Source organism: Paralichthys olivaceus, chromosome 23 (genome assembly GCF_024713975.1).
Source record: "Paralichthys olivaceus isolate ysfri-2021 chromosome 23, ASM2471397v2, whole genome shotgun sequence".
NCBI lineage: Eukaryota > Metazoa > Chordata > Actinopteri > Pleuronectiformes > Paralichthyidae > Paralichthys > Paralichthys olivaceus.
The window spans coordinates 7,978,052-8,037,232 of NC_091115.1; the positions used below are offsets into that span (position 1 = coordinate 7,978,052).

Below are 59,181 nucleotides of genomic sequence, written 5' to 3' on the forward strand. Positions count from 1 at the left end.
AGGGTCTAGAAAGTAAAACACCTTATTTTAAAATGTGGCTTTTACTCTTCTACAATCGACAACATGTCATTGTCCTCTCTCATTCTCAGCAGCTTGTTCGTCGGGGTCATCGGGGTCGATCGGCAGGATTGGAGGGTGCCGAGTGCTATGCCTGCTGGGTAGTAAAGTAGAGGGGAGCAGGGGTGGGAGGTGAGGGTCGGATGCAGGGGTGAGGGGCACAGAGGTGAGAAGGTAATTGAGATCAGGCAACGCGAGGAGACACAGGGATGGGTTTGTGTGAGGAGTCAGAAATAATAGAATCTGAGAGTACAGTGTGTCGAAAGATCTGTTCTTAAATTAAATGTAATCCATGATTAGTGACACACTACTTGTGTATAAAGGATGTGAGTGCGTGTGTGTGTTGGGGAGGGGTGTGTGTGTGTGTGTGTGTGTGTGTGTGTGTGTGTGTGTGTGTGTTATGTGACTTGTTTACTGAACGCTGTTAAAGCGACCTGGTAAAACTGCAGGGGTGAAGGGCTCCCCGTAAAGTTCACTGCTGCCAGGATCATAAATCTCCTGTTTCCTGCTCTGGTTTTTATTTATTTATTTATTTACTCACACACTCAAATATATATTGATAAAGAAGCTTCTGAAAGTTGAAACTAAGCCAGAGCATTTTGTTTTAAGTTAAAATTTGAGTTTAAGTGAAGTTTTAAGCCAGATAATTGGGTAGTTTGGCTAAATTTGGCAGCAGATGATCCAAACTTCGGTGTTTCAGATGATCCAAGAGAGTTTCTGGTTAAAATAGGAACTTATATCAGGATTCCGAAGAATCCATAGCATGCAATGTATTTATATTTATATTCTTTAACATTTACAATAGTTGTGATCTACCCTGTGATTTTGCTGAAAGCTGCTGACTTTACAGTTCAGATAATAACATGTCACACTGTAGCTGTTTATACATAGTCTTTAAAATGACTACTTTCTATATAGAAGCCGTGTGGGAAAGTCAATTCACAATAGAGCCTCATTTCCTATGGTTTCCAGTGGACCTTCTATGCTGGGTCAGCTGTTTGTTTTAGTTTGGTAGAGCAGAATTGACAGCGTAAAAAAAAAATCTTTCTTTGTTTTTCTTTGCTTTGCATTTTCCCCCTTTGTTTATGTGTTTCTCTGCACATTCTAACAGTAAGGCGGGTTCTGCTCCGGCACAGCGCTGACAGAAACCCAGAGACAGGCACGTTTCCAGGTTTACAGCTGCGTAAAGATTATTTGGATGAGGGAACGTCCCCCCCTGTTAAGTGCAGCGGCGCATGAACAAGTGCTCAGCTGGCACATGTGGATCTACTGTTACATTTAGTCATGTGGCAGAAGTGACTTAGAGGAGAGGGATAACAGGCTTGAGAGGTTCTTCCACAACACTTCACCTCAATTTTGTATTTGTATTATTTAGATTTTGCATAGGTTTGATCTTCCTCTATATTATTAAGTCTTGTTTTGTATGTGCCTGATACCTTGCTACTATAACAGCAATTTCCTGGTTGGGATCAATTAAGTCTATCTATCTATCTATCTATCTATCTATCTATCTATCTATCCGTCCATCTGTCCATCCGTCCATCCATCCATCCATCCGTATTGGGTCCAATATGTTAATGTAGTATGTCATAGCTAAAAATTAATTGTCTGTAATATAGTCAGTGTTAAAAAAAGATATCAGACATTTTTCCTATTGTGTGTAAAGGAAACATCTGTGTGACCGTGTGAAATGACCCAGAGTAAAGAGTACATCAACTAAAACTGTATAAATTCAACAATCATGGATTTACCTTGTTCTTTTCTCTTGGTTCAGTTTGCTGAGCACATGGTTTCTTCAACTACTGTAGATGAGAGGGAGTACTGACACGTGTTCACCACTAGATGGCAGCAGCATAGCAGGAAACAGATGTGCAGGCCTCAGTGCAGAGCGGAAATACAGATCCTGTGTATTTCTGCTGAGTTACTACTTTTACTTTTTATGTGAGAAGTAAAACACGCAAACATCTAATTCCCAGCGTCTCACTCAGTGTCCAAGGACAGGACAAGATAAAATGACATGGAAAACATGTAACTCAACATTAGATAATATGTGACCTAACCAGCAGATTGTGTTTTCTGACCTATAATTACAGTTTTATATTTATATTATAATTATCAAGTTGATTTTGCTCTTTTTTCAATGGGAAGAATCAGCTGCAGCAAGTTTTATATTAAATATGAAACTGTTCTATGCCAGACAAATTATTTGATTTTCAAGGAAGGCTGCAAAAAAAAGTTTACTGTTACATTAAAGTGTCCTGGATGTTGAATTTGATCATTCTTATGATATGATTATGCCATGGAAAACTTTTCTTATGGAGTAAAATCTCAGTATATACATAGTTACCATCAAAGGATAACCACAGATACTGGACGGATGGAAAAAATACATATATTTCCTTTCTGTTGACCTTGTTTAGATAAGATATTGTAAAGAAATGAACTGTGAGTGAAAACATCTCTGTCTCTCGGTCCACCAGGCCGTCTATAACCTCGCTAATGTGGCGTGTAAGTGTCACGGAGTCTCGGGCTCCTGCAGCCTGAAGACTTGTTGGCTCCAATTGGCCGACTTCAGACGGGTCGGGGAGTTTCTGAAGGAGAAGTACGACAGTGCTGCCGCCATGCGCATCGGACGCAAGGTAATTAATTCATAGCTGATGAACCTCTCCCTCCATGGTGACCAGAAAAATCTGAAATCTCACAAAATCCATCTTTTTCTTTATCTCATCCAGGGAAAACTGGAGCAGGTCGACAAACGCTTCAACACCCCGACCCCCGAGGACCTGGTCTACATCGACCCCAGCCCGGACTACTGCCTCCGCAACGAGACCACAGGCTCCCTCGGCACCCAGGGCCGCCTCTGCAACAAAACCTCGGAGGGCATGGACGGCTGCGAGCTGATGTGCTGCGGCCGAGGGTACGACCAGTTCAAGACCTACAAGCACGAGCGCTGCCACTGCAAGTTCCACTGGTGCTGCTATGTCAAGTGCAAGCGCTGCACGACGCTCGTGGACCAGTTTGTGTGTAAATAGCGCACGTGAGGGACAGCGGACGGACGGATGGGGGTGGAAAAGGAGGAGGGGGGGAACAGTGGTGGGATGATGGAGGGTGACGGATTCAGGAGGGTGATTTTTTCAGGGTTTTGTTTCGGATGAGTCGAGACTATAAGTTCCATTATCTGACAAAGCTGCTCTTATCTTTTTATTTCCTTCTTGCCTCCGATGAGAAAACACTTTTTCACATGCAGTTGTAGAATCTGCTGTGAGGTCATGTTTTTGTGTGTGTGTGTGTGTGTGTGTATGAACAGCCGAATGAGAGATGGATCGAAGAGGATGAACTGAACGTCTTCCACACTTTTCGCAACGGCTCTCTGAGTTTCTTGTTTTTCCATCACTCCTGTCATCACTACATCCTGATCACAACCCTGAAGGATGGAGGGAAGGAAAGGGGAGACAAAGAAAAAGAATGATTAGTGAAGGACTGATGGACTTGCAGGTGGAACAACTGGACCCTTAAAAAAAGAAGGGACACATATAACTAGACTAACGAGTCGTTGAGGAAATGATAAATAAATATATGACTAAATAATAAATAAATATACACAAATGTTTGTTATTTAAAAAAAGACTTGAGTGACCCCGAGACACTGTTTGGATCCGTAAAACTCACTTCACATGTTTGGGTGTTGAACCATTATAGTGCTGACAGTGGTGTCCCCTCCCTGTGCGCGCTTCTACAACCTTTTTGACCTTTGACCCCACAAGAGAAATCCACACACACGCATGACGTGAGTTGTGCTGACGTTGCCAGACTCACCTGTTCGGGAATGCAGAAAAATCCAGAGTGAGTGGGACAGAAGGGAGAAAACAAGAGGAGTCGCTTATTGGCAGGCGGGGGAACAAACGTGGAAATGGAGGGAATAAAGAAAAGAGGGAAAAGACAAATGAATTTAAAAGAGGGACAAGAAAGCAGTTCATCAAACTGGACCAATAACGTACAGTGCACGCTCTCCATCTGTCAGCTGCTCGTCACAAGAGCGAATCCCATCAAGTGAGCCGGAGCAGGTTAAGGAGGCCGCTGCCATCTTTACAAGGCGGCCGCTTAAACAAGCAGCTCACACGCCGCCGGTCCGGCTCCGTGACCTTCTGACAGCGAGGCTAGCGCAGACCTCCATTAGTGAGACTAATGTGCTGTACCGGCCTTAATGTACCGCACTGAGAGGCCGCGAGAGGAGCCTCTTCATCTCACACCGTTATGCAACTTATTAAGTCAACAAAAAGCCCTGTGGTGTCGAATTAGCAGCTCTGCCTCCAGTTAAAACGTTCTTTATAACGGCGTTGTTGTAACCTGAAAGAATATTGTTGGTTTATTATACAATACACTTGATGGACAGAACACGAACAAGGACAGAAGAGGACTGAAAAAAGGAGTGTGTGAGCGCGGAGAAACAGAAAGGACTGCAACTGATTACTTTTTAAAGAATAGTAGATGAGAAAAGAAAGTATATTTTATTATTGTTTTTCATTCTCTGTTTTTCTATGTTTTATACGTGAGTATTACGGTGTATTCTTTTGATAAACTAGTCTTCGACAATGAGGCTTTTGTTGTGTTTGTGCAGTTTCTCTTTTTTTCAGAGAAGTTTGACCCCAGCCAATGTTTTCACTGTGTTCGCCATCAACACGACAGCAACAGACGAGTCTTTGTCATCGACAGGGTGTTTTGGAAAATGATGCAAAATAGGAACAGGAAGTACAGAATTACAGTAATGTCATACACAAAGCAGGGCCAAGTTTCGTGTCGCAGAGGTTACTGAAAATCTGAAAAGTGTAAATGGAATGAATTTGTCACAAGCAAGTTAGACTGGGTGAAAAAGATGAAAAATGAAATGGGTTATAGTCTCGCACTCGTAATTTTACTGATTATAGAAATGAATCAGTAATTTTTTACCTCTGCAAAGGAGGTTATGTTTTCTTCTGCATTTATTTTTGTCTGGATAGAATGAAGTTATATTTGGTTTCATAAGTCGAGGCAATGTTATTTATAAAGCACCTTTCATTCACAGAGGTAGATTCAAGGTGCTGTACAGGGACATTTACAAAAAACAACAGAGAGACTAAATTAAAAGAAAACAATAAAAAAAGATTAAAAGGAGAAGTATAAAAGAGAGAAAATATATAAAAAGAAATAAAAAGGTCAAATCTGAAGCAAATTTTTAAATTTGTTAAAATGCCAACAAATAGACAAACAGCAATGAAAACATATCCTCTTGGCCTATATTATAATTCTTGTTATAGCCATGAAACTTTCAATTAATGTCACCAGATTTGTTTTGTGTCTTCCGTGTGGCAGGGCCTCTGAATCACTATACTTATGTGACAATATAAACTACAATAACTGTTAATACCGGTATACATTTAAACTCTTATTTTGAAGGAATGATATTTCCACTGAATGTTTTCATATTTATTATGAAGCCTCACTGACGTATGAACCTGAAATAATCAAATACAAATGGTAAATTTAGCCAGATTCATTTTACGTGTGCACTTTTTAAACACGTTTCTCAGGTGCAGATTGTTTTTATCAGAGACAACAATAATCCTCTGGAGTTCATCTTAACTTTTACATTTAAATTAAATTTTACATGACACTAAATCAATATTTTTTATACATCCACGTCGATCAGTCTTGTTCAGATCAGTATTACATCAATGACAAAAGCAGATTTATTCATGGTTAATGCAACATCACATTGTGTTTATATATACTGTATTGTTTTCTTACACAGAGAGTAAAGTATTATGTATTTCATCAAGTTCTATCTATGTATGTTGTATTTATTTACATTTGATCTCACTCATCTGCTCCATGGACACCGTTTATCACCCAGATTTCTACACCAACATCCTTTTTGGTTTGGATTCTCCCGTGATGTCTGCATTTTAAGTGCAGCGAGACTTCATCTCTTTCTTTAAAGGTGCAGTGTGTAGAATTTAGTGACCTCTAGTGGTGACGTTGCATGAAAGAAAACCTGTGGCATCCTTCAGTTGCCATAAAAACTCAAAAGGTGTCCAGTCTGAGTTACTGTAAAAAACATGGCAGCCTCCGTAGAAAGGACCTGCCCCCCGATGTTAGTATAAAGTATTTAAATATAAAGGGCTCATTCTACAGTAAAGAAAACAACAATTCATTCACTTTAGATAATTACACACTATTGTCACTTTCTGCCAATAGATCCCTTTCACCTACATCTTACTCACTGAACCTTGAGGAAAGGCTCCGGCAGCAGCAGCAGTTTTGCTCAGCAGCTTTGAACAACTGGTGTAATGCTGAACATCTTCGGTGCTGCAGTCATGGTTGAGCAGGTCTGTACAGTGACCTAACAAACAGTCCCTTTACTTTTAGCTGCATGCTCATCACTAAATGGATCAGATCACTGACCAGAGCAGCGTGACTGACCCATAGTGCTGTGTAATCCTCCTCACCTGACAGTGTGCGTGTGTGTGTGTGTGTGTGTGTGTGTGTGTGTGTGTGTGTTTGTTTTCCCTCTCAATGTATATGACGACCGATAATGGCTTAAACACTAGTATTAATGTTACTGTCATATTTTAATGGTGTTGTGTATCATGTCATACTTTATGTGTGTGTGTCGGTGTGTGTGTGTGTGTGTGTGTGTGTGTGTGTGTGTGTCGGTGTTTGTGTGTGTGTGTGTGTGTGTGTGTGCGTGTGCTTGAGATTAGACCAGTGAAAGTGTAACCTGATGGTGTCCAATCCTGTCTGCCTGACAGCCATCTGCTGCCGTGATGCTGATATTCAGAATACCTGCGTCAAGGCCCAACAGGCCCAACGGTCCGTTTAAATTCAATCAAGCTGCACCAAATTTCACCCTATTTCACAATGTTAAAGAATAAGAAAATATAAATTCTGGATATACTCCTGATCTGGATCCGCACCAAAATTTAATGGATTCTTCCCGGACCCCCACTACATCCCTCTGCCAAGTTTCATTTTAAACTGTCCAATCATTTTTGTGTAATCCTGCTGAATATCAAACAAACAAAACTGAACATCAATTATGAGAATATTCTGACGGAGTAGTTTTTTTCTTATCATTTCAACAGTATTTTTTTGTCTTTAAGCACTTATTGTTACAGTATTGTTGTGGCAGAGAAGTTTCCCTTGACATCAGGACATTTTGCTGACTTTCAGTCTGTTTCTGCAGCTTTTGTGCCTGAAGTCAGTTTAGTACTTTTCCTCTGTTGTTAGGGACAAAAAAATGCATTTAAAGCAACATGATTAGTTCTTAAATGTAATTAGTGAGACATTTGTTCCCTTCTGGTTCTACAGGGTCCCAAAGGGTGCACTTTGTAGAAATATTCATTTCGATTATCCTCTGTTTGCTCAGGGGTCAGGTGATATGCAGCTGTCCCACGACATTGACTGGGTTTTTAAACATTTGCTCTCCCACGACTTTGACTGGGTTTTTAAACATTTGCTCTTATCTCGCTCTTCACAGCCTTGAATGTGCACTTTCTGGAGATGCAGTTAAGCTGCATGCTGGGACAAAATCTTCTAGCTGCTGGCCTCCCTGCTAATCTGCATACAAACTGGTCTGAGACACCAGTACACTCCTTTTTTATTTTACTAGTAACTACGTAGGCATAGAAATATGCTTTGCTCTTCTTGCAGTTGTTCTACATAACTGCAAAAACAGCTCATGTAATTCATCCAAATGTCTTTCTCTTTTCTCTTCGCTGTTCTCTGGCATTGAGCCATGAGATCATTTCCTCTACAACTTGTTCTGAAGGAGAAGAGGAGTTAGAAACTGCACAAGAAGAAAACTGTCATGACTAAAGTACATTCTGGATAAAATAGTCAAAGGTTTGCAAATAAAGTAAAGCTAAGATCTCCTGTTATGTCCTAGAAGACATTAACGTCAGAGGCAATCTGGTGTGTGTCTGGATTAGTTCAAGTCAAAGAAGACACAACCTCATTTTCCCTCACACACACATGTTGCACTTATTGTCTGTTGTTTCTGATTTATTCATTTGTTTCCGATGTCTCTCTCAAACACACACAGAGCTCAAAGAACCAATCAAACACAAAGTCTGAAACCATGTGTTCAGTAGCTCGTTCATCCACAAGCTCTGGTTTACCGGGAAGCCTCTGAGACCTGGTAAAAGCCTAATGTATCTAATATTCTCCTGAAAGTGTTGCACATGTGAGATGAAATTTCAATTCCCCCATCACTATTACTACTGTAGTTCTATTAACCCTGCAGACAGTGGCAGACAGCCGCCTACTGACGTTGTTTGTATTGGAGCATTTATCTACATCCCTGGCTGTTGCAGCTGGTGTAGAGTCGACTCACCTAAAAACACACACACACATGCATACACACACACAGACACGGGCCAGACAAACAACTGGCAAATCCAACAGTTACCGAATACACTTCAAACAAACACAAATCAATAATGCAACACAGACACATGCTGCAGGATCAAATGGGAATCATGCCAAAGTTGCTAAAAGTACTGAACTCAGCACCATGCTGTTTTCATATATTTTGGGGTCAATATCCATTGTGATTGCATTCAGTTGTTTCAGTCAAAGGTTAAGCAGTTGTGGCTGGATCCATGATGTGCTGTGTGGGTATTTCTCACGGCAAAAACATTGAAAAAGAAGTTCATGCAAACAGGAAAATGAAATCAGGTTGAACGACTTCACCTGAAAATAAAATCCAGTATCGAAGATATCATTCGATCACTTTGAGGCATTCAGGGCAGCAACCATGAACGGTTAATTTAAAAGAAATCCAATATGACACAATCACATCTGCACCACCAAATCTGCACGTGAAATGGACGAGATACTGAACATAAACAATATTCGGCAAGTCCCCACTAGATTACACGTGATAAACAACACAACTGTGAGGTGTGAGAGGTGATGAGAATGAGGTGTGGTGATCTCAGGGGGTGTGGTGGGTGTTAAACAGTTTATGTCACGGGCTCTTACCTTCTGTCACACCATATGTGTGCATGTGTGCATGTGCTAGATTTGGGCGTCAGTGACCAAATTAGGATTCATGTGCGCAACATTCAGGTTTGCCTTGTTGTGGATGTTGTAGCTGTAGCTCTATACGTCACAGGTGTCAAAGAAACATGTGGGCTCTTCATTACATTTTAAACATTTTGACAAACATCACACTTCTTTTAATGTAGTATTTTTTTGACACTGTTGCCAGAAAAAACAACTGAATGAATTAACACTTAATTTAACAAAAGACACACAAAAATACAAAACACACACCTGCTGTGAGGTGTGGATTACCTGTTGTGACTTGAGGAGAGTGGTTGTCATGTCTTTAATAAACAACTATTATAAACACAACAGACAGCTAATGGAAACGTTCATGTACTAGGAAGAAAATTATAGGAATTAATTAAGGAGCTACAAAAAAATTAAACATTAAATTATTTCTGCAACATTTTCCTTAATATTCTATTTCATTGTTGCCAAACATGGCCATTGATGTATTTTGCAACAGATAGGGATTTTTACATTTTTAAATACTTGCAGATGCTAATGAAAGTCGTTTTCAATCCTCTGTGCGTCTGAACTATACCAGATATTGTGTTTATTGTACATGAATTAAGTTTATTTCCTCAGAGAGAACACAGAAGGAAAGACACAGAAGATGTGTGCACATATTAGGTTTTACAGACACACTGAACATCACTGATTGACTCTAACATTTCTTTAATTGATTCCAGCAAAGTCTTCAATAAGAACCACAGTCATAAAGCAGGAATAGAGTCCGTACTTAGTTGCTCCAGTTGGTACAACAACCACAGATTATGGCCACATTACCCAAGGAGGGGCCTGCACACATGTTCCCACATAGACACAGGCAAAGCAACAAAGAAACACTTAAATGCAGGATTAGAAATGTGAATGTGGTGCAATTAGAAATCGACGTTATGCAAAACAAAGTGCGACACTCTGCCAAATGCAATATATGCTGCCACCACTGTCAGCTCACTGGTGGAAGTGGAACCAGCCATATTTTGAAGCATGTTAGGTAATTTGCTACAAAAGGCATTTGCATTAGCTAAATACTGGAATGAGTAAAAGCACTTCTATAACCCTACACCTTTTAGTCTAAAGCTTAAGACAAAGCATTGCAAGCTATGATGCTGATAGATCGTGTTTTCCTCTCTGATATCTGGCCAGCTATTAGTCATTCCGTATCTGCTTTTCCTAAGAGGGAGCGGGATGACAGAGACAAATTCCCCAGAAAAGACCATTTTAAAAGAACCAACCAATCCGTCCTTTTAAACCGTTTGTCCTGTGTCTTCAGAGAAACACTAAAGAAGGCTGAAGTCGCATCACATAATGTGCATGCGTACACCAAGTCCTTGGCACAAAAGTCTAGAGAGGCATCACTTATACTGTAAAAGAAAAAAATCAATGACCATGAGGATGGACTTTGTCAGAGTCGGGCGGAGGGAGATGAACCAGTCAGTTCCCCTGATTAGCTTGAAAAAAAACAGAGTTAGTCAATAAAACCATGTGCTGAGTAAATTGTGGGAAATGTAAAGAGGATTTTCAATTTGTGTGTCTCATGTGACCCCATTAGAAATCACCAAAAATACAGTTAACCCCTTTGCTTTGGGAATGTCATGGGTGACTATCGGTCAATCTCATCAAGTTCCCTTCTTACTTTATCTTTATTATACCTTTTTATGTTATGCCTCATAGTAGTTGTTTTTTTAATTTGCCCTCAATAAAGATAAAGATAAACCAATAAACGTCCCTTCAGTTAAACAACAGTAAAACCTCACCCACAATTTACGCTTCTTATCAACCAGAGAAGTTGAAGCCGCCATGTTATATCAAAGTACCCACATAACATCACACAATGTTTTACATTCATCTGTGTCAGCTCAAGCCATTGGAGCAAGATCGTCAACATGTACAGTGCCACCTCTTTTAAAACGTTCTTTCTTTGGCCACTCCTTTCCTGAAAACAAAAAGATATCTGTTGGGAAAGTTGCTCCGTGCACCGGATTAACCACACCAATGAAAGTGGTCTGAACTGCGATGAGTTTAGTAACGCACCCAGCTGCCAAAGACATAAATCCATTTGCACAATCATGCAATCAGAGCTCATTGGGAGGTAGCAGAGTGTGTATCTGAGTGTGTGTTCTGTGTCAGTGTACACTCATGGATGTGTGCACCCCAGGCCAGGGGGGCACAGAGGACACAGAGCAGGTCATCCAGCAGTGGGGTGATTCACAGCATGAAATCATTACTTTTTTCTACCACACTGCACGGTGCTTACTTCCTTCTCAAGTGGTGGAACTGCAGTGTCACGCCACTTACACAACACCTTATAAAGCACAATTGACTACATGAAGTAAGGATTTATTATCTGGCTGTAAGAATTAATTAAGAACTTCACTAATGATTTAACTATTGCGACCAAATAATAAGTGTGTTGCATTAACTAAAAATACCAGAATCTTCCATCAAGATCCATGAATTATTTTATGAGAAATCGATGAAAATGTTGAAAAACACGTCTATAAAAAAGTGAAAAAATACTTCCTGGGTCCAAATCTGATACAGATCCATACCAAAATTAAATTGGTTCTTTCCTGAATCGTATTGCATCCTTCCAACCAGGTTCTTGGTAAACCATGCTGCAGTTTATGTGTAATAGTGCTAATTTACAAACATATGCAGGCGAAAAACCTGCGTGATATCATACACACTACTGTTGGAATAATTACATCTAACAAGTGATTGCGAGAAAGTGAATATACCTGTTGCTATCAGCTTCTTAGATGTCAGCTTTTTTATTCATTGATTTTATGTAATCATTTTACACAAGGATGACTTTAATATCTGTAAGAGAGTGTTGGGTGAAACAAGCAAGGTCAGAATGTCTCCATGGGCTGTGGGATGACGTGTTGAGTGCCAAAGAATGATAGGGAACAGGTTGACCAAGCGTTTTAAACGTTGCTCAATTGCCACATCGCGGCTTCTTGCCAAACCGGTTTCTTCCAGCTGAGAGACCAGTTCATATGAGTTTAACTGAGGGAGGCAGGACTCATCTATTTAATTACATTTTTACAAATTTGTCTTAACTCTTGCAAAAAAAAAAAAAAAAAGCCACATCCACTGATTTCCACATTCACCACGTTGAATTTGTTCACAGTTCAAAAAAACTACAAAAACACGACGCGGACTCGTCTTCCTCTTCCTGGTCGTCGCTCATTGGTTGAGTTGTCCCGTCGAGCGATGTGATTGGCCCGCCGCCGCTCATGCGAGCAGCGTCATTGGCTGATTACCTCCCTCGGACGCCTGTGGGTCCAGTGTGGTGGAACCAACAGTCAGCGAGCTCTCAGAGTCCGGGAGGAGACGAGCGGCGGCGGCTACAACTGTCTGCGAACTGACTTACGCGACCCGGAGGACGCGTTGCTCTCCAGACAGCGGCTCCAGGTGAATAACAAAACTCACATCTGTCACCGCGGGGTGTTATTTTTCTTCTTCCGCCTTGTTTCGCACTGTTAAATCCACGCAGGACTTCTCCCTCGCGTAGCGTTAGCGTCTCCGTGGAGGGAACCTGCCAGCTAGCAGCTTTGCTATCCGGCTAATTCTGGCTGTCAAAACAACAGAGAGAAGCGTAATCTGCTAGCCAGCGACGAAACACAGCTTTGTTTTCTCGTTGCGCGGCGTTATCACGCACGCAGAGGCGGTATTTAGTATGTTTAAAGGCAGATTTGTGGACGTGGGAAGCTGTCAGAGAAAAACACACACGCTCTGTGGCGGAGTTATCAGGGTTGTTTCGGATGTGGCAGCTCCTGTTAGCGGACTAGCCAGCTCGCTACGTCGGTGTAAACAAACCCTGATCTCAGCCTGTCGACGGGAGGATGTCTGCCTCTCTGGTTGTCTTTCACCTTCCACAACACAGACTGAATTAAAGGTGAGGTAAAATACGATCACAGCAGCTTGACGTTAAAGAAAAGCTCCTTTGTGTGTGGCTGGTGCTGGGAGTGCTCGTGTTTTCAACAAGAAGGTAGTGAGGCTGGAGTTTGGGGTTTCTTTGTCTTGCTCTCTCGCCAGTGTTGACTCCTGTGTGCTCTGAGTTGATATAGATGCTTTGTGAGTCTATTATCTCACTGCTGATGCAGGTAGCTGCTGTAAAAGGCTGATTTATTTAACAACATGACTATTCTGTTTCCAGCTCTTTGTTGCATTTTGTTACTCTATACGATCACAAACAATTCTGCCAGCTATTTATACCTGCATGTGTTTAGTCAAATATTTTCAGATCAAGATAATAATAGTGCTTTCTGCAGAGTGTACCCGTTGTAACATGCAGTGATCATATCTTAAACACATGATATGATCTCATAAAAGATGTGTGAGTGTAATTTGATTTCCTGTTGTTGGACCTCAGAGACCCTGAGACCTGATCTGATCCCAGGCTGTCTGCCTCTGTGCTTTAATAAGAGCCTGTGCAGACTAGATGCAAGTTTCTCAGTAATGTTTAATGTGTTGTGTTGAACAGTCAGGAGAGAACGCTAACTTTTTTATTATTGATCAGCCAACATTCACTAGTTCATCACAGTGATACGCTTTAGAATGACACTAAAACAGGAGATTAGTGCTTCAAGTTTAAATTACAATTTTATATAAAACTAGGCAGGTATATGTAGTATTCTTTAAAACATGGGTAAACCTGCCCAAAGAAGATTATTGACTATTTTCCCACTACCTTTTGTTTTTTTACCCTTGGTGAGTCTTGTTCATCGTCACAAACGTGTCTGGAACCTATGCATCTGAAACCTCGCTGTCTTGCAAGTGTTGCATCATGTACGATACGAAGAAAAAAATCGCTTTCTCAGGATGAGGGTTACAAACGTTCGTGGCTATTGAAACGCCAAAGAGAAGATTGCTTTTCTTTTTTTTCACCTGGTGAGTCAAGAATGTGCCAGAAACCAACACTGTCATGCCATTGTTAAACCTTGCATCATCCAAAGAAGAAGAAAAAGATATATAAAAAACATAACTACGCAAATGTTCATGCCCGAAACTTCTATGTACCTCATAATGTCTTGCAGGAGAAGGTGGAGCATCAGCGTATAGCCAAAATATAGAAGAGTACGAAATTAGCGCATTAACTTGGGTGTCATGTTTCCATCACTGTTAAAACCCCATGTTTCCTGGAGAGTCCTTTGCCCCAGGAGTGAATGTCTATTGTTTCCAATCCCCTTGTAGATGAAAGCCAGATGTTTGTTGGTTTTTTCGACCAGTGGAAAAAAGAGGCTTTATGCATCAATCATCACCAGCGGGAAATATTGTCAAACTTGGCAGCTGCAGCAGCATTTACCAGCACTTAATCTGTGGCCACTGAGTAATACATTGTATAGCTACTATATACCGTATTGAGAGAGGCTATGGATTGTTAAATTATAATTCTATCGCTCCATTATATGTCTTTTTAGTTTTACTGACTGCATGTATGACAATCCCAGTTCTTTTCACTGTTCTGTTTGTCACAGAGCATGAGGTCATGTCATAAATATTTCATGGGCTGGGTAGCCGATAGCCTTTTTGTCTTGAACCCAAACTTTATACGTACAAAAACACTCCCAGCCGGCCACTTAGTTCGAGATTAGACCTTGGATATTTCATGGAGCAACGTCTTAGCTAGTATTTGCGTTAAAGCCCATTTTTGCATTTTTAATCAATGTTTTCTTGTCTAGTTTGACCCTTTGGAGTGTCTTCAGTGTAATTTTTTCCATGTTCAACTTTGGTCCCATTCAACTGCACCCGAAGATAAACTAAAATTGTGATCTATAAATATAATTACACTTGCCCATCCTTGTTGCGCCTCTGTATGACAATGTATTTCTGTGTCTAAGCCTGCACAGATGCAAAGCAGATCCATGCATCATTTTTATGTTGAGTAATCATGTGCAATAGAAAAATCATGTCATGTATAAAGCACAGCTCCACAGAAAATTTACATCATAGCCTCCATTTATCTAAAAATTTGTCTCAGAGCTTTAAAATCCTTCTAATTAGGACATTTGCTGTACTTTCCTGTTAAAAATTATTGATTTCCAATTTTCCAAATAATGAATTCACAACATCCATTACTGCTGGAGTTGATGTGTGCGCCAACTCTTACCCTGTTACACATGGCTATTGAGCAGTACGTCATGTTTTTTAGTGGAAGAAGTACAACTCTCCAGAGAATTTAATGTATAATGAAGTCAGTCTTTGACAGCGTGCCAGCCAGGCAGGAGAGCGGCTAAACATAGCTTCTGAGAACAGCAGTGAACTGTCGTGGCTAAATTGATTGATCATAAGAAAGAGTAGCTGCCTCTCTCTCTTTCTTTTATATTCCTCGTCTCGTCTGTGTCTATGCTTTTACTTTTCCTCGAAACCCTGAGAATGAGGTGACGTGTGTGTGGTGCACAAAGCAAAAAGAACAAAGCATGTCTTTCTGTTAAATGGTTTATATGGTCTGTCATGTTGCTGCCAAAGTGAGCATATACGCACATTAATTATTGTTAATTACTCTGTCCATAGTCACAGCATGCTTCTTAAACAGCAGTAACAGAATATGTTTGTGTCTGTGCGTATGAGAGTTGCAGCTACAAAATTTGTACGTGCTAAAGTTTGCTTACTAGCTATAAATGATCATTGATTAATTGATAATGCTTCTCAAATGTGAGTATTGTCTGTTTTAATCATGCAAAATAACTTGGTTGGACAAACAATGAATTTGAATATGTCAGTTTGTGCTTTGAGAAATTCTGATCGACCAAACCATTGATAAAATGAACTGTGAATATTATGGTTTATTAAAGGCATTTAGTTTAATGATCCTACATTTCCGTTTCAACAATGTACAGAATAGCAGACAAGCTTGTTGGAGCACTTAAGATACTTGATAAAAAGCAACACATAACCTGAGCTAATTTATTCATATTGAATTCACCAACTCAGTTTCACACCCTGCTAGAAAGCTGAGAAAAAAAACAGTTATTTGGAAAAAGATATAAACGTCTGTGTTTAATTCAGCCTTCTGCTCATCTCACAGTCCATGGAAGGCGACCTGATCTAGTCAGTAGTTTTAGGTTTCCAGTCTTCATCAGAAGATTTAAGGGGGCTATTTTTATCTGCATGTGACCCACCCCTGGACCATCACCTAGTGCTTGAAAACCACTGGAAAGTGCCCAACTGTGCACTGGGTTTGTAGTGGTCTGTGTCTGCTCTGTGTTTAAATGGTTGGTGGTTAGGCACCATGTTGAGCAGAGGTGGGGACACTCTCCCATGAAGGCCATGTCAATTTTTATAACCATGAGGGATGCAATCCTCTCTAATGTATTGGCTGGATCTGCTCTTTTTTGTTGAGGTGACTGGTGACAGATGGTAGTAATGATGATCATGCCTGTCACAGATGGTTTTAACGGAAACAACTTATTCAGATAAATCCTCACCTTTGGTAGTGTCTAGGTATTTTGATATATGTCAAACACTGTTCAATTGCAATTTGGTGCAGATCCAATCAGAAATCTGGATCCAGTGAATTTAAATCTGTTTTCCTAAGGGAACTGTTGGGCCTTGGCAGAGCTATGCGCTGTACTGAGAGCCATTGTAGTTTTATTTTTTGTCAATTTGGCTGCTCTCCACTGGGACACCTACGATGTAGTTGTGACCTGTTATATACCTATTTACGTATTTCTACAATCCACCACTTGTAGTAAATGCACTATGTGGCTTTCTGCCTGTCTGTACACGATGAATGAGAGACTAATAGTGAGTACGTGTGTGCTGTTCACTTCACACTGGGTGTCTTTGTGTATCTCTCTATCATAAGACTGCTGGCAGCCTCATCAGAAACTCACTGCTGTACCAGGGCTGAGGGGTCACCAGGCGACACACACTGACACATGCACACCGTGAATGTTGACTTACATATTTTACTTGATATTAAGATTTGTTTCCTCTCAGCTGCTCTCGGTGGATTGAAAGGCAACTATGATAGTGTTTTGATATATCGTGGGGTCCAAAAGTCTAGACTACTTTCCCATTTTGTAGACAAACAAGTCAAAGAGGCTCGCAAGTCGTCCAAAGTCTCTATCATTCGGTTTCACATGAGACGGACCCCACCCATGTGAAGCTGCGAGAAGATTAAAGCACAGGGCACAGTAGTTATTTGCCTTCAGGTGTAGCTGCCTGGAGACAGAATCCAAAGACGAAATAATATGGGTGTATATTTCTGTGGTATATGTTTAAGTGCTGGCCTCAGTGCAACCACAGTTCCAGTGAATAGTAAAAGCCATCATGTGGGTTTCAACAGCAGCTTTAAATCATTGTAAAGCTGCCTCAAACACAAAGGGAAACCTAATCACCTGCGATAGGAACTCACACACTGGGTTACACAACAGAGAATAAACTGCAACAAGTTTGAACTGCTTTGTAGGGACAAAGCTCCTGGGACAGACACACGCACACAAATATAAGTTAATTTATTGACATTAGTTCTGTTTTTCTTTGAATCTGAATAAGCAAGATCAGGAAGTTACTTTGTCATAATAAGACTAAGCTCTGTAACATGTAAACAGGAATATAAATGGAATATTGTATTGGAAACTCATGTAAACATCATAATCTGAGTATTATCAGTACTAGTCAAACATAAACCTTTGAGCCTTCAGAATAAGACCTCAGCAAAAAAACAGACATGTTGGCAGGTCAGGAGTTAAGTTCAACTCACCATGTGCTGAGACCAATGTGCAGAATGTGTTGTCACTGGATGTGTGGTATGATGTACTGTATGTGTCTGTGGCTTTTGGACTGAATACTTGTCTGTGCTGTTGATTGTGCGCTGGTCATTTTAACTCCATTACTATGGCTCCTCTAAAAGAAAAAGTGATGTCACTATCAGAAAAGCTGATATGTTGAAAGTGGCAACAGAAAACTTCAACCAAATGCTCTCATGCATAAAGTAAAAATACAGGTCTGTCCTGTTGCCTGCTTATGCACCTAATTTGCATTGTTTCTTTAACATATTGAAAGTTTAGTTAAATGTGTTAAATGCCGGATAAGCATAGTCTTTGTGTTTCAGTCTGTCAGTTTGTAGAAACCCCTTTGCTCTCAAATAAACCTCCACAAGTGAAGAAAAGATACAGATCAGAGTAAACCTTTGTTTAGTGACAATAAACCGATTGGCCAGTGTAACCTGTTTTTAACAAACTCCGTCACCTGCTAACCGTGCAGGGCATCAGTCCCACCTGAAAAAACAGGTTTCAGGTAATGGAAAAGCTCAAGGACACCTGGAAGTCAGAGTTGTGCTTCTAGGTGGGATTCAACTCATTGTTTATACGACACTCTGTAAATTACTCATAGATTCTAAAATAACACATCAGTGAAATATCTCAACTATTAGGGCGTAGTAAGAAAGAAAGACAAGGATGGATTTATCAACATTTGAAGAAAAATCTGATTTTAACTTCATATAATTATATATAGTAATAAATGGGGAATTTATAAAAATAAAAATGTTTGCACTTTAACTGTTTCTCAAGTTGATTCAAGTCATTGAGCACACACTGAAGGTAAACTTGTCGAGGACTGGGAATTGTTCAAACATCTTAATTAATGCTTCCGGAATGATTGCTTTTAGTAAATATCATTTTAACCGTTCTTATTTTTTAGCTACATGGTATTTTCAAACACTGGAGCAGTTTTATAGCATATTAAATATAAACCCATTAACCACAGTGTAGAACTATGCACTGTGGCTTTTTTCTACTCATACTGGTATTATGGACAAAAAAAAAAAAGATTAATTGCCTGCCTGTGAACATAGCATTGATGAATAGAAATTCTGGAATTGAATTGGATCTCTCAGATTACCAAACTATGCCAACAACACTCTAACAAAGAATATTCCCCAGTTCACCCGCTAACCACCGCAGGTCTTTGACAGTGCTCCTGCCTGCTTCTCTAAACTACTCCTAAATACCACAGGTATGAATAAGTACCTCATACAACCCCACTTCAAATAATCCAAACTATCCCTTTAAGGCCTTATTCACATTGTACATTAAATTTATTAAATAACCATGTAAATCTCAGACATAGCGTCATCCTCAGTAACTGATCTCTTTATATCCATATCTCTGCTCATCTCAGTCTTAATATTTCTCTCTCCACCCAGTCTGGTTTTTATACAGTCTCTATACGTGTGAATGTGGCTTTTGTTTTTCCAGCATGTGGAGCAACTACACAGTAATTGCACAATGTTTTTTGACCTTTGTCCCATATTTGTTTTCTGTTGAATGAAAGCAAAGAGAAACGCTTTTTTCTTCAAATAGTCTATGACAATGTGTCATCGCACTGTGACCACACACTCATGCAGTCCCCTGTGGCAGCTGCATGTTAGACTATCAGACGATGCTGCAAAGCAGGTTTAGTGAGTCACGTCTTTTGCACATCTCAAACATCTTTTCCTCAGAAATCTCTCCTTTTGTTTCTCCTTTCGATTGCAGAAGTCGGGTCATGCTTTCACCCACTTATGTCCATCTGCAGTGAACTTCCTCATATTTGGGCAGCAACTGAGCATCATTTAGGTCATTTGCAGAAGCCCTGGTGTTCTATTAGACACCATTGATGCGCTATAGGGATAGATAATATGTTAAAATTGTCCATTTCTTCAACAATCAGTGATTTCTGATGTAAACTATATTTATTTTTAGAGTTATAACAAGCAAATCATTGAAAAGACAGGCTAAAAAGCTGTCTGGCATTATTTAAAAAAGGGTCCGATGGCGTCAGGTGAAGGATGACTCCGCTTGAAATGTGAAACGGGTGGAGATATACGCTGCTAAATGATCAGGGTACACAACATTGCACATACAGTTTGAATCTAATGGACGCTGCTTATCAACAAAAATCTCAAAGAACAGTAGCCACTCAAGATGGTTTGATTGTCATTTGGCAGAGCATTGATTTAACTTAACAACACGTCCATGGATGGGACTCCTGGACCCACACTGTCCATCTGTGCTCGTGGATGTGACGTTCACTTAAGCTGCCATTTCTCAACAGGTTAAATATGTACCTAAATAAAATAAGTATAAAGTAAATTATCAATGAAATAAAATGGCAATAATCACTCAAAAAAACAAGCAGCGACTGACTGAGCACATCGCTCAAGCCGATATATTCCTCCAGTCCAATGTTCATGAATAATGTGATTCGTGTGATTTTATTTTACTGAATTGTCACAGCCATGACAGATGGACTCCTTCAGCTGATTTGGGTCCACAGTTTTTAAAAAGCCAAAAAGGGCATTCTACTTCTTGTTCATTCCACCTCCACGTTTGGCTGCTCAGGTCACCACGCACGCTTGCTCTTTTGAGTAAAAAAAACCTACTGAACAAATCAATTACCACTGACATTTCTCTTTGGTTTTCTGCGGCTCTCATTTTCCTTCTTTACTCACTCTTATTTTATTCTTTTCATGTGAGTTTCTGTTGTTTTGTCAATCGCCAGGGTTGATTTTCAGAATCACTTCTTCTGTGACAATGACTGAGTCCAAACTGTGACTCTGTGTGTGTGTGTGTGTGTGTTTAATTGTAGCTCTTCTGTCTGTAGCTGGTTAGCACTCTATTATTAGCACTTTAATGTGTATTTACCATTAATCCCAAAGTATAGTTTAGGGTTAGAAAAATGTGGTAATTAATCATTATGTGTGAACTCTTTAAATGCTTGATTCGAGATGCTCACTAATACAGTCAATCAGAGCCTAAAGGTGCCTAAAGAACATGGTGAAACAACAACTGCAAAAACTTGGCATAAAACTCACTTATTAATGTGTTAAATATCATATGTTTAAAATGTACAAGATCCGGTATGAGGGACCTGGACGGCAGTGTGATGTAGCGGTCAGATAGATCACTTTTTGAGTAGATGTTCACATCAATAGAATTCAGGGCAGACTGTTGTGTGCACAGCAGTGTGTTGCTAAACTTACACAGTTTGAAGTAAGTGCACCTAGCTCCTCCGAAGCTATTTAATGTTCGGGTTCAAAACATCAGACAGACAACCTGCAGTGACATGCAGAGCAGATCAGATGAGCTCCATGACAATAAACTAAAAATAAACATTGTCAGGACGAAGTCAGAGCTGAATATTTTGTACCAGTCTCGTAGCATTAACACAAATGTGTTAAACAAAGCAGGCTCCTTTGACCTTTCTGTTATTCTTAACTTCCACAAACTTGTCTACATCGAAGAACCGGAAGACTTTTATATTGGGGGTCAAAGGTCACATCAGTAATACTATTGTTTAAAGATTAAAAATGTTTCTTGTGTCAATAACAAAAATTGCTAAGGCATTTTAAATATATGCTATAACATTCTACCAGACAAGCATTGTACTGTCGGCTGCTGTCGAAACACACTCCCAAAATTGTAGATATTGACCTCTGGGTCAAATCAATAGCATCAATATTAAAAGCTCAATAGTGTCCATTGTTAAAGGACAGTAATGTTTATTAATGACATTGCTGCAGGAGCCTCATGGCTGGGTCATAATGTCAAGAGAATATAATATTAATAATTAATAGGGGAATTGAGTGAGTGTACTGAAAGATGATTGCCTTTTAAAGTGCATACATGTTTACATGTTAGAGCATGCAATCATGATCCAATACATCCCTCTTTGGATGTGTCTTTGAGTCATGACCGTTTGCTCTGTGTTTATCTGTCAAGGGAATAGTTTAAAAGCACTTTCATTATCTAAGAAAGGTAAGTGTTGCTCTAAGGCACATGGGTAGAGATTTATAGTCAAAGCTTATTGGTTAATCCCTTCCTTTTCTTACCCAGCTGTTTTTATCCTCCGTGTCAGTCCATCCGTCTCCCCCTGTGGTGTAGGTGTCAAGGGGCAGTTTGATGGAATTTCCTTAAGTTACTGTAACTCGAGGAAAACAGAGCAGATGGTGAATTTATCTGTATGATTGGTTTGTTTCATGGGTGTTGCATGTGGGAAAATAATTGAACCTCACACCATGACTTTAATAGACAAAGAAATAAGGGTGTCTCCAACATTCTTCAAGGATATTGTGATCATGCAGTTTCAGAAACATCTTGATGACTCATCTTGTATCCTGTTGTCGACAGACATAATATGTATGCAGTTTTGCTAAGAACTGAAACTTAACATTGGCATTTGGCTCTGACCCTGAGAAACCTCTTGTGTGTGAAAATTTGTTCTCCTCTTTTTTTGCTCAGTATCTTATGTTCTGTCATTGTGAGGATTTCTTTAAAAACTCAATACAAGGTCATTCTGATCAGTTCTGTCTGTTCTGCCACTGTGGTCATCCAAGCAGTACGAAGGGTTGTGTGAATTATGTGCCACATAACAGTAGAAGAGCACCGACAATCATTTTTTCTGGTTTCCAAACATATCATCTTTTGTCGAGTGGTCCAGAAGTCCTGTGCCACAATTCTTATTTTAAAAAAACCCAAAATAATTCTCATGACTGCTTTTTTTTCAACGATAAAATGAATGAAGCTGAATGCCTGTTGTTTCACAGTCAGTGTGAACAAAACACAAAGCTGTCATTCTTGAAAAAAGAAAAGCCAGTGCGTCTAGAAGGAACTCGCTCGCAGTGATAAAAAAGGTCAATCTTGGCTTAACACAGCTCAAACCATGTCGTTAAACTAGACATATTGCAAGATCAAATGCACTTGGATACTGTCAAAGCTCTTTGCCAGAGATGGTGTGCTTCACAAGACCACGTTCTAACAGAGACAATTACACGGACAAGTTTTAGGATAGTTAAGAAGCTGAAAGGCAAGTCTGTGGAGGAGACTTGTTGCTGCTGCGGAACTGCAAAAACGAGACAAAGTAAAACTGATCCCAAGTGTCAGGTTGACCAGATGAACCATCACTGAGCAGATTATTGAAACATTTCCTTCAAGTCAACCTTCAAGTTTTATAATAAGGTCACGATTGGTTTCACTTAAGAGCATGGTTATATTTATCTCTGTTTATTCATATTTCTCTTGTAAATACCTCTATTCACTCTGAGTAAATATTTTAGTTTGTATGTATTTTTAGATCTAACGAGGAAGTTGTGTTGTTGTTGTTGGCGTTTGTTTGACTGCCTGTTAGAAGGATTATGCAAAGAAAATGATTTCGTGTGTGTGTACAGAAATAGTCACGTGCAGTCTCTGTGCTGTGTTTCTCCTTCCTTCAATGACTCTTATCAGACCCACACAGAACAAAACTTCTCAGCAATTTCAATTGTGAGAAGAGCTGTTTGTTCTTCAGTAGCAATAAGGCCTCTTGGACTGTTATCTTGGGAGATTACTGAAGCTTAAAAGAAAAAACCCCAGCAAAAGTAGTTTATTCCTCTTATTCTCTAGCTAATAATGAACTGGCATGAAATCTCAACTTTTCATCATTACAGAAAATGAGGGTGCAGTTACTCAAGAAGAGCATCAATGTAATTTTCAGAAATTGTCGATTGGGGAGGAAGGAAAAGGGGAGAGATTGATTGGACGGTCTCTCAATGTAGAAGTGTTTCATTTCGATTAGGGAACTTGCCCACAGGCCAGTCATCTGTGTGCAGCTCAAACGGTCTTCTTTATCATTCTCACAGCAGAATAGTGCCACTGTCTGTTGGTCGGCTTATGAAACACTTTAATGATTTTCTCCCCCTCTTTATAGTCTTTTCTTTCTCTTGCACTTCCTTTTTTTTAAATGTGCCCCTGATCCTTCACTACAAACAGCAGCTGTGGTTCTTTTTCTGTAAGAGTCACCATGTACACCTCGTCTCTAGAAAACACTGATGCCATTGTTGTAGTTTTGGTTATCAGTGTTAACTGAGACCGACTCGCAATTGGTCAAGTGCATGTTTCGGCAAAACCTTGATGCTGTGGCTCCACACCACGATCACGACTGCACAGACTCTGCCACCAAGTTACGTATTACAAGATGGCAGCACCTGTAATTATTGTTGGAAACTATGGGTCTTTATGTAATTCAATAATATGAAAACACATTTATATCCTCTTCGTTGTTGCCTTCCAGTCTCACTTAGCCATTTGTCACTCCTAAAAAAATGGTACTATTTTAGTGTTAAACTTCAGTCTATGGAAGAATAAAGCTATTTTAAAATGATGACAAACTCAGACACAAGACAGATGCTGAGCCGCAGTGATATCACGTTCAGTTCTCTGTAGACCACAATTTATTGTGATTGCACATTTCCAATTTACTTTAGAATTTAATATTAGTTTTTTTTAGTGCAAAGATAATGTTGGTAGTTTACTTATAGCTTATTATATAGAATTTGTTTTACCTCTTGATTACATCCCCCTATTACCAGTTATGTCTTAAGCAGTCTCTGTGTGTATGTGTGCTTGCACAGGTGTGTGTGCACATGCCTCTGTTTCAGTTTTTCCCTTGAGAATTTGGTCTATTATCCCCTAATGTATGTGTGTGAGAGCACATGGGGGATGGTTTGAATGAAGTGGGCCGATGCTTGGGGGCATGTTCACACTGAAGACATGAAGAGATTTAGCAGTATGCTGATATGAAGGTGCTGTTCATATCATTTACAGGGGATTAAATCTTTGGTTGTGAGAGAGTGTTTGGAAACACGCTGCTGTAAAAACATGCAGATATAAATGGGTCAGGAACGTGAGGTACACATGAGCACATTTATCCCCTTGAAGGCTAGAGGCCTTCACAAGGTTGGAAAAGTAAATCCTCCAGACCAAGGACCTTTGCAGTATCTGTTTTTACTGGGCATGTTTGCTTTAGGTTTAGGTTGCGGTACCACATGCACACTTCTACCCGTGTTGCCTTCATGATGATACCTTGCAATTTTTAAAAACAAAAGCATCTTTGACTAACCCAGCAGCAACTGTCAAGTGATCATCTGTTTGAGACAAGCAAATATCAAATTAAATTGATAAAATTATATTAACTTTTTCCCTTTCCCTTTTTTTTTCTGCCTTTCTTTCTCTATTTCTGTCTCTCTCCAGGTTTGTCCGACAAACTCCTGAGTTAAAGTGTCGTCAGAAGGACTTCAGCCTGGACTCTAGGTTGGTCACCCGGATTATACTGTCATCTTGCTCTGCTTACAGCTGCTGCCTTATTCTCTTCTCACCGTATGGCTCTTCCTCTTCAGTCCAACCAGGTTCGGTCACCTCTGGAGATAGGCAACAACATCCACTAAGTCTTCTGTCCGGGGCCCGGCCGAGTTTGCTCCAGTTCTTAGTGGGGGCTTGTCCAGCGTCTCAAGCTGGACGGAGGAGAGACAAGTGGGGCCGAAGGCCCGGCCTTCGTGCTGCGACACAGAACTTCTAACCTCATAGAACACACCACAGATAGCACGCCTACAGATCCCATGAGTCCCAGGGAGAAAGATGACACGCCCACCTCAGGTTCTTCAACCAGTCACCTCATCACCGCTGAGTGCCCCTCACACAATGGGGTGAGTATCCAGAACACATACAAACACATGCTTTCCTCTGGTTGGTTCAGAGCCATGTGGTGCGACATGGTTCGAGTGGTCACACAGTAAAACTATCCCACCACAACACACACGTCACATAAATAATTCAACAGGTGCTGATAGCAGGGAAGTATAATATTCTGTAACTCATGTTGACCTGTGAAGTTTTTTAACTTAGGTTTTTAAAATCAAAATGACTTACTTCTTTTACAAATTTAAAATTGTTCACCTATTTTAACAGTGTCAGCCTCTTACTAGAGGTCCAGTGTGCACAAACACCTCTAGTGTAGCTTAAAGCAAAATAGGAGCACATATGTGCACACACACACACACACACACACACACACACACACTAGAAATTGTAATCAATTTGTTATCACTCGACCACAGTTTGTTGCTTGTACACAAAAAGCTTTACCACCATTTTCCCTTTGAAGATCTAAAGTTTCCACTGATCCAAAAAGAAGATTTAACACTAGAGTTAATTAAACACTAAAAGATGATTTAATCTCACTTTTAAAAGCAGCATTTTGAAGTTAAGAGAATATTTAGATTCAAAGTTAGCATAAGAAGGTTTTGGGTTAGCATATGGGAGCTTGCCACGACGTTTAAAAAGCATGGTGTTGTTTAGCACACACTTAAACATAATTGCACACCAGTATGTTGAATGTAGTGGAGGATGGAAGAGTCATAAAGCAACACATTATCATACTTGCAAAGAAGAAACTATGTATTCATTGCTACTTCGAAAACTTTATAAACTAAAAGTAAAAAGTGAAAATTAGCACAAAATGTGTGTGTAAAAGAGTAAATGATAGACTCAGAATATGTTAATAAAAGTAAAACAATGAGGATAGTTTTCTACCATCATCATAACGAGAGCAGTTGTGTGTTTAGTAAGTTGCTTAGGGGAGAAACATGCATTATGTAATAATAATACAATAATAATGTAATGTTTTTCAAGTTTTCCGAGCAGGCTCTTGAAACGTGCTTTTGCACAAATTGATTAGGAGCCTGTTTCCCAAACGTTTCATCCTCCATCACCTCCACTTATTATCGACACCATTGCTACCTTCAAGGCTTTTTCAGACTTGATGATGAGTCACTCGGTGTTATAGTAATTAACAGTGCATTATGATAGAGATGTCTCGTCTGACTGTTTTTGTTCCACTCTAGAGTCTGAAGTGACATCGATATTGAACGTGTGCAAAAATTCACAGCCCCTAAGAATAGACCTGTTGTGTCAATAATATGCAGACGTCTTCCTGGAAGGAGAGCGAACACATTACCAAAATCTGTGTGATTAGCATCACATGATGGCCCCACGTCGAAATCACAGAACAAAATGTGCCAGATACCCCCCCCCTCAGAGGCATCACTTGTGTGCAACAAAGCTGCAGCTCTGTCGTCCAGTGTGAAAGGCAATCAGCACAGAGTCGCTGATCCGAAACACAATAGCGTACGTGTTTGTGTATTGTGTATTGTGTCTGCTCGCGTGTGTATGTGTGTGGCCTTTTATCTGCTGTAACACAGCACGGATACCTGAGAGGATGCGAGGGGCCCCCTGCCCCAATCGGCAAGGCCAGGCTTTCTTAACACCCCACAGGTATATGCATTTTGAGGTATATGTGTTTGTGTGTGTCTTTAAATGGGTTTGTGAGTATCTGGTTTAGCTTTGAGTCTGGTGTCAAGTTAGTCTTCAGATTGCACAGGATGCTTTTACGTCTCGTGTTCTGTTTTTTTGATCTACGTTATTTGTCTCCCCAAAAATTCCAAGTTTCCTGTTTGGAAGTTATTTTTAACTTGTCCCCATGAGATCGTTTGTGTGTCTTCCTGATTACACACCACAGTTGCTCAAAAGAATTTGGAAACAATGGCCGTTTACCTGCCAACACGTGTTACATTAGCAAATGTGTTGCAGAGCATGACAGTGAAAAAGGTCGATGAGGAGACTGAAAGCATCATTAAAAGTCTCTTAGACTTTATTTAGTTCAATCAAGACTTTGAAGAATCATAGACAGATTAAACTGTTAGTTGAGTCAGTTTCATTTGAAGGTTGCAATGCAGCTAATGAAAATTATATTTTCAGGACAGTGGAGAAAGGACCTTGCAGAGAAGTTAAGGCAGCCAAAGAACTCATTAAAGTCTTAATTAATGTTATTCTGTTTTTAAAGGAGATCCTTAATTTAACATTTAATGCACACTAAGATATATGACAAGAAGAGAACCTGGACAATGTTATTACACGCACACATTTGTGTGACTACGAGCAGCAAAACAAGGGAAAGACCAATTATTAGTGAACAAATACAAGTGAACAATGCCCTCGATTTTGTACATTAGAGTCAGCTGCATATCCTTCCGTTGAGCAGAATTGTTGTTTTATTGCTTTCATGCATCAACGCCCAGTCTGTGGAAGAAGGATGTGACATCCAGGTTCACTTCCTCTTATTGTACCTGTCATCCACAATCACATTAGAAAAGATACCAGTGTCATATTTGCACAGTAAATGCATAACTGGATCCAGCAGCCTACACCTACATAGGTTTAATCCATACCAAACCTACCACCTAATAATAACAGATGGGTTACTAAAAACAAAACATGTTGATAAGTGAATTTAAGGATCTGCTTGGACAGACCAGGCGTTTCCTCATATTTACATTTTTTATGCTAAGCTAAGTTAACTCCGGCCTGGCTGTTGCTTCGTTGTGGAGCGGAATGAATATTTTCATCTAAATCTTGGCAAGGAAGTGAATTATTTAACATATCTTCTTCCCCTTTATCAAACCCCTTTGCTCTCTGTATGATGGAGATATTAGTAGATAGTGTTTCAGGGTAACACTGGCTGAGCCTTAAACAAAATATAAAGCAAGATTATTCAAGAATTGCTCAAAAAGCACTTGATAGGTGATCAATCCACATTAACACATGTTACTTTTAAAATGCATCACTTTTACTAAAGTTCACACCCGGCCCTAAATTCCTGTTCTTAAATTTCACAATTGCTGTTCCTCATTTGTTGCTTTTTCTGTAACTGAGCAAGAATAGACAATCTGCATTCTATTTACACCATTGCGTGCATGCTCAGTGTACGTAAATATGTGATGTGTGTTTTCAGGTGTGTTAGTATGGAAAGCAATCATTTCTGATACAGAGCTAAAATGCTTGCTGGACGGTAATTGTTTTCCTGTCAAGATGCCTTTTTTTACAACTATAATACTAAAATGAATTAGTGTGGATGTAGGCTTAGTCCCAGTTTCATCATTCTCCTCCTGGCATATGGACAAAAACAAGTGAAGGTCCCTCTAACTCTGAACAGATTGATAAAAATCTGTGTTCTTTGTTGCCGTGCTAATGTTGATTTTTCATGCCCTCCTCGTGGTCATGGACAAGAACACAGAGAAGCATCTGTCTCGTGGGGGCTCTGTTTTTTAGAGTCTGACGTGTGTGTGTGTTTGGAACACACTCTGTTATTTTCTCTCCTCTCAGGGTCTTGGTGTATTTTCCAAATTGTTTCTGTCCCTAGAGAGCACTGTGTATGTGTGAGTCACATGCTGGATCTCCGTCTGTGTTGTGCAGGGGTTGCAGTGTACAGGGGTAAGCTCTTCACTCTGTGGTCTATTATAGATTCATGCTCTCTTGTCATTGGTGCTAAGTATTTCAGCTGCGCTCCTATTGGCTAGCAGCTGTTTCCTTTCTCCCACCTTAAAAAAAACAGCCATGTGACTTTGTTTGGATCAAAAGTTCCATGTTTTGCTGGATGGAGAGTTTTCCTCACGTCTTTTCTGCTTCACCAACATATCCTCTGCTGACCGACTGTAGAGCTCAGCACAACTAATGGGCAGAGGTTCTTCATAACACACACAAAAACACAGTGTCTCAGGTGTGCATGTGTGTTAACAGCCATTAGTCAGTTGAAAGTCATTAGCCAGGTCTACATACAGAGTGGTAATCAGTCAGAGGGGAGCTGGATATATGTGTTTTTGTGTGTGAGACAGAGGAGTAGATTGGTCTTCAGGGACTTTTAAGAAAAACCGCCTCATTTAATCTCAACGTCTAGAGATTTCTTGTTGTCTGTGTATCATCGAAATCTAGCTGCTTAGCTCATGCTTGTGTGAAAAGTGTTGGAGGTCTCTATGCTGTCATAGTTATTCTTGACTTTATCAGTTGCTTTTTCAAGCCATTGTTTTTGCCAGATCTTTCATCTTTCTTTCCTTTTGATTTGAACCCAATCTTAACACACGTTATCCTTTGGAGGTTTAATTCATCATATTCACAAAGACAAATGTGAAGATCCGTCCATTATCTGTACCGTTGATCCTTTAAGGGTTGGGCTCAGCTGAAAAAAAAATTAGCAGTCTATACAGAGAAAGCGTTTGTTTTAACTTGTTCATAACAGTTAATTATTGGCTTAATAAGCATGTTGTGGTTATGTGAAAAGGGATCAGTTGAGTTTCTCTTTTCTCTTTTTGAATGGGTTTTTACTCATGAAGTTATTGATTAAACTAAGTATTACACTAGCTGTTTACTTGAGATGTTGTCACCTTGAGCAAAACCTTCACTTCTCATTGGTCTCCACTTCCGCAACTGTGCTGTCTACTGTGTGTGCAGCTCAACCATAAAGGACATGGTAGAGAACATTCTGCACATTTTTGAAGGCTAATTTGACTCAGGCTCTGCACCTTAGTCTTACTGGGGTATCGAGACTGTGTGTGAACGCATGGCGCGTGTAATTAAAACGATTTCTTTCAAATGTATTGCAGTTCAGGCACGCTCATATTGTGATGACAATGAAAACATTTCTAACAAATGAAATTCATTTCGTATTTGCCTTTGGCTGAAGTGCAATGGTTTGGAAAAACTAGCATCTGATGAGGAAGGAACTACTGGTAGCTAAGAGCATGGCAACGGCAAGAAGTGTTTGTTAAAAACAATGGCGGCACATAGAGAGATGACGCTATGGCATCAGTTATATCAGAACTGGAGAAAGTTTGTCTTTGAAAGAACAGCTAAGAACACAATGGTTTCTCGATGGAAAAGATGTTTATGCCCTTTTCCTATTCTTCTACAAATGTGATTAAAAGATGGTTCATCCAATCCCCTGCCAAGTATTTTTAGAAAGCACCTGCCCCTTTTCCCCCCCAAAAAGTTTCTAATGAAACCCTCCCAGATGGTTCTGGGTAACAAACCATCTGGTGCGTCAGTTTACACCGCAATATTTCAAGGGTTTGTCGAACCATTTCATGTAAATTTGTAAATTGACATTGTTATAATTAGTATGACCTTCCTCTACATTGCTGCCTAAAGATGAATACAGATTACCAATTATTCAGAAAAAAGTAATAATTTACTAAAATAACAGTTTGAGTGTGGTGTTAAAACCGACTGTGCTCACTTACGGCTTTTTAAACCTATTTATCAGACACACACTCACTGTTGTATACACACTTACACACACACATACATACTCACATGCACACAAACCAAAGTAAGCTGATTGACAGAAAGATATTTGACAAAATAGTTAATCAAATGTGATAATTTGAGTGTCCTTAGTTTAATGTTACTCAATCATTTGGATTTTAGTTTGTTGGTCAGACTTTAGTTTGTTGATCAAATAATTTATTTAAATAATTCAGCTCAAGCTTGTAGAAACAGTGATGTATGATAAGTATTTTTCACTTTTGCACATTGATTAGACCAAATAGCTGTGTTTTGCTCGACTTTATAAGTCAGTAACAGCTGTAACAGAAATAACAGACAATGTGAGATGACGGATGCCAAGAAAAATTGCTTCCAACTCCCCCCAAATCCAAATGTCTACATTTCATAGTGGATGAGCTACACTTAATGTAGCAATTATTTTATCAAATCTGTTTAGTTCCAGACTCGTAAAGGCTCCTCTCTCTCAGGCGTTTCCTGGGAAAACCTTTCCTAGAAAATGGGAATGTCGCCCTCCTCAAGTATGACAACAACTGAAATGTTGATTACTCAACATGTGACTGGCTCTGTGAGGACAAGCAGCCAGCCTGCCGGCGCTCACTTCCAGGCTGATTTAGTCACACATGCGATACGAAGTTCTGCAGTGAGTTTTTAAGGTCTGAGAGTGGACACTGCCCAGAGGGATGGGATCATATCCTTGACCACACGCACATATTTTCACACAGAGCGAAATTCAACTCCCTAACCTCTGTCAGAATGACTTGTTGAGAGAGTGGACAGCTGAGGTTGAGTCACGTGTAGCAGGCATGCTAAGTTCATCCAAGGGAGTGAGAGTGTGTGTGTGTGTGTGTGTGTGTGTGTGTGTGTGTGTGTGTGTGTGTGTGTGTGTGTGTGTGTGTGTGTGTGTGTGTGTGTGTGTGTGTGTGTGTGTGTGTGTGTTGAAGCCTGAATGCAAACACATCAGGGGTACCCTGAATTTCCAAGAACTACCTTTCTCCCCTTGCACAGTTCTATTCCTCCTGTCTGAATCTTCCCTGAGTTGTTATTGTATCTGTTTATGGACACGTCAGCTGAGTGGATTGACAGCCATACTTCCTGCATCACCTGCTTCTGAACCTCAACACTGTGGCTTTCACATTCTGGTTTATGTTTAGTGCAGCTGAACAGATGTTTTGCAGGGAAGCGAAGCCGTTTCTGCTCCTTTTTCTGGAGCTGGCAGCTGGTAATTTTTCAGTGTTTTCTCCTCACAATGTATTAAAACACCCACAGCTTCCTCTTTACAGCTCCAGCCTCTGTGTTTCATGGGGGTTAAAGGCAGTCAAATGCTAACAAGAAGACATGTGACAGCAATATTAAGCATGAAGGGAAATCTCAGTGTTGCAGAATCTATCACTCTTTACCATATACCTTATATAAAGATGGACAACATGACTGCTCTCCAAAAGAGAAGCTAAATCCTTTTGATCGTCTCCAGGTGGCTGACTGTAGTATAGATCATAAACCACCTTCTCTATGTTAACAAACAGGAGACGGACCAAAGTTAAAAAATCAAAATACATTTCTGGATAGTGAGAGGAAGTGTCGTCCATCTTCAATATGGTCTATGGTTTTTACCAACTACATGTTGTCATCTAAAGTGGCACCTTTAAATTAAAATTATTTTAAATTTCTGTTTTCGGCTTTGTGACAATGTATTCTATTTACACCGTTGTAGCCAACCCTGTGATTTGCAGATGCATTATTTTCCTTGGCTCCAGCCGCCCAGCGATCGTTAAAGGATACGCTGGAATAGATAGTCGTTGGATGGATTATTTTCCTAGCACAGTGAGAGTGTATATTTAAACTGAAGTCTCCAGAATGATAGAAGTGGCTGCTTGTGTGAATGCTTTTACAAGAACATATCTGTCTCATACTTGGAAGAAACTACAGGAGGATCTGTGGTATGTTTCACAATTGCAACTTTTTTGTTGTCATGTTTTAAGTCCTTGGGGGCTTCAAGTTTTCTATTTAACTGACAACAGAGCAGGTCAGGTGATTAGTCAGCATGTTCGTTTGCCAGAGTAAATTCTACATATTCTTTCTGCCAATAAGAATGAAGGCAGCTCATGTGACAACGTTAATCCTCACCTAGATAAGTTTAAAGAGTAAAATGATGTGACTCACTTTGCACACATACGCTCTTCTTCACATGACATAAGAAAAGCTAATAAAATGCAGAGTGACTGCAAAGCAGCCTAACTGCTCTAGTACCTCAGGGGAAAGAGGTTCCTAGTGAGAAGGTAGCTGTTCATAAATCACCTAAATGTGCAGGTTATAGGCTAAATGCTTCCCATTCATCTCCGCCTCTTCCTCCCTATCTATACTGCTTTTTTTCATACTGTAAGTGTAAGAGTGTGTGTGTGTGTATGTGTGACACTGTCGCTTATTCCTATTTCCTGTGGAAGTATTAATTGTTAGCTCAGTTGCTTCCATCCTCTTGCTCTGTATGTATTGTGTAAAATAGCAGTGTGTGTGTTTTATACGTATGGTGTGTGGCAGAGTGTATCACTATACTTCATTTGGCCCAGAATCATCTCTGCAGGTGTGAATGCTTGGCTTGTCAGGAGGCACCAGTTAAGTAATGGCATATTGAGAACACTTAGAGGACATCCTTTTGTCCCCCCCATGCACACACACATGCACCTCTGCACTCACATTTGTTTCACTATCCCTGGGATAACGTCTCATCGACATAATGCACTCCCCAGCCCCTTACCCTAACCTTAACCATCAGTTATAAAGGCCTAACCTTAAACCTCAAGTTAAACCTTAAAAACCAAAGGCTAACCATCAAAAAGCAATATACACTCATGGGATATAAAGGCAAGTACACACACACTCACACCCACACATGCATGCACACAGTTATTCACACCCTTCCAGAATAGCCTCACAATAAACAGCACCACCGGCAGCATCTGGATTTAAGCTTACACCTACATTACATGCATGCATGGACACACATCAGAGGTCATACACACACACACACACACACACACACACACACACACACACACACACACACACACACACACACACACAAAGACTGCAGAGCACACGTGACTACTTGGCAGTCACCCAGATACCCTCTGCTCACATAGTATATTCAATCACTGATGCTTACCCTCACTCACTCACACACTCACACACTCACACACTCACACACTCACACTCACTCACTCACTCACACTCACTCACACACACACACACACACACACACACACACACACACACACACACACACACACACACACACACACACACACACACACAAAGTTGGTTTCAGGTGACACCTTTATCTCAGCTTTGAAACTCCGCAGATTTATGAGAGTGTGGTTTTACAGTTCCACGACTTCAGGTGTTATGAAAGCTGTGTGTGTATATATGTGTATGTGAGAATCCTACTTACAGCACACGGCAGCCGACTGAGATTTGACCTAATGCATGATTAAGCACACACACGTGCACGCACAGAGTAGACAGGCAGACGTAAGACAGACTTTAAGAACCTGAAAGAAACTGTCAGCAGTAGACACAACCTAGTCAACACAGAAACTCAAACAACAGGGACCAGCACTTTGAGTGTATTTTGCTGGTGGGACTTTAAAATTGGGTTAGTCATGCATTATATATATATATATATATATACAACATGACTCTCTCTCTTTTTCTCTCTGTCTGTTGTTCTCCTGTCTATCCCCTTCTCTACTTCTTTCAAATTTTCTCACTGTCTCTCTTTTACTCTATCCCCCTCCTCCTCTAGACTAATGCAAATATTTATTTCTAATAATTTCCTTCCAGAGGAACCAAGTGTTTGTGCATGGAGGAGATTGTGTGTCTGTTTTACATCAATGAAATAAGAAAATATGTATTTTGGGTTTTCCTATAGCTTTTCATACATACAGTATATGCCCCTAAGCCTTATCAAATTTGCCCACCTGAATCCACACATAACATGATTGTCTTTAGTGTGTGTTCGCCTTCGTGTGCGGGGCTGTGTGGGACTGTGTGTGTCTGTGTGTGTCAGTTATGATAAATGACTGTGTATTTATCACAAAGCACAAGCCATATTAATTCTGTGCACGGCTGCACCGTGTGACAGCTGTAGTGTAAGATTGAATTCAAACTGTCTGTCTAATCTTCTGGTTATAAATGGACTGTTTTCATCTGATCTGTTTTCTAAATTTATATACTAATTCTAGTAACCTGATTTGATTGTCTTGAGTTATATAAGAAGTCCAAATCATTGATATAATTAGTAGTGCACACATCCTTTTAAAAGAAATTCTTAAAATGTAAACATCCTTAAATGTTGATATTTAACCCTTTAACCATTACACTTTATTATAAGTAATTATAAATAAAAGAAAAAATTCAACTAAATGTATAAAACTTGAATTAATATTTTTTTTCATGTAAAACATAAACACAATGGGTTTCAGAAGAAGACAAATGCACAAATGTTTTCACTGGGACAGCAATGACATTTTTATTTATAATGAAATTAAATAGATTATGTGGCTTCACCGTAAAGATTTATACAACTGAGATCAATAGACAGTCGCACGTTATATAAAATGATTTATGATGAACCTGTGAGGAGGTTCTGTTGTCATGTTGAATTTAATTTGCATGTTGAAGGATGATTGTGCAAGGATCAATAAAGTCTCACTCAAGTGAGGAAAAAAAGGGCGTACATGTTCAAACAAGAGAAAATGTCATAAACAAACATGGCTCTAAAATCCCTAATGGTGTTTCTGCTTCTTCTCTTTCCTTGTCAGTGTGTCCCAGAGTGCAACGAGGAGAGAAGAAAAAACGAAGAGGATGACAAAGGAAGAGAAGGAGAGGAGGAGAAAGAAGAGGATGAGAGGAGCAGTGATGAAGGTTTCATGGGAATGAAGCCACTGCTGCAGGCTCACCACGCCATGGAAAGGATGGAGGAGTTCGTACACAAGGTTGGTTCTAATATTAGCTTGTGCTAAATTTCAACAATACAGATGTTTAAGTGCATCACAACTTAAAATCGTGTTCCCACTAAATTTGTTAGATAATGATGTTTGTGTTTACAGAGTCAGTTTTAAATCAGCACTCAATAAAACCACATTGTAAAAGAAGCCAAACTGTAACAAACACTGAAAACATCATGTGTCTGTATTCTGAGCTAAAGTTGCAGTTGACCTCTGACAATGTCAGAAATCATCCAGTGTAGTTTTGATAAAAACGTTTTTACAGTGTAGTTTATGAGTGAAGGGGCGTTAATACACACCAGCACATGTTTTGCTTCTACTAGTTACATCACCAGAAACTCTCAGAACTATGTTCTGAGAGTTTCACAACAATTTCTGAGAAACCAGTTTATGTCCCGAAGAGGTTTCATAATCAACCTTGAGCTTCTCAGACAAAACTGCTGAAATGTGTTTGAATTGTTTTTGCTCCCAGTCTGGGCCTTGTGCTCTTCTTCCACTCTTAATTGTGATATTTCTGTCCCTCATTCACCAATCAGGTGTGGGAGGGCCGGTGGCGCGTCATACCTCACGACGTGCTCCCTGATTGGCTGAAGGACAACGACTTCCTGCTCCACGGTCACAGGCCACCCATGCCTTCGTTTCGCGCCTGCTTCAAGAGCATCTTCAGAATCCACACGGAGACGGGAAACATCTGGACACACCTGCTAGGTAGGACGCACACATACACACACATGTAACGCTGATCTAAACACATGTAAATGCATCTCTAACTGTAACAAATTCAATAAACCTCGCCTTAACATGGAATTACTTTAACCACCACACACACACACACACACACACACACACACACACACACACACACACACACACACACACACACACACACACACCACATGACTGTCACGACTGGAATATATAAAGTTATGAGAATCAAACTTTTTGTTCCTCTGTGTCTATTTCTGTAACGTATCACCAGCTAATCTTCACCACCGTTTCACCAGACGTGTTAGGTAACAGACGCTCGTGTGAATGCACTCTATTAGCTGTTGATAAGCAGTGTTGTGTCGAAAGCTGAGCTGAGGTGATTTATATAAGAAAGTTGTGAGTCCAGTATATATTATTTTTGACTCTTGAGATGTGCTGGATTTTTCAATTTTGTTTTCATTTGAAAAACATTTTGTCTCATTTTTAAATTTACTGTGTACCACATTAGGTCATTTACTGTTTAATTGTCTCCTGACTTGAAAACAACATTGCCAATATTAATGTCATCTGCTACCATCTAGTGACGCAAAAGGGTTACTGCAGTTAAATGTTTCACAGTCTTTTGAGTGTGATTTTGTAAATCTCTCTCCATCTCTGTCTTTGCAGGCTGTTTGTTTTTCCTCTGTCTAGGTCTGATGTACATGTTCAGGCCCAACATGTCGTTCGTGGCTCCCGTCCAGGAGAAGGTGGTGATCGGGATGTTTTTCCTGGGAGCCATCCTCTGTCTCTCCTTCTCCTGGCTCTTCCACACAGTCTACTGCCACTCTGAGGGCGTCTCCAGAGTCTTCTCCAAGTAAGATGCACACACGCTGCCAACTCACAATATATCAAGTCTCGTGGAAAAAAGGGAACTCACAGTAACATATTGTCTGTGTGTTTGTCTTCAGGCTGGACTATAGTGGAATTGCCTTCCTGATTATGGGCTCATTTGTTCCCTGGTTGTATTACTCCTTCTACTGCTCCCCTCAGCCTTGTTTCATCTACCTGATAGTGGTGTGTATACTGGGACTGTCTGCCATCACCGTCTCCCAATGCGACTTCTTTGCCACACCACAGTACAGAGGAGTCAGAGCAGGTAGAGTGAGAATTCAGAATTTTATTGGTATTTATTCTTTTTAGTAGCTCAAATGTCTGTGTTTTGCTTTGGTGTTCTGGTCCCAAACTTTACTCTATCTCTCTCTCTCTGTGTAGGAGTGTTTGTGGGTCTTGGTCTGAGCGGCGTGGTTCCCACCCTGCACTTTGTGATCAGCGAGGGTCTGATCAGAGCAACCACCATGGGTCAAATGGGTTGGCTGCTGCTGATGGCGACGCTCTACATCACTGGAGCCTGTTTGTACGCCGCTCGCATCCCAGAGAGGTTCTTCCCCGGCAAGTGTGACATCTGGGTGAGTGTCTAATAAACACACACACACACGCACACGCACACACACAAACTGACTGGACAAAAGAAGCCATTGTTTCGTTTATGTGACTCTGTTTCTCTCACACACAATATTTTACTCTTTTTCTTTTTCTCCATAGTTCCACTCCCACCAGTTGTTCCACATCCTGGTCGTCGCCGGGGCTTTTGTCCATTTCCACGGCGTCTCCAACCTGCAAGAGTTTCGCTACACAGCGGGGGGAGGCTGTGCCGAGGACGGCACTCTCTAACACACACATTCACACACACTGACTCACCTGTTCACTCACACGTATTTTAACTGGGAGGCACCGGTTCTACTAACATGCACAGAATTACACACACACACACACACACATCAGCTTCTCAAACACGTGCTAAGACATGCACACACGCGCTCTCTCACCAAACTGAAGACCAGCGTGGCTTGTCCGGTGTGTGTCAGTGCGTAATAAACAGGACGACGTCCTAGGGGGCGCTAGTAAAACTGATTGAGGAGGGGTTTTTTCTCTTCCTGTTCCTCTGTCTGCCCGTTCCATTCCTCACCACATCAGGCTATATTGCTTTGACTTCCAAGATGGTGCGTTTTATTAAACTGTTTCTGAGACTCCTCTTTCCTGGAAGGATCTCCATTTGAGACAGTCAGACCCTCCCTTCAATAATCCTTCATTTCTTCTGTTTTCTGACATTTAATAGTTTGATTTGAAGAGGAAGCATATAAAAAGACATTTTTTGGGTGTTTTTTGCAGGATGCTGTTTTCCGAGTCACATTTTAGAGCGTTTAAAAAAGGAAAAAAGGAAAAGGAATTGAGCGTCTTTGGATTTCTTCCATGATTGTTGAGGTTGCAGGGGGGGTGTGGGTGCTCGTGTGGGCGCGGGGGGGGTCAATAGTCACTTTTAAAAGCAAAAAAAAAAAAAAGAACCCTTTTCCATGTAAATAAGATTTCTAAATTTTGGGTTATAGATTTGTATGAAATATATATGAAAAAAACAAACAAAAAATATGTAATGTGATGGCAAGAATGAATATGTTAGATGATAAATCAATTGAAAATGGAGGTGAAGAGGTGCTTTAGCTACAACGTATTCTGGCGGTGAGGTGCAGTGGAGTGAATAATAGATTCTGTCAGTGGAGGGAAGCGCTTCAAAGAATTTCATTAAGTTTGTATATGCAAAGATGAGAGGCAGAGATGACAAGACTCGGACTCAAAATCCCTTTCCTGACCCCAAAAAACCAAGGAGACTACCTTGTCCAAACTGCGGCCATGTGTTTTTCAAGCATCGCAGAATCGCAGCACCGTTCTCCAATCAGACCTCACGAATAAAACGTTCCTGTGCGCTTGAAACCAAATATAAATTCCAAACTATGAAACCTAAAAGAGTCACTTTGATGTGTAGCCATGTTCATTTGTCTTCTTACTGTACATTGTCATATATTGTATATCTAAAGATAAAACAAATTTCTATGCCACCGATATAAGTTTATTGTTTTTTAGGATATGCCCTTAAAAGACGTCACGGATAACGAAGACGTTTTTATAAACCGAGTCATAAATGTCCCTTTGGTGCTGTAGCTCTACAGTTTTCATACATTAGAGCTGCAGTTCATCGTAGTCCTCCTCCTCTGTGACACTCAGATTCACCTCTGCACAGAAAAAGGATTCTCTGTCTGAAAACATGTTTTTCCCTCTGACTGGATTGTATTTTAATTTATCCACTGCTGCTTTTGGTATTATTATTGTTATTATTACAAGCTTTAATTTCCCTTTCTGTTCTTTTCTCTTTGCCCCTTTTTTCATCTGTCATTATTGCTCAGCTGGAGACATCAGTCTCTGCTAAAAAAAACAATATCCCAAAAAAAGGTCTGACAACCTTGTCAAACTGTTACCATAGCTACTACAAGGGCACAGAAAGAGATACTTCATGTGGAGGTTAATACACGGTGACCTTTTAAAAAAACTTGCACATGCACGATAGAAAAACTTACATTCTGGGCTTGTTGTCTTTTTGTTTTTTTTGATTGTTTGAACTTAAGCTTTGAACAGGAAGTTGAATTATCATTTTGAATGATCAGCATCTCTTCTTTCATTGCGTCACACTTGTTTTTCAGAACAATAAAAATCGTATTTTCATTTTGTTTTATTCTTTCTTTTTCTCATTTGCTGTTTTTATTTTTATCTAGTTTATATTAATTTATTTCTCTGGGGAGCGTGTATTGTCTGTTGAAGCACACGTTCCGTTCTGATGGGAGTGTCTGATTGCAATGGACCTTTATATCTGCTGTATTGTTCTAATAAAAGGTTTTTTGAATCTGTTATCGTGTGTTAGTAGTGATTAGTATGTGCACATTAAAACAGGCTTATTTAAAAATGCAGTAAATTCATAATTATTAATTTGTAAATGAGTGTTGCTACAAACTTTTTGCAATTAAGATCACCCTGGTTTCAGTTGAAAAAATGTGTCAATTCATTGAAAAAAAAGAAAATAGCAAAGATCTGCTATAATTTCTTAATTTTAACTTAATATATAAAAGTAATATCAATTATTTATTCTCTACAATAATATAATGTATGTCACGTGGGAGAATCTGTCTAGTTTAGTTAATATCATTGAGTTGGGAAAATAAAATGGACATTTTCATATATTTTATGAATTTCTTACAGATAAGATGGATATGAAAAATATATAAAGATTCATTAATCTACAACTAAAGATATTATTATATAATCTTGATTTAATTGCAACCCCAGTTTTTCAATAACGTTTTTAAATAAGTATCATCTCTTTTGAACAACTTTCACGTATGTGCTTGACACAGAAAATATAAAGTGACCACAGTTAATTAAACAGACGTACAGATAAATAAATATTAATTCGAAAAATACACATACACGTGGTTTCTAATTGTAAATTGAAAATTGAATTAGAAATTCACATAGAAATCCAGTGAAATTAGGGGCGTTGTTTGGCCCCTTGCATTTACGGATGTAGAATTAACCGTACACAATCATTATGGTGTATAATATAATGAAATCACTATGATAACTATCATCCTTAAAATGTGTAATGACATTTTTACTGCCACTTTTAATAGATTTTAATAATTTTAATAAATTTACATATATCTTTATGCATATAAATTGTTTACTCGAGTCCACAAAGTAATCGTCAAAGTGTCAAAGATCCTGATTCTGATTTATTTTCCACATGTAAAAGAATCTCGGGATATAGATGAGTTGGATATATATTGTGAATGACTGAATGTTATCGATGATATAGGATTTAGAAGGTTAAGTTGATTTGTGTAATAAAAACGTCACACTGTCAGTATCCGTAAACACGACGGACCTCTGACTGTGACGTACGTTCGACAGGTCAGAGGCATGTCAGAGGTCATCCCCCCAGTTAGCTTGTTGTTAGCAGCTAGCAGCAAGATGGTAGCGAGGCTAACCGCGGCGCAGTGCAGAAACAGGAAAGATAAAACAGCGGAAACCGACGCGTTTGTTGATTTATCACAGACAGACGAAGCGGGGAGTGATCGTGTCGGGACGGAGAGGAGACACGTTGGGTTTCCAGCAGAAAATCACGAGAGAAGTGGATGAAAGCAGGAGGTGCAGGAGGTGCAGGAGGAGGCTCCAGGTGAGCTGATTATCAGGTGAGCGGTGATATGACATGTTTCCCTCACATGTTTACACACTTTGTTCACTTTGCACGCAGTCGTGTGTTTGACTTCGAACTATTTGTCTGCACTAAAAGAAAACGTGTGTGTTGTACGTGTCTCCACCTGCTCGTGTTCTGTCTCATTAAACCTGCGCACATGTTCTTCTGTGAAAACACAGCAGCCGCACTGTGAACATTCATGCGCGTCTATTCGTGGTCTCACGGTAAAAATAAACGTTGAACGCTTATTATGGACATTGATTTGTTAAGACTTTACCAAGTATAATGTAATATTATATATATATATATATGTATATATATATATATATATATATATATATATATATATATATAATATATATGTTTTATATGAAAACTAATAGCAAATGTAGCTACTCTTTAATTATGACATCATTTAAAATATTATTCATGATTTTGGACGCCTTCTCGTTTTTCTTTGATTTTGGATGGCATGACGTTTTTTCATTATTTTGGACACCATACTTTACTATGTTATTTTTTCGTGATTGTGGACACCATCTCGTTTTTCTTGGATTTTATGTACCATATGATTTTTTTCATTATTTTAGACGCCATGTCGGTCTTTCATTATTTTGGACGTGATCTCGATTTTTGGTGATTTTGGATACCATCTCGTTTTTTGAGATTTTGGTCGCCATACTAAATTCGGTCGTTTTTCAAGATTTTGGAAGTTATACTAAACTATGCTGTTTTTAAAAAATTCTTGGACGGCATACCAAACTATGTCGTTTTTTCATTATTTGGACGTCATCTCGTTTTTTTGTGATTTTGGACAACATCTTGTTTTTCGAGATTCTGATCGCCATACTAAACTATGTCGTTTTTTTAGATTTTGGAAGTTATACTAAACTATGCTGTTTTTTTAAAGATTCTTGGATGGCATACTAAAAAAGATGTCGTTTTTTCGTGATTTTTGAAACCATCTCGTTTTTCTTTGATTTTATGTGCCATGATGTTCTTTCATGATTTTAGACGCCATGTCGTTCTTTCATTATTTTGGACGCCATTTCTTTTTTTTGTGATTTTGGATACCATCTTGTTTTTCAAGATTTTGGTCGCCATAAAAAATTATCTCGTTTTTCGAGATTTTGGAAGTTATACTAAACTACGCCGTTTTAAAAAAAATTCTTGGACGGCATACTAAACTATGACGTTTTTTCGTGATTTTTGAAACCATCTCGTTTTTCTTTGATTTTATGTGCCATGACGTTCTTTCATGATTTTAGACGCCATTTCTTTTTTTTGTGATTTTGGATACCATCTTTTTTTTCGAGATTCTGATCGCCATACTAAACTATGTTGTTTTTTTAGATTTTGGAAGTTATACTAAACTATGCTGTTTTTTAAAGATTCTTGGATGGCATACTAAAAACGATGTCGTTTTTTCGTGATTTTTGAAACCATCTCGTTTTTCTTTGATTTTATGTGCCATGACGGTTCTTGAGTGATTTTAGAGGCCATGTCGTTCTTTCATTATTTTGGACGCCATTTCTTTTTTTTGTGATTTTGGATACCATCTTGTTTTTCGAGATTTTGGTCGCCATACTAAACTATGTTGTTTTTCGAGATTTTGGAAGTTATACTAAACTATGCCGTTTTTAAAAAAATTCTTGGACGGCATATCAAACTATTACGTTTTTTCGTGATTTTGCAAACCATCTCATTTTTCTTTGATTTTATGTGCTATGACGTTTCTTTCATGATTTTAGACGCCATGTCTTCCTTTCATTATTTTGGACGTCATATCGTTTTTTTGTGATTTTGGATACCATCTAATTTTTCCAGGTTTTGGTCGCCATACTAAATGATGTCATTTAAAGAGGTTTTGGTCGCCATACTAAACTATGCCGTTTTTTTAAAATTCCTGGACGGTATACCAAACGATGTCGTTTTTCATTATTTTGGACGTCACCTCGTTTTTTTCATGATTTTGGACGCCATACTTTACTATGTCGTTTTTTTCATAATTGTGGACGCCATACTCTATACTATGTCGTTTTTTCGAGATTTAGAAAGCCATACTATACTATGTCGATTTTTCATGATTTTAGACGCCATACTATACTATGTTGTTTTCTGGAGATTTTGGAAGCCATAATATACTGTCACTCTTTCGAGATTTAGAAAGTCATACTATACTATGTCGTTTTTTCGAGATTTTGGAAGTCATACTACACTATGTCGCTTTTTCGAGATTTTGGAAGCCATACTATACTATGTCGTTTTTTTGAGATTTAGAAAGTCATACATTACTATGTCGTTTTTTTGAGATTTTGGAAGCCATACTATACTATGTTGTTTTTTCGAGATTTTGGAAGCCATACTATACTATGTCGTTTTTCCGAGATTTTGGAAGCCATACTATACTATGTTGTTTTTTCGAGATTTTGGAAGCCATACTATACCATGTCGTTTTTTTGAGATTTAGAAAGTCATACTATACTGTGTTGTTTTTTTCCATAATTTAGAAAGTCATACTACACTATGTCGCTTTTTCGAGATTTAGAAAGCCATACTATACAATGTCGTTTTTTTGAGATTTTGGAAGCCATACTATACCATGTCGTTTTTTTGAGATTTAGAAAGTCATACTATACTATGTCGTTTTTTTGAGATTTTGGAAGCCATACTATACTATGTTGTTTTTTCGAGATTTTGGAAGCCATACTATGTAAATTTTTGGGGTTTTTGGAAGCCATAATATACTATGTAATTTTTTGGGGTTTTTGGAAGCCATACTATACTATGTCGTTTTTTTGAGATTTTGGAAGCCATACTATACTATGTTGTTTTTTCGAGATTTTGGAAGCCATACTATATACTATGTAATTTTTTGGGGTTTTTGAAAGCCATACTATACTATGTCGTTTTTTTTGAGATTTAGAAAGTCATACTATACTATGTCGTTTTTTAGAGATTATTGAATCCATACTATACTATGTTGTTTTTTTCCATAATTTAGAAAGTCATACTATACTATGTCCCTTTTTCGAGATTTTGGAAGCCATACTATATACTATGTAATTTTTTGGGGTTTTTGAAAGCCATACTATACTATGTCGTTTTTTTTGAGATTTAGAAAGTCATACTATACTATGTCGTTTTTTAGAGATTATTGAATCCATACTATACTATGTTGTTTTTTTCCATAATTTAGAAAGTCATACTACACTATGTCGCTTTTTCGAGATTTAGAAAGCCATACTATACCATGTCGTTTTTTTGAGATTTAGAAAGTCATACTATACTATGTCGTTTTTTTGAGATTTTGGAAGCCATACTATACTATGTTGTTTTTTCGAGATTTTGGAAGCCATACTATGTAAATTTTTGGGGTTTTGGAAGCCATAATATACTATGTCGCTTTTTCGAGATTTAGAAAGCCATAATATACTATGTCGTTTTTTGGAGATTTAGAAAGCCATAATATACTATGTCGCTTTTTTCGAGATTTTGGAAGCCATAATATACTATGTTGCTTTTTCGAGATTTTGGAAGCCATACTATACTATGTTGTTTTTTTCCATAATTCAGAAAGCCATACTATACTATGTCGTTTTTTGGAGATTTTAGAAAGCCATACTATACTATGTCGTTTTTTGGAGATTTTGGAAGCCATACTATACTATGTCATTTTTTGGAGATTTTGGAAGTCATACTATACCATGTCGTTTTTTCGAGATTTAGAAAGTCATACTATACTATGTCATTTTTTGAGATTTTGGACTCTATACTATACTATGTCGTTTTTTGGAGATTTTGGAAGTCATACTATACTATGTCGTTTTTTGGAGATTTAGAAAGCCATACTATACTATGTCGTTTTTTGGAGATTTAGAAAGTCATACTATACTATGTCGTTTTTTGGAGATTTTGGACTCTATACTATACTATGTCGTTTTTTGGAGATTTAGAAAGCCATACTATATACTATGTCGTTTTTTGGAGATTTTGGAAGTCATACTATACTATGTCGTTTTTTTGAGATTTTGGAAGCCATACTATATACTGTGTCGTTTTTTGGAGATTTTGGAAGTCATACTATACTATGTCGTTTTTTTGAGATTTTGGAAGCCATACTATACTATGTCGTTTTTTGGAGATTTAGAAAGTCATACTATACTATGTCGTTTTTTCGAGATTTTGGACTCTATACTATACTATGTCGTTTTTACGAGATTTTGGAAGTCATACTATATACTATGTCGTTTTTCCGAGATTTTGGAAGCCATACTATACTATGTCGTTTTTTTGAGATTGAGAAAGTCATACTATACTATGTCGTTTTTTCGAGATTTTGGAAGCCATAATATACTATGTCGCTTTTTCGAGATTTTGGAAGCCATACTATATACTATGTAATTTTTTGGGGTTTTTGAAAGCCATACTATACTATGTCGTTTTTTTTTTGAGATTTAGAAAGTCATACTATACTATGTAGTTTTTTTGAGATTTAGAAAGTCATACTATACTGTCGTTTTTTCGTGATTTTGGAAGCCATACTATACTATGTCGCTTTTTCGAGATTATTGAATCCGTACTATACTATGTTGTTTTTTTCCATAATTCAGAAAGCCAACTATACTATGTCGTTTTTTGGAGATTTTGGAAGAAATACTATACTATGTCGTTTTTTGGAGATTTTGGAAGCCACACTATATACTATGTCGTTTTTTGGAGATTTTGGAAGTCATACTATACTATGTCGTTTTTTTTGAGATTTTGGAAGCCACACTATATACTATGTCGTTTTTTGGAGATTTTGGAAGTCATACTATACTATGTCGTTTTTTCGAGATTTTGGAAGCCATACTATATACTAGGTCGTTTTTGGGAGATTTAGGAAGTCATACTATACTATGTCTGTTTTTGGAGATTTAGAAAGTCATACTATACTATGACGTTTTTTGGAGATTTTGGAAGCCATACTATACTATGTCATTTTTTCGCGATTTAGAAAGTCATACTATACTATGTCGTTTTTTCGAGATTTTGGAAGCCATACTATATAATGTTGTTTTTTCGAGATTTTGGAAAGTCATACTATACTATGTCGTTTTTTGGAGATTTTGGAAGTCATACTATACTATGTCGTTTTTTTGAGATTTTGGAAGCCATACTATACTATGTCGTTTTTTGGAGATTTAGAAAGTCATACTATACTATGTCGTTTTTTCGAGATTTAGAAAGTCATACTATACTATGTCGTTTTTTCGAGATTTAGAAAGTCATACTATACTATGTCGTTTTTTGGAGATTTTGGACTCTATACTATGTCGTTTTTTGGAGATTTAGAAAGTCATACTATACTATGTCGTTTTTTGGAGATTTTGGACTCTATACTATGTCGTTTTTTGGAGATTTAGAAAGTCATACTATACTATGTCGTTTTTTGGAGATTTAGAAAGTCATACTATACTATGTCGTTTTTTCGAGATTTAGAAAGTCATACTATACTATGTCGTTTTTTGGAGATTTAGAAAGTCATACTATACTATGTCGTTTTTTGGAGATTTTGGAAGTCATACTATACTATGTCGTTTTTTGGAGATTTAGGAAGTCATACTATACTATGTTGTTTTTTGGAGATTTAGAAAGTCATACTATACTATGTCGTTTTTTCGAGATTTAGAAAGTCATACTATACTATGTTGTTTTTTGGAGATTTTGGACTCTATACTATGTCGTTTTTTGGAGATTTAGAAAGTCATACTATACTATGTCGTTTTTTGGAGATTTTGGAAGTCATACTATACTATGTCGTTTTTTGGAGATTTAGAAAGTCATACTATACTATGTTGTTTTTTCGAGATTTAGAAAGTCATACTATACTATGTCGTTTTTTGGAGATTTAGGAAGTCATACTATACTATGTCGTTTTTTCGAGATTTTGGACTCTATACTATACTATGTCGTTTTTTGGAGATTTAGAAAGTCATACTATACTATGTCGTTTTTTGGAGATTTTGGAAGTCATACTATACTATGTCGTTTTTTCGAGATTTTGGACTCTATACTATACTATGTCGTTTTTTCGAGATTTTGGACTCTATACTATACTATGTCGTTTTTTGGAGATTTAGAAAGTCATACTATACTATGTCGTTTTTTGGAGATTTTGGAAGTCATACTATACTATGTCGTTTTTTCGAGATTTTGGACTCTATACTATACTATGTCATTTTTTGGAGATTTAGAAAGTCATACTATACTATGTCGTTTTTTCGAGATTTAGAAAGTCATACTATACTATGTCGTTTTTTTAAGATTTTGGAAGCAATACTATACTATGTCGTTTTTTCAAAATTTTAGAAAGTCATACTATACTATGTCGTTTTTTCGAGATTTTGGACTCTATACTATGTCGTTTTTTCGAGATTTTGGAAGCCATACTATACTATGTCGTTTTTTCGAGATTTTAGAAAGTCATACTTTACTATGTCGTTTTTTTTCGAGATTTTAGAAGCCATACTATGTCGTTTTTTCGAGATTTTAGAAAGTCATACTTTACTATGTCGTTTTTTTCGAGATTTTAGAAAGTCATACTTTACTATGTCGTTTTTTGGAGATTTTGGACTCTATACTATACTATGTCGTTTTTTCGAGATTTTAGAAAGTCATACTTTACTATGTCGTTTTTTTCGAGATTTTAGAAGCCATACTATGTCGTTTTTTCGAGATTTTAGAAAGTCATACTTTACTATGTCGTTTTTTTCGAGATTTTAGAAAGTCATACTTTACTATGTCGTTTTTTGGAGATTTTGGACTCTATACTATACTATGTCGTTTTTTGGAGATTTAGAAAGTCATACTATACTATGTCGATTTTTGAGATTTAGAAAGTCATACTATACTATGTCGTTTTTTCGAGATTTTAGAAAGTCATACTTTACTATGTCGTTTTTTTCGAGATTTTAGAAGCCATACTATGTCGTTTTTTCGAGATTTTAGAAAGTCATACTATACTATGTCGTTTTTTTCGAGATTTTAGAAAGTCATACTATACTATGTCGTTTTTTTCGAGATTTTAGAAAGTCATACTATACTATGTCATTTTTTCTAGATTTTGGAAGCCATACTATGTCGTTTTTTCGAGATTTTAGAAAGTCATACTATACTATGTCGTTTTTTTCGAGATTTTAGAAAGTCATACTATACTATGTCGTTTTTTTCGAGATTTTAGAAAGTCATACTATACTATGTCGTTTTTTGGAGATTTTGGAAGCCATACTATATATACTATGTCGTTTTTTCAAGATTTAGAAAGTCATACTATACTATGTCGTTTTTTGGAGATTTAGGAAGTCATACTATACTATGTCGTTATTTCAAGATTTAGAAAGTCATACTATACTATGTCGTTTTTTTCGAAATTTTAGAAAGTCATACTATACTATGTCGTTTTTTCAAGATTTAGGAAGTCATACTATACTATGTCGTTTTTTGGAGATTTAGGAAGTCATACTATACTATGTCGTTTTTTTGAGATTTTAGAAAGTCATACTATACTATGTCGTTTTTTGGAGATTTTGGACTCTATACTATACTATGTCGTTTTTTCGAGATTTTGGACTCTATACTATACTATGTCGTTTTTTGGAGATTTTGGAAGTCATACTATACTATGTCGTTTTTTTGAGATTTTGGAAGTCATACTATACTATGTCGTTTTTTCGTGATTTAGAAAGTCATACATTACTATGTTATTTTTTGGAGATTTTGGAAGCCATACTATACTATGTCGTTTTTTGGAGATTTAGAAAGTCATACTATACTATGTTGTTTGTTCGAGATTTTAGAAAGTCATACTATACTATGTCGTTTTTTGGAGATTTAGAAAGTCATACTTTACTATGTCATTTTTTTGGAGATTTTGGAAGTCATACTATACTATGTTGTTTTTTCGAGATTTTAGAAAGTCATACTATACTATGTCGTTTTTTTTGAGATTTAGAAAGTCATACTATACTATGTCGTTTTTTTGGAGATTTTGGACTCTATACTATACTATGTCGTTTTTTGGAGATTTAGAAAGTCATACTATACTATGTCGTTTTTTCGAGATTTAGAAAGTCATACTATACTATGTCGTTTTTTGGAGATTTAGAAAGTCATACTATACTGTCGTTTTTTCGTGATTTTGGAAGCCATACTATACTATGTCGCTTTTTCGAGATTATTGAATCCGTACTATACTATGTTGTTTTTTTCCATAATTCAGAAAGCCATACTATACTATGTCGTTTTTTTGGAGATTTTGGAAGAAATACTATACTATGTCGTTTTTTGGAGATTTAGGAAGTCATACTATACTATGTCGTTTTTTGGAGATTTTGGAAGTCATACTATACTATGTCGTTTTTTTGAGATTTTGGAAGCCACACTATATACTATGTCGTTTTTTGGAGATTTTGGAAGTCATACTATACTATGTCGTTTTTTCGAGATTTTGGAAGCCATACTATATACTAGGTCGTTTTTGGGAGATTTAGGAAGTCATACTATACTATGTCGTTTTTTGGAGATTTAGAAAGTCATACTATACTATGACGTTTTTTGGAGATTTTGGAAGCCATACTATACTATGTCATTTTTTCGCGATTTAGAAAGTCATACTATACTATGTCGTTTTTTCGAGATTTTGGAAGCCATACTATATAATGTTGTTTTTTCGAGATTTTGGAAAGTCATACTATACTATGTCGTTTTTTTGAGATTTTGGAAGCCATACTATACTATGTCGTTTTTTGGAGATTTAGAAAGTCATACTATACTATGTCGTTTTTTCGAGATTTAGAAAGTCATACTATACTATGTCGTTTTTTGGAGATTTTGGACTCTATACTATGTCGTTTTTTGGAGATTTAGAAAGTCATACTATACTATATCGTTTTTTGGAGATTTTGGAAGTCATACTATACTATGTCGTTTTTTGGAGATTTAGAAAGTCATACTATACTATGTCGTTTTTTCGAGATTTAGAAAGTCATACTATACTATGTCGTTTTTTGGAGATTTTGGACTCTATACTATGTCGTTTTTTGGAGATTTAGAAAGTCATACTATACTATGTCGTTTTTTGGAGATTTAGAAAGTCATGCTATACTATGTCGTTTTTTGGAGATTTTGGAAGTCATACTATACTATGTCGTTTTTTGGAGATTTAGAAAGTCATACTATACTATGTCGTTTTTTCGAGATTTAGAAAGTCATACTATACTATGTCGTTTTTTCGAGATTTAGAAAGTCATACTATACTATGTCGTTTTTTGGAGATTTTGGAAGTCATACTATACTATGTCGTTTTTTGGAGATTTAGGAAGTCATACTATACTATGTCGTTTTTTGGAGATTTAGAAAGTCATACTATACTATGTCGTTTTTTCGAGATTTAGAAAGTCATACTATACTATGTTGTTTTTTGGAGATTTTGGACTCTATACTATGTCGTTTTTTGGAGATTTAGAAAGTCATACTATACTATGTCGTTTTTTGGAGATTTTGGAAGTCATACTATACTATGTCGTTTTTTGGAGATTTAGAAAGTCATACTATACTATGTTGTTTTTTCGAGATTTAGAAAGTCATACTATACTATGTCGTTTTTTGGAGATTTAGGAAGTCATACTATACTATGTCGTTTTTTCGAGATTTTGGACTCTATACTATACTATGTCGTTTTTTGGAGATTTAGAAAGTCATACTATACTATGTCGTTTTTTGGAGATTTTGGAAGTCATACTATACTATGTCGTTTTTTCGAGATTTTGGACTCTATACTATACTATGTCGTTTTTTCGAGATTTTGGACTCTATACTATACTATGTCGTTTTTTGGAGATTTAGAAAGTCATACTATACTATGTCGTTTTTTGGAGATTTTGGAAGTCATACTATACTATGTCGTTTTTTTCGAGATTTTGGACTCTATACTATACTATGTCGTTTTTTGGAGATTTAGAAAGTCATACTATACTATGTCGTTTTTTCGAGATTTAGAAAGTCATACTATACTATGTCGTTTTTTTAAGATTTTGGAAGCCATACTATACTATGTCGTTTTTTCAAAATTTTAGAAAGTCATACTATACTATGTCGTTTTTTCGAGATTTTGGACTCTATACTATGTCGTTTTTTCGAGATTTTGGAAGCCATACTATACTATGTCGTTTTTTCGAGATTTTAGAAAGTCATACTTTACTATGTCGTTTTTTTCGAGATTTTAGAAGCCATACTATGTCGTTTTTTCGAGATTTTAGAAAGTCATACTTTACTATGTCGTTTTTTTCGAGATTTTAGAAAGTCATACTTTACTATGTCGTTTTTTGGAGATTTTGGACTCTATACTATACTATGTCGTTTTTTCGAGATTTTAGAAAGTCATACTTTACTATGTCGTTTTTTTTCGAGATTTTAGAAAGTCATACTTTACTATGTCGTTTTTTGGAGATTTTGGACTCTATACTATACTATGTCGTTTTTTGGAGATTTAGAAAGTCATACTATACTATGTCGATTTTTGAGATTTAGAAAGTCATACTATACTATGTCGTTTTTTCGAGATTTTAGAAAGTCATACTTTACTATGTCGTTTTTTTCGAGATTTTAGAAGCCATACTATGTCGTTTTTTCGAGATTTTAGAAAGTCATACTATACTATGTCGTTTTTTTCGAGATTTTAGAAAGTCATACTATACTATGTCGTTTTTTTCGAGATTTTAGAAAGTCATACTATACTATGTCATTTTTTCTAGATTTTGGAAGCCATACTATGTCGTTTTTTCGAGATTTTAGAAAGTCATACTATACTATGTCGTTTTTTTCGAGATTTTAGAAAGTCATACTATACTATGTCGTTTTTTTCGAGATTTTAGAAAGTCATACTATACTATGTCGTTTTTTCAAGATTTAGGAAGTCATACTATACTATGTCGTTTTTTGGAGATTTAGGAAGTCATACTATACTATGTCGTTTTTTTGAGATTTTAGAAAGTCATACTTTACTATGTCGTTTTTTCAAGATTTTAGAAAGTCATACTTTACTATGTCGTTTTTTGGAGATTTTGGACTCTATACTATACTATGTCGTTTTTTCGAGATTTTGGACTCTATACTATACTATGTCGTTTTTTGGAGATTTTGGAAGTCATACTATACTATGTCGTTTTTTTGAGATTTTGGAAGTCATACTATACTATGTCGTTTTTTCGTGATTTAGAAAGTCATACATTACTATGTTATTTTTTGGAGATTTTGGAAGCCATACTATACTATGTCGTTTTTTGGAGATTTAGAAAGTCATACTATACTATGTTGTTTGTTCGAGATTTTAGAAAGTCATACTATACTATGTCGTTTTTTGGAGATTTAGAAAGTCATACTTTACTATGTCATTTTTTGGAGATTTTGGAAGTCATACTATACTATGTTGTTTTTTCGAGATTTTAGAAAGTCATACTATACTATGTCGTTTTTTTGAGATTTAGAAAGTCATACTATACTATGTCGTTTTTTGGAGATTTTGGACTCTATACTATACTATGTCGTTTTTTGGAGATTTAGAAAGTCATACTATACTATGTCGTTTTTTCGAGATTTAGAAAGTCATACTATAATATGTCGTTTTTTGGAGATTTTGGACTCTATACTATGTCGTTTTTTGGAGATTTAGAAAGTCATACTATACTATGTCGTTTTTTGGAGATTTTGGAAGTCATACTATACTATGTCGTTTTTTGGAGATTTAGGAAGTAATACTATACTATGTCGTTTTTTCGAGATTTTGGACTCTATACTATACTATGTCGTTTTTTCGAGATTTTGGACTCTATACTATACTATGTCGTTTTTTCAAGATTTTGGAAGTCATACTATACTATGTCATTTTTTCTAGATTTTGGAAGCCATACTATACTATGTGGTTTTTTTGAGATTTTAGAAAGTCATACTTTACTATGTCGTTTTTTCAAGATTTTAGAAAGTCATACTTTACTATGTCGTTTTTTGGAGATTTTGGACTCTATACTATACTATGTCGTTTTTTGGAGATTTAGAAAGTCATACTATACTATGTCGATTTTTGAGATTTAGAAAGTCATACTATACTATGTCGTTTTTTGGAGATTTTAGAAAGTCATACTTTACTATGTCGTTTTTTTCGAGATTTTAGAAAGTCATACTATACTATGTCATTTTTTCTAGATTTTGGAAGCCATACTATGTCGTTTTTTCGAGATTTAGGAAGTAATACTATACTATGTCGTTTTTTTCGAGATTTTGGACTCTATACTATACTATGTCGTTTTTTCGAGATTTTGGAAGCCATACTATACTATGTCGTTTTTTCAAGATTTTGGAAGTCATACTATACTATGTCATTTTTTCTAGATTTTGGAAGCCATACTATACTATGTCGTTTTTTTAAGATTTTGGAAGCCATACTATACTATGCCGTTTTTTCGAGATTTTGGAAGTCATACTATACTTTGTGGTTTTTTTGAGATTTTAGAAAGTCATACTTTACTATGTCGTTTTTTCAAGATTTTAGAAAGTCATACTTTACTATGTCGTTTTTTGGAGATTTTGGACTCTATACTATACTATGTCGTTTTTTGGAGATTTAGAAAGTCATACTATACTATGTCGATTTTTGAGATTTAGAAAGTCATACTATACTATGTCGTTTTTTGGAGATTTTAGAAAGTCATACTTTACTATGTCGTTTTTTTCGAGATTTTAGAAAGTCATACTATACTATGTCATTTTTTCTAGATTTTGGAAGCCATACTATGTCGTTTTTTCGAGATTTTAGAAAGTCATACTTTACTATGTCATTTTTTGGAGATTTTGGAAGTCATACTATACTATGTTGTTTTTTCGAGATTTTAGAAAGTCATACTATACTATGTCGTTTTTTTGAGATTTAGAAAGTCATACTATACTATGTCGTTTTTTCGAGATTTAGAAAGTCATACTATAATATGTCGTTTTTTCGAGATTTTGGACTCTATACTATGTCGTTTTTTGGAGATTTAGAAAGTCATACTATACTATGTCGTTTTTTGGAGATTTTGGAAGTCATACTATACTATGTCGTTTTTTGGAGATTTAGGAAGTAATACTATACTATGTCGTTTTTTCGAGATTTTGGAAGCCATACTATACTATGTCGTTTTTTGGAGATTTAGAAAGTCATACTATACTATGTCGTTTTTTCGTGATTTAGAAAGTCATACATTACTATGTTATTTTTTGGAGATTTTGGAAGCCATACTATACTGTGTTTCTTTTTTGAGATTTTTTAAGCCATACTATACTATGTCGTTTTTTGGAGATTTTGGAAGTCATACTATACTATGTCGTTTTTTGGAGATTTAGAAAGTCATACTATACTATGTCATTTTTTGAGATTTTGGACTCTATACTATACTATGTCGTTTTTTGGAGATTTAGAATGTCATACTATACGATGTCATTTTTTGGAGATTTTGGAAGCCATACTATACTATGTCGTTTTTTCGAGATTTTGGACTCTATACTATACTATGTCGTTTTTTGGAGATTTAGAAAGTCATACTATACTATGTCGTTTTTTGGAGATTTTGGAAGTCATACTATACTATGTCGTTTTTTCGAGATTTTGGAAGCCATACTATACTATGTCGTTTTTTCGAGATTTTGGAAGCCATACTATATACTGTCGTTTTTTCGAGATTTTGGAAGTCATACTATACTATGTCGTTTTTTTGAGATTTTAGAAAGTCATACTTTACTATGTCGTTTTTTCAAGATTTTAGAAAGTCATACTTTACTATGTCGTTTTTTGGAGATTTTGGACTCTATACTATACTATGTCGATTTTTGAGATTTAGAAAGTCATACTATACTATGTCATTTTTTCTAGATTTTGGAAAGTCATACTTTACTATGTCGTTTTTTTCGAGATTTTAGAAAGTCATACTATACTATGTCATTTTTTCTAGATTTTGGAAGCCATACTATACTATGTCGTTTTTTGGAGATTTTGGAAGTCATACTATACTATGTCGTTTTTTCTAGATTTTGGAAGCCATACTATATACTAGGTCGTTTTTGGAAGATTTAGAAAGTCATACTATACTATGTCGTTTTTTCGAGATTTAGAAAGTCATACTATAATATGTCGTTTTTTGGAGATTTTGGAAGTCATACTATACTATGTCGTTTTTTCGAGATTTTGGAAGCCATACTATACTATGTCGTTTTTTCAAGATTTAGAAAGTCATACTATACTATGTCGTTTTTTTAAGATTTTGGAAGCCATACTATACTATGTCGTTTTTTCGAGATTTTGGAAGCCATACTATATACTGTCGTTTTTTCGAGATTTTGGAAGTCATACTATACTATGTCGTTTTTTTGAGATTTTAGAAAGTCATACTTTACTATGTTGTTTTTTCGAGATTTTAGAAAGTCATACTTTACTATGTCGTTTTTTTCGAGATTTTAGAAAGTCATACTATACTATGTCGTTTTTTGGAGATTTTGGAAGCCATACTATACTATGTCATTTTTTCTAGATTTTGGAAGCCATACTATACTATGTCGTTTTTTGGAGATTTTGGAAGCTATACTATATACTATGTCGTTTTTTCGAGATTTTGGAAGCCATACTATATATACTATGTCGTTTTTTCAAGATTTAGAAAGTCATACTATACTATGTCGTTTTTTGGAGATTTAGGAAGTCATACTATACTATGTCGTTTTTTCAAGATTTTAGAAAGTCATACTTTACTATGTCGTTTTTTCAAGATTTTAGAAAGTCATACTTTACTATGTCGTATTTTGGAGATTTTGGACTCTATACTATACTATGTCGTTTTTTGGAGATTTAGAAAGTCATACTATACTATGTCGTTTTTTAGAAATTTTAGAAAGTCATACTATACTATGTCGTTTTTTGGAGATTTAGGAAGTCATACTATACTGTCGATTTTTGAGATTTAGAAAGTCATACTATACTATGTCGTTTTTTTGAGATTTTGGAAGCCATACTATACTATGTCGTTTTTTGGAGATTTTGGAAGCCATACTATATACTATGTCGTTTTTTCGAGATTTTAGAAAGTCATACTTTACTATGTCGTTTTTTTCAAGATTTTAGAAAGTCATACTATACTATGTCGTTTTTTCGAGATTTAGAAAGTCATACTATACTGTCGATTTTTGAGATTTTGGAAGCCATACTATACTATGTCGTTTTTTTGAGATTTTGGAAGCCATACTATATACTGTCGTTTTTTGGAGATTTAGAAAGTCATACTATACTATGTCGTTTTTTTGAGTTTTTGGGAAGCCATACTATACTATGTCGTTTTTTGGAGATTTTGGAAGCCATACTATATACTATGTCGTTTTTTCGAGATTTTAGAAAGTCATACTTTACTATGTCGTTTTTTTCAAGATTTTAGAAAGTCATACTATACTATGTCGTTTTTTCGAGATTTAGAAAGTCATACTATACTATGTCGTTTTTTTGAGATTTTGGAAGCCATACTATACTATGTCGTTTTTTGGAGATTTTAGAAAGTCATACTATACTATGTCGTTTTTTTGAGATTTTGGAAGCCATACTATACTATGTCGTTTTTTGGAGATTTTGGAAGCCATACTATATACTATGTCGTTTTTTTGAGATTTTGGAAGCCATACTATACTATGTCGTTTTTTGGAGATTTAGGAAGTCATACTATACTATGTTGATTTTTGAGATTTAGAAAGTCATACTTTACTATGTCGTTTTTTGGAGATTTTGGACTCTATACTATACTATGTCGTTTTTTCAAGATTTTAGAAAGTCATACTTTACTATGTCGTTTTTTGGAGATTTTGGACTCTATACTATACTATGTCGTTTTTTGGAGATTTAGAAAGTCATAATATACTATGTAATTTTTTGAGGTTTTTGGAAGTCATACTTTACTATGTCGTTTTTTCGAGATTTTGGAAGCCATAATATACTATGTAATTTTTTGAGGTTTTTGGAAGCCATACTATACTATGTCGTTTTTTCGAGATTTTGGAAGCCAAACTATACTATGTCGTTTCTTGGAGATTTTAGAAAGTCATACTATACTATGTCGTTTTTTCTAGATTTTGGAAGTCATATTATACTATGTCGTTTTTTTGAGATTTAGAAAGTCATACATTACTATGTCGTTTTTTCAAGATTTAGAAAGTCATACTATACTATGTCGTTTTTTGGAGATTTAGGAAGTCATATTATACTATGTCGTTTTTTCGAGATTTTGGAAGTCATACTATACTATGTCATTTTTTCAAGATTTAGAAAGTCATACTATACTATGTCGTTTTTTCGAGATTTTAGAAAGTCATACTTTACTATGTCATTTTTTTCGAGATTTTAGAAAGTCATACTATACTATGTCGTTTTTTCAAGATTTAGAAAGTCATACTATACTATGTCGTTTTTTGGAGATTTAGGAAGTCATATTATACTATGTCGTTTTTTCGAGATTTTGGAAGTCATACTATACTATGTCATTTTTTCGAGATTTAGAAAGTCATACTCTACTATGTCGTTTTTTGGAGAATTAGAAAGTCATACTATACTATGTCGTTTTTTGGAGATTTAGAAAGTCATACTTTACTATGTCGTTTTTTCGAGATTTAGAAAGTCATATTATACTATGTCGTTTTTTCGAGATTTTGGAAGTCATACTTTACTATGTCGTTTTTTCGAGATTTTGGAAGCCATAATATACTATGTAATTTTTTGAGGTTTTTGGAAGCCAAACTATACTATGTCGTTTCTTGGAGATTTTAGAAAGTCATACTATACTATGTCGTTTTTTCTAGATTTTGGAAATCATATTATACTATGTCGTTTTTTTGAGATTTAGAAAGTCATACTTTACTATGTCGTTTTTTCGAGATTTTAGAAAGTCATACTTTACTATGTCATTTTTTTCGAGATTTTAGAAAGTCATACTATACTATGTCGTTTTTTCAAGATTTAGAAAGTCATACTATACTATGTCGTTTTTTCAAGATTTAGAAAGTCATACTATACTATGTCGTTTTTTGGAGATTTAGGAAGTCATATTATACTATGTCGTTTTTTCGAGATTTTGGACTCTATACTCTACTATGTCGTTTTTTGGAGAATTAGAAAGTCATAGTATACTATGTCGTTTTTTTCAAGATTTAGAAAGTCATACTATACTATGTC

General features: G+C 37.0%; 2 protein-coding genes across 6 annotated transcripts in view; both read left to right on the top strand.

Moving 5' to 3' along the window:
• Positions 1–4,653, top strand: part of wnt5b (wingless-type MMTV integration site family, member 5b) — a 71,065-nt gene extending 66,412 nt beyond the window's left edge. For all 5 annotated transcript variants that reach the window (XM_069519795.1, XM_069519796.1, XM_069519794.1 and 2 more), the window contains 2 exons: positions 2,538–2,696; positions 2,790–4,653. In XM_069519795.1, coding sequence (XP_069375896.1) covers positions 2,538–2,696; positions 2,790–3,089 — 459 coding nt within the window. In that variant the 3' untranslated portion in view covers positions 3,090–4,653. The remainder of the gene's footprint in view (positions 1–2,537; positions 2,697–2,789) is intronic.
• A 7,756-nt stretch (positions 4,654–12,409) lies between these two features.
• On the top strand, positions 12,410–40,561 carry adipor2 (adiponectin receptor 2). The gene is made up of 9 exons (XM_020092422.2): positions 12,410–12,570; positions 25,155–25,214; positions 25,301–25,606; positions 35,894–36,067; positions 36,616–36,787; positions 37,454–37,640; positions 37,735–37,922; positions 38,039–38,232; positions 38,369–40,561. Exons 3-9 carry the CDS (start codon positions 25,520–25,522, stop codon positions 38,495–38,497), a joined length of 1,131 nt encoding a protein of 376 aa, XP_019947981.1. The 5' UTR covers positions 12,410–12,570; positions 25,155–25,214; positions 25,301–25,519; the 3' UTR covers positions 38,498–40,561.
• The last annotated feature ends 18,620 nt before the right edge of the window (positions 40,562–59,181 follow it).

What these genes read in the sequence shown, in the direction of transcription:
- adipor2 (XM_020092422.2), top strand. Translation starts at nt 25,520, where the DNA reads ATGAGTCCCAGGGAGAAAGATGACACGCCCACCTCAGGTTCTTCAACC. An exon ending in CATCTGGACACACCTGCTAG is followed by an intron (nt 36,788 to 37,453) that starts GTAGGACGCACA and finishes CTGTCTTTGCAG; the next exon opens with GCTGTTTGTTTTTCCTCTGT. An exon ending in CCGGCAAGTGTGACATCTGG is followed by an intron (nt 38,233 to 38,368) that starts GTGAGTGTCTAA and finishes TTTTCTCCATAG; the next exon opens with TTCCACTCCCACCAGTTGTT.